Source organism: Typopeltis vanoorti, chromosome 6 (genome assembly GCF_054136105.1).
Source record: "Typopeltis vanoorti isolate ZY-2024b chromosome 6, IOZ_Tvanoo_1.0, whole genome shotgun sequence".
Taxonomy (NCBI): Eukaryota; Metazoa; Arthropoda; class Arachnida; order Uropygi; family Thelyphonidae; genus Typopeltis; species Typopeltis vanoorti.
The window spans coordinates 78423060-78495148 of NC_143554.1; the positions used below are offsets into that span (position 1 = coordinate 78423060).

General features: G+C 33.0%; 1 protein-coding gene across 1 annotated transcript; it reads left to right on the forward strand.

The window, feature by feature from the left end:
• Nucleotides 1-10983: 10983 nt before the first annotated feature.
• On the forward strand, nucleotides 10984-31381 carry LOC150105602 (sodium-coupled monocarboxylate transporter 1-like). The gene is made up of 5 exons (XM_090393992.1): nucleotides 10984-11325; nucleotides 16255-16409; nucleotides 17309-17449; nucleotides 19263-19398; nucleotides 31157-31381. Exons 1-5 carry the CDS (start codon nucleotides 10984-10986, stop codon nucleotides 31379-31381), a joined length of 999 nt encoding a protein of 332 aa, XP_090250118.1.
• Nucleotides 31382-72089: the final 40708 nt, after the last annotated feature.

A 72089-nucleotide genomic window follows, 5' to 3' on the forward strand; every position in this document is an offset into this window, starting at 1 on the left:
CTCATTGGTTGGAACAACAAAAGCCATGAAAATTAATATCGTTCTTATGGAAGACTCCGCTCATTACTACTCCAGTAATGCTTTTTTCTTTTTCTTTTTTTTTTTCATTTGAATCTTATTCCACTACACGCTCATATAAAATTCAAAAGCTAGTTAAATTCTGGCAAAAACGTAAACTTAGAATTCTACGTTTTTGGAAAGGTCGTTACTCTTCAGCATCAGCAGCAGCAGCAGCAGCAACAGACCCACATTATGACCTCAATATTAGAAAACGTGTTAGGTCAGTGAAACCTAGTTAATGCACTAATAAATATGGACTCTTGGGTAGAGTCCATGATCTTGGGGTAGTGAAAACTAAGGCAATTCGCATGCCGAAGAATTTTTTTCTTAAATTCTCTGATAAAATTCGAAACATTGTTTCTTGAAATTTTTTGGATATGCAAGATGCAAGATTTATGCAAGATGCCAAATATACGCATTATACATCATAACATCCAGCCAAATTGAAGGACGTTTAGAGTCTGTATTTTAATAACAAAAAAAAATTTGGAGATTTTGCTTGCTGTATTTCGCAAATTAAAATTTACATATTTAGTTTTAGAAATAACCAGACTAAGTTTATTTGACGGAAACCAATTTGTTACTTTTAAAAGATCAGAATTCACTATGGTTTACATTTCTTCAGCTGTGTCCTTATAGAATATTAGTACTGAATCATCTGCAAAAGTATTTATTTTCCTGTTCAGTTTGAGAATGCAGACGTCAATGATATAAATATTAAATAAAATTTGTCCTAGGACAGATCCTTATGGCACACCACAATCTGGAGTTTTGCAGCTGCTATAGCTGTCATATATTTTTACTATTTGTGATCTGGTATTTAAGTAATTTTTGAACCAGTTTAGCGCAATACTTCGTATTCCTATGCCTTTTAATTTTTTTATTAAAATTTCATGTGATTAATTATCAAAAGCTTTGTGTATATCTAAAAATACTGCTAATGTTAGTTGATGTTCATCTAGGGAGGTATACACAGTGTTTGTGAGTTCAGTAAAGCAAGTTCTGTGCTAAACCCAAATCGATTCTTTGAAAAGAAGTTGTTTTTGTCCAAAAATTTCATGAGACTAATTTTAACCAATTTCTCTAATATTTTGGAATAGACCTGTGGAAAGGGAGGGGATGGGGAATCGTTCTGTAATTTTTCAAGTTATTTTTGTTTCCCTTTTTGTAAATATGTACAACTACGGCCTTCTTAAAATCTGATGGAAAAGTACCTGATGGAAAACATATCATGGGAAAAGTAATCAGTGATAAGTTAAAAATGTACATCAGGGATTTCATAATGTAAATTTGGTATTCCTTCATAATATTAATGTTAATACAATCGCATCCTGAAGTTTTAGTTGTTCTTAGGCTCTCCATAACACTTTTGATTTCGTTTTCACAAGAGGGCAAAAGATATCATCATCATCATCATTAGTGTTCGGTCTCTTGACAGGTCCAACTGGACAGACTCTCTTCCTCCAATTTCCTCTGTCTCTTGCTTCCTCCTTCATTTCCTGATATCCTCTTGTGACCATTATATAATCAAGCATCATTAGTCGTCTCCTTCCTCTTGGTCGCTTTCCTTCAATTTTTCCTTCTGTCATTCTTTTCAGTAGGCCGTCTCCTCTTAATACATATCCTATCCAGGTATGCTTTCTTCTTCTTATGATCTTTAGTAAATTCCTTTCTTCTTCCACTCTTTGTAATACTTCTTCATTCGTGATTTTTTCAGTCCACTTTATTTTCTCCTTTCTTCTCCATAACCGCATTTCAAATGCTTCCAACATTTTAGCTTCTTTCTTCCCAATTGTCAATGTTTCTGACCCATATAAGGTTATACTCCAAATATAACACTTAATAAGCCTTTTCTTTAGATTTTTACTCATTTTAGTAATAAATAAATTTTTCTTGCTATAAAATGCATTTTCATTTGTTAATTCTTTCTTTTATTTCCATGTCACATTTTCCATTTTCTTGTATTACACTAACAAAATATTTGTATTGTCTCACTTGCTGTACACTTTCTCCATTCATCATCACCTTGATACTTTCTGGTTTCCTTAAAAATGACTCTCATCATTTTTTTTTCTTTGTGTTAATTTTCATTCCATATTTCTTGCACATACTTTCAAATGTTTGCATTAGGTGCAGTAGTTCATCTTCAGTATTAGCAAATATTGCTTGATCATCTGCAAATCTAATATTTTATATTGTTCTTCCTCTAATAGTGATTCCTCTTTTCTCTTCATCAAATGCTTTTTTTATCTTTTGTTCTGCAAATATATTGATAAATGTCGGTGACAGGCATCATCTCTGTCTTACACCTCTGCCAATCACACAGTTTTTAGTTTTTCCTACGTTTGTCTTTATTATGGCCGTCTGGTTCATATATATTTCAGCTATTAACCTTCGGTCCCTCCAATCTAAACTTATTTTGCGTAACATTTCCATCATATTGTACCATTTTACCATGTCAAATGCTTTTTCAAGGTCGACGAAACATGTATATTTATAAAAACATGTATATCTTCTAAACTTCTTTATTTACTTCTATATTCCTTTCGCATATGGTCCTCATTACTGCAATTGCATCTCTAGTTCCTCTTTCTTTTCTAAATCCAAATTGATCATCCCCCAGAAAATACTCCACTCTATTATATAATCGTTGATTTGATATTCTTAGAATATGCTTATAGTTGAGTAGTCAGTGCACTTAGCAGTCTTTCATTTTTTGCATAAAGTTCTTCGATGTATTCCTTTCATCTTGTATTTCAATATCATAAATCAATTTTCCTTGCTAATGGCAAGATTTCTAATGGCAGATTTCTTATACTTTTTTTAAATATTTTAATTACTTTTGCTTTTTCAAATATTTTATCATATCGCCCCCTTTTATCCATTTCTTCAATTTATTTACATTCTGCTTTTAACCATTCCCCTCTTGCTTTATCAGTTTCTCTTCTCAGTTCATTATTTAATACTTTGTATTTTCTTCTTCCTTCTTCAGTGTTTACATTTTTCCATCTTCTTCTTTGCTCTATTTTTTATCATTTTATTTGTAATCCATCCCTTCTTAATTCTTTACCCTACCCTTCCACAAAACCTATCTCTTCAGCAGCTGTTTCATATTCAATTTTTTCAGTTGATTCCATTTTGCATTAACATCAATAGTTTCTTCAGATATTTCTTCTTTCTTTCTTATTTTATTCTCCAGTTCTTTTCTGAATTTCTTACCTGCGTCTCCTTCGAGTTTTTCTAGGTTCCACCTTTTCTTGCTTTTACCTTTGTTTATTTTCTTAAATCGTATTCTTAATTCCATAACAAGCAAATTATCGTCTGAGTGAATATTAGTTCCTGGATATGTTGATATCCTTTTAAATTGTTCCTATAACTGTTTTGTATTAACATATAATCAATCTGGTATCTTGCGATATCTCCTGGCATTTTCCATTTTTATCTTCTTCTCTTTGAAAGTTTAAACCAAGTATTACCAATGATCAGTTTGTGTCTTTTACAAAACTCTATGTCTTTCACCTCTCTCATTCCTTTTTCCAAGACCATATCTTCCTTTTATTCCCTTCTCTACCTTTTCACCTACCACTGCATTCCAGTCTGCCATCAATTCTCCTTGAAGTGCAGTTTTGAGGGGTAGTTTTAGCATTTTTTTAGAATGCGTTCGCTGACCGTGGTAAATTGATTACTGAGTTTTTCAGCTTATACTCTGTCGCCATTTTATCTGTTCCTATCGACAATCTATGGGGAGGCGTTTTGTGTATATCTTTGCCGATAAATTTATTCACAAACTTCCATTGTTTTCTAGGGTTTCCTTGACATATTTGGAATTCATTTCTGTAGTATTCGTTTTAACTTTCTTTTAATTTATGCTGCATTAGATTTCGATAGTACTTACAGCTGTGTTCATAGTATTTCATTGTGCGGGTATTTTTTAAACTTTTTATACACTTTACTCTAATTTTTATGTAATGTCTGATTTCCTTTTGTAAGCGAGGGCTTTGGTTCGTTCCTTTTGCTTATTATTTAAACTTTAATTGAATCTTGTATTTTACTGTTTAATATCACAATAAATTTATGATACGAGGTATTAATATATGTTTCTGTTGTTATCTCTTTCCAAGAGACAGTGCTTAAGTTACTTCAATACTCTGGAGTAAATTCTCATGTAGGGGATGTTTTCGATTTCTGTGCTGTACTTGCATATCCACTTTGATACCAGTTGGAAAGTGATCCACGAGAATTTGGCGCAGAACTGCTGCTTGGATTTTGTATCCGCTTAACGTTCTTCCGAATATATGATATAAGCACGTTCTACCATCGTCGAATTCTCTCATGGGGACATTAATATTGTTCGAATCCATGCATGGAAAGTAAATCTAGATAATCTTGAGAGGAGCCGCCATTCCTCAGCAATTCAATATTTATATCCCCAATTATGAGAATATCGTCACTTCTGAACTCATCTAGACTATACTCGAGTGGACTCTGTGTAGCAATGTGACCTATATACAGCCATCATATATATATATATATATATATATATATATATATATATATATATATATATATATATATATATATATATATATATATATATATATATATATATATATATTATGATCTTCTAAATATAAATTGAAATTTTCAGCTGGGTTCTTTTTTATTTTGGTAATGTTATTAACTGATATGGAATTTCGAATAAAGATAATTGCACCTCCAGATTTGTTATAATTTCGACATTGATAATAATTTTTAAATCAGCTTAAATGGTACAAATCAACTTCTTCATCTTTAACCCAGATTTCTGTTAATATCAGAATAACTAAATGTTTAAATGTCTAGTAGTAATTCAATCAGTTCTAATTTATCTCGAATTCTTTTCATATTTAGATGCAAAATATTCAAAGTATTTACAGTCTCTGTGGATAAAACGTTTCTTAATTCTACTGAATCATGACAAATTACACATTTATGAAATGTGACATCACAGTCTTTATAAATAATTGTTGTTTATAGTTGTTATTCTCATTGCCATTGTTGTTCGTGATTCAGTTATTACCCTTGCTCTTATCACCAGTTCACACCAGTCTTCTTCGCATCCGATATGCCATATTTTAGATGTATCATGTCTCCTCATGAAGAGTTTGCTCTATTTTACCCAGAGATATTTGTGGTGTACTTCTTTACGTTTCTTGTCAATAAACAGGAGATGTTTTACGTTTCCAGTAAAGTGCTCATTTAGATATACTGTATTTTGCTCTTCTTAAAATTGTTACATATATCAGCTGGGATTACTCTCTATTTGATACTTTTGTTTCCCTCCAGCCACTTGTTCCTGATCACTTTAGTTTTAAATTTTATAATGACAGGCACTGCTCTCTTTTTATGTTCACTAGGAACACGATGCATAGCCTCAATACCATCTTCATGTATACCTGAATTAGCGATCGTTGTTAGATATGAGTTCAATCCAAGACAAATTCATAATATTTAAAGATTTTATTATCTGTGAAAAAAATTTGATGACTGTAGTATAGATTTTCTTACGTTTTACATGAAATGTATGATAATTATTTCAATATAATAGAAGTAATATTAAAAATTAATATCTGTCATAACAAGAACAATTTATAGTTACAGTTTTGCATATTTCTAAATTTACATTGATATTTCATTTTGTAGTTTATTTTTATTCACAATTTACATTTAGTTTCTTTCTCTTTTTTTGTTTGTGGTAGGGAATTCTGAATGCATTCATTTCACTTTATCACAATGATCCGTGATGATGATGATGATGATGTGATGATAACAATAAAAAAGTGTTCGTTTGGACATTTATTCAATTCACATATTGCACGTTGAATGCAGTTGAATGCAATTTTCAAAATATTCAGTATTATAACTCATTCACATTTATTTTAAAACTTCAAAAATGTTATATTTAATATAAGTATCACGAAAATCTTCAGGGATGCCCAGAAATGGGTGCTATTTTATTATATTACAAATTTTTGGAATACTTTATGAAACTTGTACATGAAACTCTGATCGATGTTACGAAACAGATAGCAAGGTAATGAATATCGAGCTATTAGTTGCAGTTATTGTGACATAAAAATGAGCAACAGAATTCGTATGTTTTTAGAAAAAGTGATTTAAATAAGGTTACATTAAGGTTACTTGGTGCGGTGGTATTTTGAAGATATTATAAAAATGAAAGAATATAAGATAAAGGGAAACAAACCATCATTTTTAGAGCAGGTGTAGCTCGGTAGAAGTGGCGTTCGCAATGTTTGGCGCTTGGTCGCACGACGAAAGACTTGGGTTCGAATCTTGTCGCCGACGAGAGGAACATTTTTCTAAGCCTTTTCTCGACCGGTTCCCGAGTTAGTCGATCTCTGGCACGGGCAAGCGGATTTTTCGTCCAAGAAACTCAATAAAATCTGCCGTCGAACCACACTATTTTCAGACATTAAATATATTCTGTTAGGGTTAGTGACCACGGCACTTGTTGAGTCGCCTCTTCATTGCGCGCCTCTTAATTAGTGATAGCCTTGGGTCAGCTATCTCTGATTGACTACCAGTGGAGATTGAACTGCCCACTCAGTCTCCAAAAGTTAGATTGCGCTAAAACGGCCTCGCATACTCCCTATAAGGGAACAAAAAGACGTTAGCTGTTTTTTTTTTTTTTAACTTTCATCTGTGTGTAGAAAAATAAATGTCCGGTATTTATTTATTTTCGATGCAATCGGAGAATTTGTATGGTCTGAATGAAAATGATCTTACTATGATCCAAGCAATACGAATCGACATTAATAAATTTTCCCTTGGCCTCAACTCATTAAATTTCTCTCTCTCTCTCTCTCTCTCTCTCTCTCTCTCTCTGGTTTTTCCTGCTGATTTGACCTTCTAATATCTCCTGAAAATAATAATTTTAGTTGTTTTACAACTCTTACGAAAACGACTTGGTTTATTATAGTGGATATTTTTATCATTGCAATGAGTCAAATTTTGACACTATCTCCATAGATTTTAACACTCACTATCGCCACAGTAATCTGACGCAGTTGATGCACACAACAAAACAGAGGATTGTCTATCCTTCTGCTTACATAGGATGACTTGTACTTAAATTCGTGTAAACACAAGTCATCCTTGTAAGTATATTGTAAGTACAAGACAAGGTAATTAAAGATAGAACGTGAACGACATTTTGAATATCTGTAATAGAACATTTTCGGTGTGCTTTTCAATAGAAAAACAGCATACGATTGGTATTCACAGTGGTCAAAACACAAGAGATAGGTGTGATTGAAAGTTGACACTTTCATTCGTTGCGCAGAGAGAAACGTACCCAAACAGACATTGGGGTTTCCAAACAATGTATGTACCGCAATCAACAAACAGGGGTAAATTTCGAGATCTTCTCGACTCCGATCGTGGACGTCTTATTGGCGCAAGACAGAGGGGGTCACACAGAGGGGGGTCACTGTATCGCGCAAGCGGTAAGATCGCAGGCTTCTCGAGGGCAGCTGTATCAAAAATATACCGCGAGTGTACCAACAACAGACGTATCAGTCCCCAAAGACGAAGTGGTGGTAGACCACACGCCATTAATGACCAGCCTGGACTTTATCAGTCTAGACTCGTAGAAACAAACGCAGGGCAAAGGAGGCACAAATCACATCCAGTTTCAATTTCGTAGGTCCAAGCAGCGTCAGTGATCGAACGGCACGGCATGTTGTCCACACCATGGGGACATGGGGCTGACCCGAATCGTGTACCACTTTTGACAGATCGCCACTGGGCACTGCGTCTCGCTTGGTGTTAGGACCATCAAAACTGGACCTCTGCATAGTTGACTAGAATCCCGCTATCTGTTGTACCAAGCTAACGAGATATTCTGGGATATTGTGGCGTGGACAGCAGTCGGACATGGTCCCTTCGTGCCAGGTCGGATCTGTTCAAAGGGGTGGTGATTCTGCGATGATTTGGAGAGTGTTCTCTTATATCACATTAGGTCCCTTAGTTGTCTGGAGAGGTGCTTTAACACTTCGAGCCACCGGAATGTGCTATCCGATCAGCTAGACACTTTCATGGCCTTCGCGCATCCTGCAGTGGATGTCTGTTTCAGCATTGCGCCACCCCACCTCACCGGGCAACAACCACCTGGGCATAGCTCGAGGAACATTCATCTAAGTTTTGGACCATCCAGTAGCCAATAGTTCTAGAACGTAGCGTTCTTCTAATTCATGTCGTAAAAAATTAAAGTTCATTGTAATTGTAGAATGGAAATTTGTGCAATAAGCAGTAGAAATAATTCTTAGAACCTTTCTTTTAATTTTTCATTTTTAGAAACTAATAAATTGAAGCATATAATTATATCACCGAATAAGTCATCTTATTAATGCCATCTTAATAAAAAAAGTATAAACAGATTAACGAACAATTTCTTTGAAAGATGCTAATGAGCCATTTTTCTAGAAAACAAGGCTTTTTTCCTTGTTTTCTAGAAAACAAGGAAATGTTTTCATCTATAAAGAAGCACATTATAGCTTTATGATGGACAAAATAGCCTGTACACTTAATTTTCAATTGTTTACATAAATTTCTCTAGTTTAGATAATAGATTTCCCAGAATCAGTGGAAATATAAAATAGAAGCTAGAAGCTGTTTTTCTATTGTAATCTAGTTCATACTTCTGTAAAAACGCACAAAACATGAGCCTATACACTTATAATAAAAACCAATAAAAAACATAAACACATACTGTTACACATACAGTATACTAAAAACACGTTGTTGGCGTAGTTATTTTTATTAATAATGAACTACCAGTGTGTTATCTGACTCAAGCTGATTTATTACTCCACTTAATAACTTTTCCCAGTTTTAAAAGCAAAGGCAATATGCCTTTAAAATTGAAGAGAGGTTTGGCGGTTTCATGCAGCGTCATTTGGCTATTGTTTTCTCTATTTCGTGCAGTATCATTCATCATCTTCCGTCAGGACGTCATGTAATCTTTATGCTTTATGCAATCTTTAACATTTATAAGTTACAGAACAAATTCCAAATATTGTTAAATCGTCGCTACTTCTGTCTGGTGAAACAAGAAAAGTCTTCTGAAACTCTTGACTGCTGTCGACATTGATAGTAAGGCATTGAGGTAAGGTCTTCATTAGTTAGAAGTAGATAATTTGACAACAAAAGTCATCAAAAGTGCTAGTGTCGTTGTAAATTACATGTAATAATTATTATTTACATACCATTAAATTATTTTCTTTTGTATTTTTATTTTCATTCCTGATTAAGGTTATTTATTAAAAACCCAAATAAAATTATCAAGTTTTGAACATATCAGATTGGTAAAATGATTTTCCGACTATCTTTGATGTTTAAAACCACACGGATTCTTTAAATAAACAGTCCTTAGATATTACTAAACCGTTTTGTGTCTGAAAAGCATTGGCGCATAGAACCTTCCATCATCTGTGTTTATGCATATATCGGTTGAGATATGCATAAAAACAGTCACATTTATCTTCAATATCACCTTGTTGTGAATAGTTTTATTCTGTTCTACGTACTTGCCGGAAGCATTAAGCAACTCTCCAAAAAGATTAGGTTTAAGCTGCGATATTTTAAATCACATATTACGTATAACTCTTGAATATTTTGACTGCTGTGTAGATCCATATAGTACCCAATTAACAGCAGTGCAGTTCCCATGTATTCGTCTGTTCGGTACAACAAGAGCTACCGTTTCATGAAAAAATCTACTTCGAGACATGTAACAGAGTTCGGTCGAAAACATATTATAACAGAATTTAAACTCTGCTGAAGGATTAATGAAGTCAACAAAGATGCTATCATACAGTATTTCTGAATTCAATGGAAAAGTTCCAACAAAAATATAATCATGTATTTATATTATAATCAAAAAGAATACGTAATACCTATTTCAAAAATAATTGTATCAAGAAATATTCTATTTAACTGCATAGAAATTAAAAGGCAGTCTTGAATTTTAAAGTAAAAAATGCTTCTTTATGTATCTGTGCCAAATTCTAATGTGTTATATCTGTAGGAGAAAGACCGATATAGGTTCGATTCTTGTTGATACTATGCTCCTTATCAGGATAAATTGAAGATTTGTGGGTTTCAGAAATTGGCTCATAGATGAAAAAAAGGGAAGAGGATATTATCGAGACATATCTTACTTAAATGTTTTATGAGATTGATAAAGAAGACAATTTTCATTATATGACGAGTGTGAGAAGAACAACGTGTACTCCCTGGAATTCAGAAAGAATTTAGTTACAAGGGCAATATAGTTTTTGAGTAGAATCCCCAAATCATTTGTGTGTTGTGTGGTTGAATGATTTCCAAGTGAAGTATGAAACGTATGACAGGTACTATGAAAAGGATGGATATTATCTGGTTTTTAGAATGTTACTGGATATCCTACGATTATTCGATGAACTCCCTGGAGGTTCCCGTAATTAATAAAAAACGGTGGTTCTCTAATAGTAATGAAGTTCTCAAAGCTATATCGGAAGGTTTTTCAGCGATGGAACTTTAGTATTCTCCGTATTGAAAAATATCAATGAATACTTTTTAAATGGAATCAGTTACTTTACATTTTGGATTCTTCACGTATGTAGCAAAAATTGCTAAATTAAAAATACATGACTGATTTTGTTCTTTAGTTAACAATCTGCGTTTGATTTTTCGGTAATTTTAATGGATTGTGTTAACAGTATTTCCATTACTAAAATTCACATATTATTCTGATATTTTAATAATTACTTTTCTACCTTTATTATTTTAATAATATATTATCAGAAAATATTACATTTTTATTTATACGAACAACCTTCATTATGATTTTTTTTTTGTAGAAATACTTCTATTCTCACGAAGATGACCACGAATTATACTCTAGGAGTTGCTGACTATTCGGTGATTGGAGTTGCATTGATCATTTCTGCTGCTATTGGAATCTACGCTAGAATTTCTGCAGGAAAACAGGTGAAATCTGATGAGTTCTTATTAGGAGACAAGAAAGCAGGCATTCTTCCCCTTGCACTTTCTTACATGGCTACCACGGTGTCAAGCATCCAGACTGTAGGATTTCCATCAGAAATGTACAGATTTGGCATTGAGGTTGCTTTTCTGCTTATAGCTCACGTTATTGGACTGATTATAACGGTAGTGTTTCTCTTCCCAGTGTATTTTAAAATAGCAAAATTCACCATTAATGAGGTAATGAAAAGTTATGTTACGTTCTAACAATATGCAGTTTAGTTTACAGTTTAATATACAGTTTAACCTATTGTGTTGTCATGTTTACTTTTTTTTTAAATTACACTTTTCACTACTATTTGTGTAGGAGTGATCCCCTGTTATCTTCCCGTAAACGATCTTAGTTGAATACGCATTCTATTGGGAAATGTACACTTTACTTATCAACTTCATGGATCAATGGTACCTACTCACTTTTCAGATCCCACGTGCAGATTAGCTATCCTAAGCATAATTTTAAGATGACGTAGTCAATCCTATGCCTAAACATATATTTGTTGCATGCAATTTGCATCCATGGTACGTATCTATAGATAAAAAATTCCGCATGAAAACTGGACACTATAGTTTTTTATTGGGATGCCAGCTGAAACCCGTTAGAGAGGAAAAACTATTGAAAACCCTTCCTTGAAAGTGTGGATAACTCACTTTCAACTGAAAAACCCCGATAATTGTTTTTCCCCTCATTCTATCCATATTCAGATATAGGTTTTTCAAAGCAATGAGCTAGTCGAAACCGACTGTAATACGAGGATCTTCCTTAAGTAGTTTTTTTAACAAATATGTCATTGAATGTCATAGAGAAATTAAACTACTGTGGGATTTGTAATGAAAACATATCAGTAGCAAAAACATTTTCGTCATAAATGAAGTGACATGAGTTACAAAAAAATAAACTTCATGTTTATAATTCGACCAATTTTAATTTACATTTTTATAAATTTCTCTCATACGAAAAGAGATTTTATTCATTGATTAGTATTAAAGGTTTTTCTAGCTGCATTAAAATCACTTTCAATTCTTAACTATTCTTGCAAAATGAATCAGATGTATCATGAAGAGTATCGGAGAATTTTCACTATCACTGAAGTTTATTAGGATATACAGTACTTCTAAGAGATTTCATATATGCTTTACAATCAATTTGAAATTACTTAAATTGTGAAGACATGAAAAACCTAAAATCAGATTTTCGTGATATTTTGTAAATTTTGAGGAAATGATTGGTACCAGAGATGCTCATCATAAAGTTGAATTCTTCACATCAGTTTCAGTTAATCCATTTATAATTTAAGTAGACTACTGAAAGTTTTGTTTGCCTTGGACTACTGAGATCACTTTCACTGCTTTTCGTCTAGCAGATATTTCTTCTAACAAGATAAACAAGATAAGAAGTAACAGATATTTCTTCTAACATATATTTCTTCGATCAGATATTTCTTCTAACATATATTTCTTCGATCAGATATTTCTTCTAACATATATTTCTTCGATCAGATATTTCTTCTAACATATATTTCTTCTAGAAGATTTTTTTCTAACATATATTTCTTCTAGAAGATTTTTTTTCTAACATATGTTTCTTCTAACTAGTAAAGAGAATAGTTTTTTGCTTTAAAAAAAGAGATTGATGAAGAACTATGATAGTGGTGAAATAAACGGTTCCTGTCAGTGAAGGAAGTGTGAAATAACTCATGCAGAGATGCTTAAGAATGTACTCTTCCAATTTAGCATTATTAGCAATAAACTAAGAAACTGAATTTATGTTAGCGGATATTTTAAAAGTCCTTCACTTTCCTATTTCCTGAGAAGATGGAAAGAATATCATTAATACTGTGACAACTATTCAGAAGATTTTATTTTATTTATCTTTAAAATCATATCTTTATTAAAAGAAATAGGCGGAAATAGGCGAATATGGCAGAAAGAAACGAATTTTCTGTCCCTTTACCATGACTACGAAACAAATTCTGGCAAGCTGGGTAAGATGGATAATTAAACAAGAAAAAGATAGATTTTAAAATGCTTTACAAACCTATGATATTTGGTAAACAAAAATATCTTTATATATTTTTATTTCATGTCTATGTAGTTTCGTTTTGTTTTATTTTTCATGTTAAAATTCCAGTTTTATGGAGATTCAAAAACTATCTCTGACATTTAAATTATCGTTTTTATTTAGTATTTGCAGAAACGATTTGGGGAGTGTATTAAGGCGTGTTCCTCACTCGCGTTTATGATGCAGTCGGTAAGTATCATTTCGAAAAAAAAAAACACCGTTAATTTTAATATGCATTCAATTTTAATTTATTCTTTATTTACTTTCTTTACTTGGTTTGTTTGTTTTCGTCTTTTTTTTTTTTTTACAGATTCTCCTGTCTGCTGTGATTTTATACGCCACTGCAGTAAGCTTAAACTGTGTTACAGGAATGGCAGAGTGGGCGCTGATTTTTATAATTGGAACAATCTGCACTTTATATTCTACAATAGTAAGCACGACCTTGTCTCTCTTAAATATCTATTTATGTTAAAATATGATTATTTTTGCTATATCGTTTAGCATATGTACATAACATTAAATTAGTATTGTTTGCTTGCACAAGCATTATATTATAAATAGTAATTTGAACATTTCAATTGAATTTCATTTGAAGCAGACATATTGAAAACAAGATATTCCAAAAGACTCGAAACATAGCAAATTATTTCGCTTCCTAAGAGAGGTTGTAAGAATAATAGGTCTTCGCATTATAGGCCAATCTCTGTGTCTGGAATTGAGTTGAAAATATTAAAGAGATTTTTGGCCCAAAATTTTGAATTCATTGGATAGCAAGAGCAGCATTTTCTTTGATGGTCAGCACGGGTTTACTAAACGAAGACCATGTTATATTGATCTACTTGTTTATTATAATAAGGTGGCAAATGCATTGGATAAGGATGATGCATACAACAATCATATATTTAGATTTTGGAAGGGTTTTTGATAGATTGGCACATGACCCCTGGGAAGAACAGGGTTAGGTATTAGATTCGTGCACTCGATTTATGATTCCTTATCTGATAGGTATAAGCATGTTACATTTGGAACGATATCTCACAAACTTAAAGATTGTAGTGTATCCAAAGGATCTGGTTTGAACCATTGTTTGCTAACTTATATGTTAATGATATTGGAAAATACACAGGATTCAAGTTGGGTAGAACTATGAGGAGTACAACACGTGTTGTAATCTTGCAAGAGGACATGCAAAGAGTACGTGAATGAGCAAATGAGTGGACTTACTACTGCATTTCCATAGATGGATTGCAGCGATTGCAGTTGGTAGGGAGATCTTCGAGGATGCTCAGGATGTGAGGGACTCTGAAGCTGATCCTCATCTCCTGCTGATATTTCTGGGTCAGCCAAATTTATGAAGATAACTCAGCGGATTACAGCAGTGAGGAGGAGAAGGTTAATAATGTGTAGAAAGATGAATGGTATGATTTCATTGTTTAAGTCTTTGGTCAGGCTGCACATGCCTAACTGTGCATATATACTAGTCAATTTTATTTCAAAACGATGAAGAGAAAAGGTTTTCAGAGGCGATTGACGAAGATGGTTGCTCTTCTCTGGAACATAGTATGAATATAGTGAAGGAAAGCAATTTGCAGAGTGTGGTGGATAAGTGGATGTGGAAGTGGAGAGGCAGATATCTGAGGCATGTGAGCTGGTAAAGGTTTACTATCAGATCAATGAAGATGTTTTTTTTATATTGCTCCCGCCCACAAAAGGATATTTCGTAAACATTTTGCCCTCCAATTCCAAGTCGGTTGGTTGGAGCACATATGCTAACCACTCAACCAAAAACACTGGCGTTTTCTATACAAGATGCGATATTTCTACTCAGTTCTCTGAGACAGGATTTGATGAAGTTATACTCTTAAAATTGACTTATCTGGAAAGATTAATTAATCTTTTTGCAAGGGCGCCTAAAAATTCAGTGATCATTATCTTGGAGTAAAAGCGAATTGCATAAGCGATATTGCTCTGCATATTATTATTCTCACGTAACACCTCCAGGGAGACCACCTACTCTACAACTCTCCATTTCCACCAAACCTACTAACTACATCATCTACACCAACGCCATCTACCCGACCAGTACTATTTTCACAGACAATCAGAAACATCCATGCCCACGGCGGGATTCGAACTTACAGCCTAATTGGCTGAAGAGCGGATACACTAACCACTCAACCAACCAGGCCGACATATACTAGATAAATAAGTAGCTATTCTAATAGCGATACATGATTACAAAAATGGTATTCTCAGCCTATATGTGAAACAATTTACTTTCATAATGTATACATTTAAGTATGAAAAAATCAAAATTACATTCCAAAATACTGTAATTCGAATTAGAGCTTCCATGATCAGTGATTCGAGTTACTTTGTATGCCGTTTATTCCCTGTTTTGCAAAAACTATATCAAATTTTTATCGCATTAATAAATTCTACATATTTTAATTATCAGCTGTAATGAAGAATAAAATGAATTATTAAAGAAGTAGAAAACCTCCTTTCTGAATGGCCATTTTTACAGCTGCTATTACCTCCTGTGTTTGACTGAATCATTATCAATTCTATTCAAACTGAGCAACAATATGATTTTAAATTACGTTATTACATTTATTCCATGTATTTAAATACGTATTGTGCCGGAAAGTATAGATTAATGATTTAGGATTAATACCTGTTAATTCTAACTTTCTTTGATGAATGTAAAATTCATAAGAAGTTCAAGATGAAAGAATTATTGATTTCTATGAATAAATTGGCAAAATGCCAATTTATTCATATCGTTTTGAAACCTAGTTGACAAGTATATGCACAATTAGGCATGTGCAGCCTGACAAGAAGACGTCTACAATGAAATCATGCCATTCATCCTTTTTACGCATTACTATCCTCCTCATGACTGCCGTAATACCACTGGGCTATCTTCATAATTTTCGCTGACCCTGAAATCCCATCTCTGATGTTATGTATGAACTATAACACAGACAACATATTTGGCCTTCATAAGAATAAGAATTCTAATTTTCCAATCTTCTGATTTTTTTCAGGGAGGAATGAAAGCTATCATATGGGCCGATGCGTACCAGTCTGTGTTAATGTTTCTTTCTCTGTTTTTGATGATTGGACACGGGATTGTTGCTGCAGGAGGTGTTGGTAATGTAATTGATATCGGATACAAAGGAGGCAGATTACATTCGGCCACGTAAGAAAGAAAATACGTTATATCATCCATATTTTATTAATATATAGCATTTACATGTTTATTAATATCAGTTGAAGTTTTCTGTTGTTTTCAATAGCTGTTGCTACCAAGATTACAAATATTTGATTGTATGTAGTTATTTTTTATCAACCAAAAATTCCAAATATGTAGTTATTTTTTTATCAACCAATCAAGCTGAACTCGAAAAGGAAAGCTAATAACACGTCATCTGACCAACATGATATTACTTTATTAGTTTATAGAAATAATAATTAGTGTTCGGGAATCAAACATTAATATTTATAAAGAGGACAAATAGCTTTGATCGCTAATTGCATATTTCGTTTTGTGCTTTTATTCGGAGATATTTGTATGCTTAATTTTCATTTTTAATTATTTATAGATATTAACAGTTATTTTTCGTTTGTCAGTAAACAAAAGTGCAGTTAGAAAGGATTCTACGTTGTAAGAATAAATAGTAATCATAAAGCTGATACTAACTACTGATTTATCAGAGATATATAACAAGATTTTCTCCTCGAATAATGAGAGCATAGTTTTACAGTCGCATGGATGCACAACTCAGCACGTTCAGGGAATGAATAGAAAGCTACCTTATTAGGTAGAAACTTATAGAAACAGATTTAAGTGAACCGTGGTATAGTGAGGTGTTCGTGCTAATTTAACCCTGCTGAATTCTTCACCCGTAAACTCAAGATATTCTAGAAACAAGCAATACTATACTCTCTCTCTCTCTCTCTCTCTCTCTCTCTCTCTCACACACACTCTCTCTCTCAGTGTATGTGCACGCGTGAAGTTTTAGATGAAACAGTTTTCTCTAATAAAAACATTTGATAAAGAGTTAAATTTACACAGAGATATTTGTCATATATTTACAGATTTGAATTTGATATGACTAAACGATATAACTTTTGGAATGTGCTTATCTGCAACACGCTGTGGTCACTTTCAGCAATAGGAATGAACCAGTTATTTGTTCAAAGATTGCTTGCTGCAAAGTCATACTCCGATGCTAAGTGGTAAGTAAACTTAATATCAATTTGTTAGGTTCTTATTCCTTAATTCATTAGACGCATCGTATTCATTCTTTTTATAAGATGCTCCTTGAAGGGATCTGGTTCAGCATTCAGGTATCCAGATCCAGATATCACGGTTAAACATTTTCCCCTGGCATAAAGAACATATGGGATTTCAAGAAGAAAAGCAAGCTTTTTGAAAATAACATTTTTTTAGAACGCCTTATTTTTTTAAAAAATGGATACGAAATATCTGACGTAATTCAGAACATTTTCTCTTCTTCTAGCTCATAACGAATCATCCCAATATGTACAGTAGAGGTAATGCTACTGAAGGTTCATATGTATTAGAGTGGTGACTTGACTTGCAAATTTTCAGAGTTTATGTAACCGAACTCATGGTGAACAAATACTTTGTGATTCCCACACCTTATGTGCAATTGCTAAACATTAACAAGTGGCTAGAATAAATATTAATCGTATTCCTCAAAAATGTTCTGTACGTTTTTTAACAAACACTGACTCTGTATTGGAAAAGCCACTTAACAGATTTTTTCCCTATCAATTCATCTTAGACTGATGTACAATAATAAGTTGCTATCTTTTTGGTTTCAAAATTCAGTTGAGTGCTAAGATTGGAGGAATGCAACATATTTTAAAACACAAGCGCTTAAATCTGATTATACGTAAACGTTTTTTCGATATAAATTCAGAAAAGAGTTTGGGTTGTGTTTGTGTTGAAGTGCTATGAACAAATTTACATGCTACATGTTAATTATGTTTCCTCCTTACTTTAGAAAGAACTGAAATGAATGAAATTATACCTTAACATGATGATAAAGATTTAACTCTTATGTTAGAGATGAGTTGAAATCGTCAAATTTGTTAGTTGCGACTGGTAACACGACTGGTATCTGTGAGTATCAAAAAGGGATATTGAACAAATGTTAGCTGTGGAGCTAACATTTGTTCAATATCCCTTTTATTCTGATAAATTTTCATAAGTATTTAAGAAATACCAGGAGGAGAACACCGTTTTGATATCATCCTTAGGCGGGAGTTTTCTAATTTCCTAAAAGAAAAAAAAGTAACGCTCAAGACTGCGTGTTTGAAGTGGTACAAAGGTTTTTACGGAGACAATCCTGACAAGAATTTGAAGTCAAAATGTGAGACGATTGAGTTTTTCCATGGATAACCATACAAGAGAAATATCAGAAAGCAAAAAACTGTGTAAGCAGAGTTGAAAAATAGTTGAGGTCAATGAATATTTCTACGTGGGAGAAGAACACAAGATTATATTGTAGTGGAAGCCTTAAAGGATATTCATTAAACACTTCATATATGACTGGAAAAGAAAATATTAAGAGTACTCAACATATGATAGGTATGTAAACAAATTTGTGAGATGACAGTAACAGTGTCATGTTTTGGCATCTACCCGTTGGGTTAGTGAATTAAAAAGGAATGCCAACTGGAGTTGCGAATTTTAATCTCTATGGTAGCTGATCTTACATTGTGACAAGCGTTAAATATCGGATTCTTCGCTTCGAATTTGTCAGTTGAGTGCATTCGTACTTGAATATGACTTATGACAACTTAACTAAAACAACGGCAGTCAGCTACAGCAATCTCATCTCGTTTTAATGCTCTTAACTGGCCTTATTGTATACTGCACACTAGATTCCTAGTTATAAGGAGAAGTAAAACCCGAATTTTTAATCCTGCTAGACATTTATGTATAAATCCTATCTTGATATATTTTTAAATATGAAAATGATATTTAAAAGAATAAAAATTCGCTGACGGTTACTTTTAGGATTCTGCCAATTGGAGGGCTTTTGTTCCTTGCGTTTCTTACATGTCTATCTATTATGGGGCTTGTGATGTACGCTAATTTTTATACCTGCGATCCATTGCAGGATCCTCAAGCTGCTTTGACCTCACCAGACCAAGTAAGCCTTTCTTTAAAAAAATAAAAATAAGAAATTTAGAAATTATCAGAATACTTTGTGAATTAGTGTAACTAAATGATCTGACAACTTAAATAAGAATGGACTTTAAGAAGTAATTTTAACAGTTACTAATCAAACATAGAAATTTAGCCTATTCTGCATAAACATACCATACTAAAACTATATTTAATGACAGCTATTTTTCAGTATCCTAATATCTAGTTTCTTGCGATCCTTAAATTACTTTCATCGTTTTATATAAAGAACCATTTATAGTTTAATTTATTAAATTCCTGACATATTCATATGCTTTGTGTTTACAAGTTCATTACGATGCTCCATTTGAACTGGTTAATTGAGAAAAAATGAAACTAAAATCAGAAAATCTTATTCTATATTTTACTTTTATATATTAATTGCATGTACGAGAATTTGGAATAAACCTTCTAAATTTATTTAGCTGACTTACTGTGTATTGTTGTTGTTCGATGAAAATAATAATCCACCTCTGGTTCTTTTTTTTTTTTTGCTATAGTAAACATACATTTGGATGGTGTTTGTATTGTAGAGTGGAAGATTCTCGTTTGTTAAAGAAATCTGTGTTAATATTACTGTACAGTGTCGATGCAAGACATATTTTAAATATGATACTCATGCCTATCAAATGCAGGTGCTTTATGATAAAGTGTTTCTTTACTCTTACTTTTTTCTCTAATAAAGAGCGTAACTGCATTGAATTAGAATTTATTTACTGTGCATTTTCATCATCACCATCATCATCCTTTCAGGGATTTTGGCTCAGTGGACTGTTCCGTTTCTCTTCCCACTTTTCCATGCTCCTCCCTGACTTCTATATCCTCCGCCCAGTTGGAGGATACAGAAGTCAGATAAGAAGGTATCAAAGTATTTTTTTTTTGGGGGGGAATAAGTAATCCTGAACTGTCCATTCTTCCGATATGTTCAATCAACGTCTTTCAGTATTCATATACTTTGTCCAATACCGAGTCTATTTTTAGTTCTTTACGTATTTCTGTGCATTTTCGTTTGTCCCAGAGAGTATAACTTGGTGTGTTTCGCAGGAATTTCATTTCTCTAGTTTCCATTCTTTTTTCTCTGCAGTTTTTATGGTCCATAGTTCACCTCTGTAGAGTGGAGAAGGTATTCCCAAAACTTTATAAACTTGTATTATTGTATGCTTTTGAACTTGCTGAGGTTTGAAATATTATTGATCATTCCTGTTATCTTTAGAAAATTTGAAAGTTTTATGTCAATGTCAGCTTCTTTTGTATACCATGCAGCACATCCCAGGTATTGGAAGAAGTTAATTTTTTTTAAGATTTTATTTTCAATCATGACTTTACTTCTGACGAAATGGTACTTTAGAAGCCATGATTATTGTTCCGTTGTTGATATTTGCATTCCATTTTTTTTTTCACTTATGGTTAAGGCGTATATTGATTTTTGGAGTTCATCTTCACGACTTGGTATTATTATTTGATTATCTGCAAACAAAAGGATATTAAGTGTAGTTCTACGATCCAGTTTAATTGATAGTTTTATATTTTCCTTCCATTTCTTTACTAATTCAACAATATTGATATTAATAACAGTGGCGACATTGAGCATTCTTGACGGACTCTTCTGTTTATTGATTGCCATTTGGTAATTTTTTTTATTGATTCTTACATCTATTTGTTTGTTCTGATACATATTAGTTATTGCAGATAACAGCTGATTTGAAATGTTCAGATTCTTGAATATTGTCAACAGTTTTTCCCTAAAAACTCAAAGGCGTTCTGCTAGTACAGAAATGCTATGTGCATTTTTATATTGTATTCGTAATGTTATTCCATTGAGTTTTAATATAATACCTGGGTCGATGCACGATCATCATTTTTGAAAGCCAGTTTGTACTTCGCAAAGTTTACCTTCTACATATGATTTAAGTTTTGAAGTTAATACTCGAGCATATAACTTATAACCAGTATTTAGAAGACGTGTTCCTCTGTATTTTTCATAGTTGTACAATACGTATCTCTATTTTTATATATTGTGATGACAATTGCCTTATTGCAACTATCTGGGATTTTTCCTTGCTGCCAGATATGGTTAAATAATTTTAAAAGTCGTTTGATGAATAGGATGCCGGCATATTTTATTAAGTCCATATTTATTTCATCTTCTCCAGGTGATTTTCCTGATCTGCTTTAATGTATTCATTGTTGCATTTCTTGTAATGTTATTTTTTCCACTGTATAGTTAGTATACCTTGCGAATAAAAGTAACTGATACTTTTATTATCCAAGAGGTGAACGCTAAAAGATTCCCGTATATTTCTCTTGTCATCACTCAACTGGTTAATTTGAAACCATCTTGCAGGTATTCATAATTTTCATTGTAAAAGAAAATGATCATATTCTATTTTTAAATTCTAAACACCCAGAAATTTAGTATCATATTAACTGTTTTCCTATTTCCAATTATGTAGTCTATTATACGTTTTAGGTTTCGTGCTTCCCAAGTGAATTTATTGCAATCTTTATGATAGAAAAAGTGTTAGAAATTTTTAAGTTATTATTCACGGAAAAATCCCCAAGTCTGTATCCATTTTTATTTCATGTTAAAAGAAACACACATATTAACCACAGTCAAAATTATTTAATTGTAAATATTTCATCCTAAGCATCTTAGGACATCATCAGTACAGTAGTTTAAAACAATAATAGGAATAATATACAGTTAGGGCGCATGATTACAATAGAATATCATTAAACGTGCGTAACGTGTCACAAAAAAAAAATTAACACAATTTTGTATGACAATTTCCCATAATTTAGGAATAGTAAGAACGTCGTTGCGGTTTAAATTTGGTCTGAGTAGTGGGGCTTCAGAACTTTCTTTGTATAAACGTTCATGTTTATATAAAGATCTATGTAAAGGTTTAGACTTTACCCAATGGATCCTATGGTTTGGATTTTCAATTTCGTGTTGAGAGAGGCCAGATTTTTGCGGTTTAAAGAGACGAACATGGTCTTGATGTTCCGAGATGCGTTTCTGAATACGTGTGTTTCTTTTAATTATGATCGCACCACAGGTTTCATTATTTTAAAAAAAAATTATTTCATGTTGTTTCACCATTTTTTCCTATATTTGTGTCTAGTGGAATGTTTCCTACTCTGGTATAAAAATCTTCCATTATTACTATATAATCATTTGTGTTAATTTAACTTTATTATTTTGTAAATCTCAATAAGAGGCATTGCATACTTCCTCTCTTCCTTACTCTGGGCATAGATACCAACAATAGTCAGGAAGCCACTGCTTATTTTTAATCTTAATTCTAGAATTCTCTCACTCCAATATTTGTAATATGTGCTTTTTTTTAATTGATCAGTGAATAAAAATCATTACTGCTGCTTTCGCCGTTTCTTCCTTTTTGACTAGTTGTAGTTGTAATTATCTATTTCATCTGAACCTTTCTGTTATTATTGCTAATTTCATATTTTCTATCTTTTAGGGTTTTATCTAGACCTTGAAATTTGTGATGATACTCCTGACATTCCAAGAAACAACATTCCAGATATTCTTGTTCGTTTTCATTTTTTCGTTTTCCTTATCCTGCTCATATCCTTTATCTTGTCCGAATCATCTTCCAGAGTGACAGTCCAGTTACTTTTTTCTTGATTCTTGAGATATTGGAGTGAGAAAAGATTCATCTAGTCTGATTAGAGGCCATCCGCAGCTTAGTTTAGTGGTGGCGCTGCCGCCGTAGGGTGTCCAAACTTGCCCCAAAGTCGTCCTCTCGTTTCTACTTGACCAAGCTTCCCACTGGGGGTTAGTACCCAGTATTCCACTTGGTTGATCAGGTTCCAGGTTTCACCACCTGGATCTGAGAGTTGAATTGCAGACGAGGGATTGGTGATACTATTTGAGAGGATGATAAATTCCCTTTGAACTCCCACTGTGTATTCTCCAGATTTAATACCTGATAATGTCGATTAGATTTCCTCTGGTAAACCTTATTCCCAAACAGCGAGTATATATTTTTGCAGTATACATGAATTGCTATGGTTATAATAAATGATGTTTAATCATCTATCTAATAATATTTGCAAATTTATTGCAGCTGCATGCATATTTTGCTGTAGTGCTGTTCTACGCTTATCCTGGATTATCAGGATTATGTGTTTGTGGCAATGTATGCGCCGCATTAAGCACCCTTTCTTCTGCAATCAACTCGTTGACTACCGTCCTAATGATAGACATCATAAAATCATGCTCTTGCTTCCAATGGCTTAGCAAGTATAATTCCTTCTTGGTAAGGCTCTCAGGTAAATATTTTCGGAATAATTTATTAACATTGTTACCTTAATGGGAAAAGAAATTGGTTCTGTGATATACATATATATATAACTTTTATATGAGAAATAATTCTTTTTTGAACATCTTTATTTTTCAAGTAAGAATCTAAAAATATTGCATTTCACCCCACAGTATCAGTGATTCAATGGTGGAACAGGATGGGAAACACATATTAATTAAAACTTTGAGCGTGAATATAAATATATAAATGCTGCATTATATTTCTTATATTTCAGTATACATAATGTATAGGACATGTCTTCTCATCTCAGTTGGTTTCGAGGAAGCCTTTGTCTGAAAAGACATGGGTTCAAATTCCGTCTACGAACAAAGAACATTCATCAGAGCTTTTCAAGAAAAGTTAGGTAGCCGGTCTCACATGGAAACAAAGTGTTTTTTTATCCTTCTCAATACAGGCAAACCGTACCATTGAAATCGCATATCCACAGACATAATTACTTCCGAGTAAGGAATGCAATAATAATAATAATAATAAAATAATAATAATAATAATAATAATAATAATAATAATAATAATAATAATAATAATAATACTATACAAAAACAATTTAGATGCGAATTAGAAAAGTAAACACGAAAGAATAATTGAGCAATAAAAACCTTTTCCATGATATCATCGACATTTAATAGAGACTGTAACCGATTACACAGGTGATTTTCATGACAATAGGTGTTAATTAGCTTTCAGTTCAACTCGTGTTTGGAATTTTTTTTTTTGCGTTTAATTAATTAAGCAGATAATTGCAGAAGGTTCGAAGACGTCATAAAAATATGCTAGATTGTTTGCTAAAAATGAAATGTTCACGAATATCATGCAAACTTTCATTTTCTCGGTGTGGTCGCCAGGCCGCACCGTGCGTTTGTGCAGATTGTGCACCGCACAAGGGGGCTTGAAGATAGGGGCGCCATTTCACCACGGGAAATAATTAAAAATATATGTATAAATTTTCTTATTCTTGAATTATATCGTACTATATAAATATCACAATTACAAATTATAGTTAATGCAATAAAAATGAAATTTTAAATCAGTCAAATTATTATGAATTCTTAGTAATCTAACAACATTTTAACTTAGTACATCACCAGTTTTTTATAATTTGTTTGAAGTGAAACGTTATCAATATTACCACAGATTTATTTCACAGAGTAATCAACGACTCAGCGAAAATTGTATAAATATTCTCGATTGTTTATTATATTTTTAGTGGAAATTGTTAGTTTAAGACAGACCGTGAATTCATACTTACGCTGTGCTTTGTCCAGTACTGTCGACAGGGTGTAGCATAGAGGCAGCTTCTTAATAAGGGCGCTCGTTCAGCCGTATTACGGCAACACGATATTTTACAAAAATACAGGTTTAGCTAATACAAAGGCGCCAGTTCCCATTGACAGTTAAATATGTGCTTATTATATTTTATTAATAAAAAAGTACAGTAATAAATACTAAAACTAAACATTTTAGAACCCACTTATTAGATACTTAAGGAAACAACCCATAAAGTATCATACGATGCGAATTTCATAAACTTTTATAGTCTATATATAAATTTATATATATTAAATTATATTATGCATGAATTCTCCTACTCAAATTGTGAATCACAATCGCCCCTGACTTTCACATTGAAGGGATAACTCGCTCCTTGCAGTAAACAATACGCCCTCCACAGCAACAACACGAAAACCAATTTGTTTTATCATGGAAACAAAATTTTATCATTATTATTATTTTATTTTTTTCATTATTTTATTTAATTACTTAATTGTTTTGAAGAAATGTATTTGGTTGTTCATTTTTGTCCAAACTTATGCTAAGAAGACATGTAAAGTCCATAATTCTCTATCAGTTTTTCTACAAAAATTTCAGATTATAGATTATTTCCTCTAATTATGCAGTAGTCTGTGTAAACATTCTTCATCAGGAATACCGTACTCTCCCGTAACCATCACGGATTCTTCAGAGGAGTCAAAAGAGGAGGATATGTAAAACATTTCAAAGTTTCACAAACTTATTTTCATCGAATGGATTAAGAGAAACAGATTTCTCTAACTGTCATTCAGTGGAGAAGGTAAAGTGATTTGTAATATCAGCGACTTGCGAAAATGATTCTTATAAGATATATTTATAAAAGTCAGTACCAATAGTTTTATATATATATATATATATATATATATATATATATATATATATATATATATATATATATATATATATATATATATATATATATATATATATATATATATATATATATATATATATATATATATATATATATATATGAGTGATTGCTTTCTAAGGATCTCAGGTGGTACGCAAATAATTCACAAGCATCCATTCCGCAATGCGATGAAAATCTATTTGTTTGAATGAATAGATGAATGCTTCTCCAATGAGAGCAACCAATAATCTCAAATGGTTGCCCCACATTAACTAAGTGTGCATGTATGCTTAACAATCACAGTTTGTTAGTACACTTGCACACTTATTTAATACTTATTTAAGTAGACAAGGATAATGCATTTAACCAATAAGATTCAAAATTGTCCACAAGGTTCTTCTATCGAACTCTTGAAAAATATATCATTACATAATTTCTTTGTAAAGTTTGTTTTTAATCTACATTTAAACTATGGTTTTAATCATGATAAAATGCTTTTGTGTAACATATTTACTCAAAACTTTATTAGAAACTATTCCGAAGGTTTTTTGGCATTAAATTATACAACAAAGTTAATTTTCATATTTTTCAGCTGCCTTCTTCGGATTTTTGTTTATCGCTTTATCATTTTCTGTTGGATCCTTTGATGGTGTCATTCAAGCAACTGTAATTTTCATTGGAATAACAAGTGGACCAGTGTCAGGAGTGTTCCTTCTAGGGATGTTCACTATAAGAGCAAACCAAAGGGTGATTATATTCTTATATTATTTCGAAAGAAATTTTCGTGCCACATAATATGATTGTATCAGACGATATTATTATAACATGAACTACTATATTTGTAAAACAAAATTCGATTCCACGCGAAATATAATAGGATGGAGACATTATGACACATGGTACCGAAATCTCCCAAATGCATTTAATTCTTAATTGGTTATCAATTTAAAATAAATAAATAAAGTAATCAATAATAAATATAATCCAGCAATTCTGTTGAACAAACGGCGTGTTGTCGTTTATACTATCCAATGTCAGAAGAATTCTATTCGCTAACTAGAGGAACGCTTTCTTGTAATGGTTCCCGAGTTACTCGCAGTTGATCTCTTCTACTTCCATGAGTAGAGGCATATAACCCCAGGTTTTACCTGTCAGCCTGTTTACGATCTTGTTCCTGGCAGATATCATTAACTTAATTTTATCCAAAAGTTTTCAGTAGGTTAGCCTACGGTCAAATGTAACTCTAACAAGGGTTACTTTCATTGATTATAGTCCAATTGCATAAGTTAATTTTTAGTTTTTTATGAGCATCGTGGTTCGAAAGTAGAAACAATAGTTTTGCTGGGATTAGGAGACACAAAACAGAACAATAATCGAGGAATTGCCTACCCAAGCTCTGCATGGCATCTGTGTGGAATTTCACAATCACACTTTTGCGAGTTTGTGTGTGTGTGTGTGTGTGTGTGTGTGTGTGTGTGTGTGTGTGTGTGTGTGTGTGTGTGTGTGTGTGTGTGTGTGTGTGTGTGTGTGTGTGTGTGTGTGTGTGTGTGTGTGTGTGTGTGTGTGTGTGTGTGTGTGTGTGTGTGTGTGTGTGTGTGTGTGTGTGTGTGTGTGTGTGTGTGTGTGTGTGTGTGTGCTGTGCAGACTATACATCATATTACATCATATTCCTTTCCTAAAGGCCCCATAAATTTGCATTTCTGTATATAATTTTGGTCAATAATTTCTTGTTGACCAAACAAGAATTGTTCGCAACTGGATCCGACGGGATATAAGCATGGATGCTAAAACAGAATTCAGCTCAGTCTTTGCCTTTGACTTAGCTTGAAAGTGTATAATTTGAGTAAAAGGAGAGATTTCGCCTTATAGAGGAAAACATGTTTTCCACATAATTTTACCATACAGTGGTGTACAAAACCGGAGGAGTAGCACTATTTCTGAAGATTCAACTGCCAGGGCTTGCGGCAACTGGTCTAACTGACGATTTTTAATAGAAAGTGGTTAAATATTCAAATTTTGTAATCATGCGAAACGGGGTCACGTGGTTGCAATCAGCATGATAAAACGCAAAAAAGCGTCCTAAAGAAATTGTTTTTAACGGAAGATATTTTCGTCAAAGAATAAATTTCTAAATTTAGATATCTTGTAATGTCTCAAAGAATTACTGTGGCAAAGAATTCAGAACCTCACAAAGCTCCCGGTTCTGCTTAGTGTTTCATACCAATAGAGTGTATTCCAGACATTTCCTAAGAGGTCGCACTCGCTCTCTTTCTCTACCACGGAGCACGAAGACAGATTTTTGGTTATAACGCAAAACGTAATTGATGTTTCACGGCAGGTCAATTTGTACGCCGGCTTAATTCAAGCGGGGATATCTCGAACAGTTCTGGCTGGACGTCTGTGACAAGTACCCTATACGCCTGAACGCCTATAGTCGGCGTCTACTCATCAACAGCTCTTCGTAGAACACGTTTTCAGTGGTGTTGTATAGAAACCAATAGCCAATCTACTCATACAGATGAGAGTCGTTTTAGTCTTTCCTCCGATTCTAGTCGACACTTCACCTGGCTTGAGAGTTTTTCTGTTTATAATCGCGAGAATATTCTTGATTAGGATCGATACATCGGTGCTGCGGTTAAGTTGTGGGGAGGCATTGTGCTTAAGGATGCATAGAGCTACGAGTGCCGGAAAAAAATACTATGATTAGTTAACAATCTTGCAACGAATTTCTTCAACGTCACGTTTGATTGTTTCGTGGTGCTGTAGTCGAAGAATTCGTTTTTATGGTATTGAATATGCCACATCACATCGTACACGAGCAGTGGAGATACTTCTGAAGACCAAGGATAGCGTCTCGAGTGGCTAGCAATTCTTCCCAGATCTCAACCTCATAGAACAGATTTCGGTCGCAATAGGGAGCCGCATTGTTGCTCGAAATTCCCCTCCAGAAAAGGAACAAGACCTTATCCTTACTCCGCAGGAGGAAAGGGCTAGTTTTTCTCAAGAACTCCTGAGTCGCTAAGTGCATAGAATGAGTTGTCACAGCTGTATTTTAAGATTGGGTTAGACATATTCCATACTAAAATGTCTATCCGCCTAGTTTTCTGCAAGCACCATACATTAATTCCTGCACTTCGACCTAAGTAAATTTGTAACGTTTTTTGGAAAAACTATCGCAATTTATTTGAACGAAATTTATAATGCATTTTATGTAAGATATTTTATTGATAGTATTGACAGAATTAATTAATATGTTGGAACTGGAGTTCGATGTTAGTAAATGCACATTGTGCATTCGTTGTGTTGAAATATGCAATGATGCGTTATATAGGCATGTTAAAGAAAATTGATCATGCGAGAGATCTTGAAGTTTTGGTAGATAGGAAGTTAATTTTACGAACCATATAGTAAATGTTGTAAAAACAACTCAAACGATAACTGCACTGCTGGAAAGTGTGTTTGGTTACACTTAGATCGGTTCATAAATGTTATATAATTGATAATAAATATCAGATAAATATAAGACGTTTTAAATAACAATTTAGCAACAAGGATAATGTAAAAAGTAAGCAAAGCAGATGGTTATGGAGAATTGATTTTCTTCCTAATAATTCAATTTTAATAAAGAAATGATTTGTCCTTATTACAAGACTTTGATGAGAAGATGGGATCACGGTTCTCATCTTTATCAGTTTACCTAGATCTGTTTTCCTGTTTTTAACGTGATGGTGATACTGTGGTGAAGGGATGAAGAAAAGAATTTTAAACGTAATATTAGGATTTTGGAATGTAGAAATGAGAATAGACTAACATTCGTATGATTTGCATCAGACACTAGCAAAGAAAAGAAAAGGGAGTATTAAGATAGCGATGTTCAAACTTCTGAAAGTCATTGAGGATAGCGGTAGTGTCGTTGATTGGTAATTCCGAGAGGAGGATAAGAGAACATCTTAGAAAGAATGAATTCGTCAGGAAAAGGGAGAAAGCTGTCATTTTTTTTTTCATAGAGTAGTTGCTGACTGATACGTTTTCCTTTGAAGGTGGTGACATGAATCAATTCAATAAATGGTATTGGTGGATTGAGATCTAACCCCTCTCAGTGAGTCTCTAACGTGATGTAAATCATAAAAATGTTACCCTTAAATACAGCGTGTTACCTATCAAGTGATTGTTAATATCTTGCTTAGTTTCTGTCTTATGCATCTTAGAAATCATCAAAGACGACCTAAGTGTACTTTGGTTCGTAATTACGTTGTATACACTTTATTTTAACTTATGTATTTTTTCGATATTCCTGTAAAATATTCTTAATATCAAATTAAATTGAGAAATCTGAAATATCTCTGTAAACATGTTTTATATGATTACAAAAATCTTACGAAATAGACAAACGAAAGATTCTTTGTTATTGAGTAGAATACCGTGTAACGCAATTATTTCGTTGCAGAGGGGAACAATAAAAATATTGTATATCTTTCCGGTTTGTGCCTATTCCAGATGAATACAGAAGTTCCATGTCATATTTGAGATTTCGATTCAAAACGTTTTTCCCAATGACATATATCTTCCCCGTCTCAACAGATCATGAGTCGGCAGTGTGTGTGTGTGTGTGTGTGTGTGTGTGTGTGTGTGTGTGTGTGTGTGTGTGTGTGCGCGTGCGTGCGGTTGAAACTTCACCGATGTACAATATGGTCGGAAAAGGTCAATTATTCTTAATCTACAAAGCATGGTTATATTTTTACATGGTTATATAATTACTTTCTGCACAATAGAATGATTTTGCCAATTTTTTTAAATGCGCAATCCCCCAGATCTCAAATGACATCCATCTATTTGAAAGAAATATTACCATTCTGAAAAGTCTCTGCTTCATGAAAATTCCAGACATTAACGAAGCTGCTATAGAAAATTCCCTTTCATGGCCATCAGCTGATAAATATTTAGTGTAATAATCTGAGCCAAAAGTCTCATAACAAAAGTCTTTTCTTTCTGTATTCTCAACTATTGTTTCACAACTTCGTTATTATTTAGCAAAAATGCACTTATTTATCATCGGAGTTGCTGAACCTTTCAATAGAATATTCCTCAATGCTTAAAAATAATCAGTTAATTAAAATGTCAGTAGATATTTCCGATTATCACTTAATTAGAAAATGCAGGAGAAAAAATTATACTTAAGTACCAATAAATTTGTTAATTTCCTGCTGCAGGGAGCATTGGTCGGACTGTGTCTAGGAATCGTGATGGCTGCTTGGGTTGGAATTGGAATAACATCTGTGAAAAACAAAACGTCAGAAGCATTACCGTTATCTGTGGAACTGTGTAACTATACTACAAATGCCAATAACAATTATGCTGTAAATACGATTGATGTGAACGGAACGTGGACGAATTCGACAGAGATGATCATCGAACTAACTGATAAAGAAGAGTGAGCTGACAGTTTTTTGAATTTACTGGAATTTTTCCTTTTTTTTTTCCCCAGTGCTACTTTGAGATTCAGTGTTTGCCAAAATGGTGTATATTCCACAAACACAATTGATCATGTGGAATATACACAATTATAGATTTTATGAAATAAAATCAATAATGTTTTCCTTTATTTTCATATCTATTCAATGAGAAAAGGTCATAATTTGTACTGAAATAAAAAAAAAAAATGATATCTTTCAATTTATTTATTTATTATGTTTTTCAGGTATGTGTTTCCGCTGTACAAACTCTCCTTTCTGTGGATAAATGTGTTTGGTTTGTTAACAACAATATTAGTTGGTTATCTAACAAGTTTTCTATCTGGTAAGAAGTTACTTTATTTGAACATTTTTGATTCATTATAGCAAAGAAATGTGTTGCATTAAGAACTGAATATTAAGAATGAAATTTTAAAAAAATTCGTAAGAGGATTAAGAGGACGGCCGTTTGGTTACACTTAAATCTGCTCATAAATGATATAAAATTTATAATAAATATCAGGGAAATTCATACATTTTTAAGTATCATAAAATCATAAATATCATAAAATTTATAATAAATATCAGGGAAATATCATACATTTTTAAGTAAACATTTAGCAACAAGAAATCTCAGTGAAAATATACAATGCAGGTGGTTATGGAGAATGGATTCTCTTTTTAATAATTCAGTAGTAAAATATTTTAATATTAAATTGCTGATTTTCATAAAAATATAACAGCTGCTATTCAATTTAGTCAGGGAACCCTACAGACTTATTTATGCGACTAACATCTATATAATGTAAAGAGATCTTGTTTTCTAATTCTCATAGCATGTTTAATTTGAAGTTTTTTTCATATTGTGATAAATATGGATGATGAATAATAGCGGTCATGATTTTTTCTTTTTCCATATCAATTCTAACTATGACTTACATCTAAAATATAGACGTTGTTGGGTTCGACATAATGTTCTGTTTATTATAACTGTAGCGTTTTCAAATTTTCTTACCTTTTCTATGGGATGCTTGCGCATAGGACACTCACTAGAAACAATTGTCTGTAATTCTCACATTCAGTTTTATTTCCTTTTTATAGATTCTGAAGTTCCTTCGCTTACATATGTTTTTGGTGGCTTATTATACTTCTAGTGTTGAAAAGAACACTAGATTACATTCTTTTTGAATGTTATCTACAATTTTGCAGTCACTTTTTTGTTTCATTTAGCAATCTTTCAAAGTAATTTATACATCTATATAAATTTTTTCATCTCAGTTTCATGCTACCTTTCGTAATCTTCGATTTCTTTATAGAGTGTTGTTTCTTTCGATTTCGATTTCTTTCGATTTCGATTATGAGATTTTTCATAACTTCTTCCCTATTTATTTTGCACTATTATTTTCTAGGCGCTTAAATTCTTCCCATTACTGTCGTTCATGTTGTTCATGATTTGTTCACGCATTTTCTCCGGTATGCTCTCACTCAGAGCACATTCCGAATTACCTGCAAGAAACGTTGACATCGTTTCTTATTTTCAATGATTTTTCTCCTCAAATTCTATTTAAGATCACCATGGAACTATGATTTTTTTTACAGCTGAAGACATCCTGATTAACTAACTAAAAGTTCACTGCAGGGTCTGCCACTGAATCCCTAAGGTTTCGTTCTTTTTCTCAAATTCTTTCATTTTTTTCTTGAATAATTTTGATGTATTTTAATCTACAGTTCATCACGAAATTCTTCATCTTTCATTTTACCTTATACTTTTATTTTCAATATGATATTCAGTTTAAACTGCTGAAATTCAAAAGCGATCACTTCTTATTTTAAATTCTCCGCGTACCCTTTGACCTGAACCAGGGTGAATATATCACTGTCAACAACAACATAGTTAATGAAACTTTCTTTTTTCTTTGTTTCGGCTGCCTTCTTCAATGTTTACAAAAAGTTCTCGACTTCTTTAAAAGAACATTCTTTGAAATTATAGGCTCAAATAAGTCGCATTTTTTTGAATTCTCTATTCTGATTTTCTCCACCTTGCTCTACATGATATTGCCTGTCATTCAAGAAGATAATAAAATATTATATTCAGGATATAATTGTGATTATCGTATTAATTCTGAATATGACATTTTATGTTTGTTGGTTAATAAAATCTATCCTGTTTTTTTTATCTTTCTTCCGGTTACACCTATTATTTCGATAATGTAATCATCTAATACTTCTCTGATAGTTCCATCAGCATATGGTGCCAATTTGACCTCTGGTGATGCTAAAGTACAGTATGTTCCAGCAGATATCTTTTTTGCAGTTTAACAGGGCCACTACCCGCTTAACATGCAATTCTATCATGGTTTAATGCAATGGTACAACAAGTTGGTTTTCTAAATCCAAAATTTTCAGCACATCCTCATTCATTCTTTTAGTATCCGGGTAAATATGTACTTAAGGGATACATCACGAGAAGGTGAGATTGTATATTAGTTAAGGTCTTCTCTCAGTTATCCACCATCGATCTTTAGGCTGGTAAACACGATTCATAAATAGTACTTTTCCCGAAAAATATTTGTAAATTTATGCACATTAATTAAATACATTATTAATATACTTACATGAAAGTTAATTTATCTTCCTGCATGTTCACATTTCATAGTTCACTTGGCGGTTATATTAGAACTGTTCACTTGTAATGACGGATCACGTTTTTTGCGTTCACAATGCCTTACGAATAAAACTTTTGTAAGGCTAGTTTCAGGTGTTCATGTACACTGTTGCAAACGTTTTTAGACACCCAATTTTTTGCAGAGACCCTCTACCAGAGGAAAACTTCTCAATGCAGCAAGATATAAAAGCGAAGCCGAAACCAGTGAAACTGTGTAGAGTTGTGTTATACTGCATATGAGAATCACTATTTTAATATGATTTTATATGACCATTGACAAAGACATAGCAATCTTGTTTTGTTTCCACTAGATTTATTATTCAATTCCCCCAATTAATCTAATTTAATGCCAATCTTTACTATCTTGTGTTACAAATAAACCAGTATTCATGTAGTAAAGATTATGAGTTTCGAATTAAAATGTAGCATTAATATTCTGGAAGGAATACAAAAGAATTATATATTTGAATTATTTTTCTCTAGGATCTACTACGAAGGCTCAACTACAGTTGGTGAGTCCGTTTATAAGGAAGTATGCGAAAGGTTACGAAGAAAACAAAACCATGTAAGGAATTTCCCCTATTGTTTGTGAAATCATATTAATAGTTTTCCCCTTTTACAATGTTTGTCTGGCGAACATTACCGCCTTGTTTAGTGGAGGTTTGAAGCAGCTACTAAGAATGGTTTGGTGTGGTTGACGCCTCATACGCATGCTGAACACACTGTTTTTACATCAAAGATGAAAAAGGATCTTCTTTGGGATTTCCAAATGGCTTATTGTCGGTGCCACTATGGCTGGAGCCACGATTTTGAAAACTGCAAAGATAAGTGATTTCTCAAAAAGTGAAACATCGCGGGTGCTTTATTCAGTGAAAAAATAACTCACAATGCTTACCTAAGACAGGAGAAGACAGTCTGTGAGAAATCAGATCGTCTTCGTCTAAGAAGCCGTGTATGGACAAAAGGAACTGCATGTGTTTAGCATTTGGCCGAAGCATTCAATGAAGGCTGTTCTCGACCGATGTTTACCGAATTATGCGCATAGCATTGAAGAGATCGGTATTGACAGTCACACGGAAACCACTAATTTCTGAGACGTTTCTAATTCAGTGTCCAGTATGTGCATTACACCAGGCCGAATCCATTGCAGATACACCACGAGGCTGCCTGATCAGGTCTCGAATAATTATCGAATAGAACGTGCAAGCAGAAGGGAAAGTGTAGCAAAGGAAAGGAAACTATATGCCCTTGCTTACTCGTATGTCGTTGTTTTAAACTTCAGTCAAGGTAAACATGCAAAATGTCATCAATATTGCAAGAAAAAAAAATCGTCTTGAAAAAATACACGAAAAGAACAAAAGACAAAATCCTAGCAAAATTGAAACGTATGAAAATCTCAAAAAATCCCCTATATATATATATATATATATATATACACGACAAGCATGTTGTATGTTGTTTATCATTACATTCACGATTGTATGTGTTTATTATTAGTTATTCAAATAATATCGGAAAATGTTCATAACATTCAAATTGATTCAAGAGAAACCACATATACCTAAATATGGGTATCTATGTCATTTCGGAATGAAAATTAATTTAAGATAGTAACTTAAAAAAATGTAAAGAGTTAGTGTATAAAAAATGTTTCATATATTTTACAGAAACATGAGCGAAGCTGCACCACTTCAGTCCTAGTGAAGACTCGTATACATTGCATGTGCCAAAGGATGTTAACAATTATAGTGGATGAAAAGAACAACCGAGGACAATTGCCTAATAATAACTTGCTCATAGCTGTTATTAATATGAGACCAATATGATGTTCTAAACTGAAGCAAGAAAACAATGCAGAATATGTAACTAACTGAAATGATAAAGGTATACTTTAGACCAGGGAGAGAATAAAAAACCTCCCTGTGTTAAGTAAGGAAACAAAATTTATATAAATTAATAAATTTCAAAATTAACTGTTACTTACAAATGAATTCCATATTTTTTTCGCAATTAAAGAAACATATCTTCGAGACATTTGGATTTTTTGTCTTCTTCACGAAAAATTAGCGGTTGCTACCTTTAATGAAGTCAGACGTCTTGATCTCGTTTTCAAAAGTTCCAAATACAGGTTGATTAAGATTAAAGTATCTGTGTTTTAGTCGTTGTTGAGCACCAGTCAATGATCCAATTGTTGCAGAACTTTGCAGGATTACATACTGCGTCATCTGGAAGCGATGTCTGAGAAAACAATCTAATATTCACTACCAGGGGCGCTGTATGATATTCCCAATATAGGTGTGGTAAATTTTCTGAGTGTTCAAGAAGGAGAAAAATGACACAATAATAAATAAAATAGTTTTATTCACTTGCGTTATGCATTTACTGGCTGAACTGTTCAATGTGCAACGCTTCCCGGTATGCCATAAACTGCGTGCTTTGCGCAGTGTGTTTAACAACAGAACGCAACTGGTGGGGACTGATGTTGCGCACATGCTCTGTTATGCTGTCTTTGTGCGCTTGCAAGGTATCAGGATAATCCCAACAAATTCTGTCCTTGAGAAATCCCCCAGAGCCAGAAATTACAGTGCGACCATTCAGGTGAACGAGGTAAACGAACCGCTGATCACTCTGGTTGCAGGGGAAAATATTCTCAAAGAACCTCCTATACGGATCACCTGAATGGCTGAATCCATCCACAGGCGTACGACAAAATTGTTTATCATATCGCGATACCTGTCCGCAGTAACTGAGTAGACCAGTACCTTACTGGTAAATGTCATCAAACAAGAATAACTCAATGATAGACGACGTTTTTAACCGTACCAGACAGTTGGGGATCAATGCAAATGTACTGGTTGGATTGCATGCGGATTTTGAATAGCCCATACCCGGTAATTGTGGATATTCACAGTTACGTTCAGGGGAAAGTGGGGCTCGTCTCCTCACAAGTTCATCAATTGCCATGTAGCGTCCGACTGCACTCGAGCAAGAAATGTTAAAGCGAGTATCAGTCGGCTTTCAGTTTCCTGCAGGCGCAATTCCTATGTTACGGTTATCGTAAATAGATAGAAATGCAGAATCTTCCTTAGAATTTTCCAGACAGTTGTGTAAGAACATCCAAATGTCTTCATATCGCACACACACTGCAAAAATCAAAACTGTTATTCGTGGCATGCCCAACACCAGCAGTAGCAACTGCATTCGCTTGTTTTGAACTGATTCGTTTGCGGCCTCTGCCAGGTGGAACTCCAACGCTATCCCTTTTTTTTTTTTTTCAGAACAACTAATCATTCGTTACAGAGCAATGGAGATAGTGGATCTCGTCGACAGTTATTCGGCGACGATATTCGCGGAGTGCAGCAACAATATTGCAATTGTTTAGGTAGCAAAGATTCATGAGCAAAGCCTGTTGGGAGAAGGTTAGTGCCATCACCATGGGCGGTATTAACAACCAGAGTGAAGGAAAAAATCCCGTGCGCATCTTTTTAAACATTCCTGCTGAGATGTATGATATGCAAATTCCATGCATTTCGTGTTCACAACGCCCCTGATGGTGAATTTTGGAGGGTTTTTTCCTAAGATAGCTTCATGCGGAAGTGATATCTAAGAAGAAGGGTAGCTGCAAAAATGTAATCATGGAAAGGATGAACAAGGCCTCAAACAGGAATCATCCTAGATTCTAAGAACTGTTTGAAAGAATTCACAGAAATCTATTGGCCAATATTTATTTTGTATTCCTATTTACTGAAAACATGTTTTCATGGCCATTGTATTATATGAGGAATTACTATATTGATATAGCACCATGTAGTAATTTTTGAACAGCACATCACGTATAACAGACTCTTTTGTTCTTCATCATCAGCTGCATCAGTCTTGGGACTGGTAGCTCAGCAGCAATTTCCTCCATTCCGCTCTGTCATTTACTTTCTTCTTAACCTCCTGGTAACTCCTCAAACCCGTGCTGTCTTTGACTTGGTCAAGAAAGCTTTTCCTTGGTCTGTCTCTTCTTCTTTTCCCCTCTATTTTGCCTTCAGTTATTCTTTTCACAAGTCCATCATGTCGAAGCATATGTCCAAACCACCTATCCCTTCTAATTTTGATCGATTTAATTAGAGTTCTTGTTTCGTTTATCTCTCTCAGGACTTGTTGGTTTGATTTTTTTTCTGTCCATTTTACTTTGTTCATGCGGCCAGCACCACATTTCAAAAGCTTCCAATCTTCTTACATCTTCTCTGCCTAGAATCCAGGTTTCACATCCATACAGTGCAATGCTTCATATCAATGTCTTTACTAATTTATTTTCAATTGTAGGTTGCGTTTTCCTGTTAAAATGCTTTTCATCTTAGAGAATTGGGCTTTTGCGTTGTTTATTCTTGATCTTATGTCTTCTCTTGTTCTGCCATCTTCTGTTATTAGGCTACCTAAATATTTAAAACTTTTCACTTGTTTTATTTGTTTACCGCTGATGTCTATATGCTGTATATTGACACGGAGTTTGCCTGTAACAATGATTTTAATCTTATCTGTGTTGATTTTCATTTTATATTTTTCAAGGTTATTATTTAGTAATTCTAGCATTGTTTTTAACGTTCTTCTGTTTTCTGCTAGAAGGGCTATGTCATCAGCATATCGTATACACATGACTTGCTCACCATTTATCTTTATGCCACTATTTATTTTATCTTTAGTTTCCTGAATGGCCTTTTCAATATATAAATTAAATAAAAGTGGTGAAAGTATACATCCTTGTCTTACTCCACTCCTTATATTTATTATTTTCTCCTTATCATTGATTTTAATCCGTCCATTTTTGATTTTTGTAAATTCGATAAATTATTTTCCTATTCCTCAAATCTATGACGATATTAGTTAGACAATTTAGGAGTATTTGCTGGTTTACTTTATCAAACGCTTTCTCTAAATCAAGGAATCAAATGTAAGTATTTTGACTAAGGTCTAATCTTCTTTCTATTATTGTTCTTAAACAGAGTATTGCCTCTCTTGTTCCTTTATTCTGTCTTCATCCAATAAACAATCTATTTTTGAATAAATTCTGTTTTTAATAATTTTTAGCAGAATTTTGCTAACATGTGGGATTAAAGCTATTGTTCTAAATTGGCTGCATTTGTTTGTATTATTCGTTTTTAGTATTGGTATTATGGTTGATGTCATAAACTCCTTTGGTATTTCTCCTCTATCATAGATTTGAGCCTATTAATTGATAGAGTAAGGTTTTTGTCTCATAACCTAGATTTTGTAGCAGTTCTATAGGAACATTGTCTACACCTGGACTTTTTACCTTACTCATTTCGGACAGTGCTTTATCAAATTCTTCTCGCATTATTGGGGGTCCTAGATTATCTTCATTTTGATTTTCTATGCTGATATCAGCATCAAGCTCGTCGCCATTATAGAGATTTTCAAGATAATTCTTCCATTCCATTAATATATCCTCAGATTCTATTAGTAATTTTCCATTTTCATCTTTGATGACATTGTTTTTGCTGTTCTTAATATATTTGAAAGTTTGTTAATTTCTTTATAGGCTTTCTCTATGTTTTCTTTTTTAAATAATTCATCTATGTTATTACACTATTCTTCCAGGTATTTTTCTTTGGCTTGTCTACATTTTCTTGTAATTTGATTTTTAAGATATTTGTATTTGGCCACATCTTCTTCTTTTAATATCATTTTTATATTTTCTTCTTTCATCCATAAGGCCAAGTATTTCATCTTATCCAATGTTTTCTTTTTTCTTTTTCTGCATTTTTCATATTGGTTTGTATCTTTGGATTTGTTTCCTATGTTTCAGTTCTGTTTTCATTAAGACAAGGTTATCGTCACTACTAATGTCAGCACCTGGATAGCTTTTGGAATAATTTTTTATTTGGTTTCTGTATATTTTCTTGATCAATATATAATCTATTTGATATCTATTTGAATCGCCAGGCGCTTTACATGTGTATCTTCTTCTTCTTTTTGGAATTTGAAATAGTGTATTTGCTATAACTAATTGTTTTTGTGTACAAAATTCTATTAATTGCTTTCCGCTTTCATTACTACGTCCAAGACCAAATCTTCCTGAAACATTATCATTGCTCTCTTCTCCCACTATAGCATTCCAATTTCCCATTATTATTGTATTGTCTCTGTCTTTAAAGCTGCTCCAGATTTCTTCTATTTGTTCATAAATTTCTTCTATTTCTTCATCGCTATGTTGTGATGTTGGCATGTAGACCATCATAATATCGAAGTTTACTGGTTCATTTTAAATGCTTATCGATATGATTCTGTCACTATAGTTAATTATTGTAGTGATTAACTTTCCAACTGTTTTCTGAAGCATTATTGCAACATCTGACTCACACTTCTTTTGTCCTGAATATATTATCCGAAATTCTCCACTCCAAAAATCACCCTGTCCCTCCCATATCCTCTCACTAACGCCCAGAATATCTATTTCAAGTCTTTCCATTTCTTTTTTCACATTTTCTATTTTACCTGGTTCTAGCAGTGTTCTTACATTCCATGTTCCATTTTATTAAATAGTTTTGGTTTAAATTATTGTACAATGCCACCTAGTAGAGCATAGCATAGCCCTATTGTTTGACATGAAAACACCAAATGACAACATGGCATCCGCTATTGAACCTCAAGTATCAAACAAATGTATTTTATTATAGTTAATTATTGTTAATTATTGTAGTGATTAACTTTCCAACTGTTTTCTGAAGCATTATTGCAACATCTGACTCACACTTCTTTTGTCCTGAATATATTATCCGAAATTCTCCACTCCAAAAATCACCCTGTCCCTCCCATATCCTCTCACTAACGCCCAGAATATCTATTTCAAGTCTTTCCATTTCTTTTTTCACATTTTCTATTTTACCTGGTTCTAGCAGTGTTCTTACATTCCATGTTCCATTTTATTAAATAGTTTTGGTTTAAATTATTGTACAATGCCACCTAGTAGAGCATAGCATAGCCCTATTGTTTGACATGAAAACACCAAATGACAACATGGCATCCGCTATTGAACCTCAAGTATCAAACAAATGTATTTTATTATATAGAATTACCAGTCGCTCTAAAAGCATCATAAGACTGCAATACAATAATAAAGTACAATAATACGACTTTAAAGTTACAATTTTAAAGAACTTTCACTTCCCGTTATCGATATGATACAGTCGAAAGAAGTATATGCTTGCGAAGAGCTCCTTGAGGTTTATATGCAAATTAGATTACAAGAATTTAGAAAATAGTTTTCAAAATTACAACTATCACTATTTATTTTTTTTTTAAGTTTGAAAACTAGAAAGTCAGAAAAAAAAGAAATATAAATATTTTGATGTAATTCGTAATTTTTTTTCAAAAACAGTTTCGAACATCGTTGAATCTGTATTACAGTGTTTTAGATATTTTATGTTTATCAATTTCAAGTACAAAAACCAATACTGATGAACATCCTGAATCATTCATGTGAAACTGTTATTACATTGATTTATTATTTGTCTTGAATTTGGTTCACCTCTAACTTTCAAAAGGTTTCCTAAAGCTAAGAAAGTTTTTACGTAGTACAGAAATTCGATACGTTCTTCTAACAATTGCGATTGTAAAATTCAAAAGTATTAATTACATTTATATGTTATTATCCATAGAATTCAGTCAGCATGTTAAAATAATGAAAATATTTAAATATGTACATGATATCAACGAAATTGATATTGGTTTAAGATACACTATTTTAAAACTATTACATTCGAATTTCGTTCTATTTTTTTTCTTGTTTTCTTTAACAAGTGGTTGAACAAATGCTCCTAAAGTTGATGTTAAGTCAGATGCTTCATTTTGAATATCGGAGATATGTAATCAGCATACATTCTTCTCTCAATCTCCATTTGCTTTCAAAGACGGGAAAAAGTTTTATCTGCATCATCAGTGCATAGATCAAAACAAAATGCAGTGATGCACCCCCTTGCTACTTAATTGTGTTATCTTCTCACTGTGGAGAAATGTCTTTCTGGAGTTTTGAAACCTATAAATAGCTATTAAATGGCTTCATGTGCAGATTCAATCTTAACTAAACTTTTAATACCACTTAATAACCAAGTTCAAACTAAAGGTAGATCCGTTCGAAAAAAAAATCCTAAAGACCAATGAGTTTTATGGACTTACAGGATAATTTTACTAGAAAAATGTAGAATTCTTAAATAAAGAAGCAACAGAGTATAAGCAGAAATATTCTACAGTCATTTGTAGTGATCATTAGTTATGTCAAAGATGCCCGTGAAGCGCTGAGAAAATGGTATTTGGTCCCATAACGCTAACTGGTCAGGAATTTCCAAATGTTGGATTCTAGTCTATTTACCACCGACATTATTCTGGGCATTTCTCCACAGGTAAGCATGACTTTATCTCCTAGAAACTGTTTAGTTTTCCGGAAAATAATTCGCTCGTACAATGCACACTGATCCAAATAATAATACGAGTATGTACTTACCGCAGTTTATTTTAGGAACATTAATGAAATTTGCCCCCGTGATATATGTTTGGTATAATAACGTGATATATGTTATTATACTAAACGTATATCACGTCTGTATATCACACATGTAGCCAAAGTAATATATTCTCTAACGCCAACCTCTGAACGAAATTTGAAATAAAATGCAATCTTTTGCTTCTGAACAGATTCATTACGTGTTCTCTACAGAACACGTAATGAATTATAAAGGGCCATTTTTAAGACTGAAAAAAAGAAAACATTTACCTTATATAAGGACACATAGTACTCAAATTTGGCATGAGCAAAGAATAACATAAGCATCCCATTCTTAATTTAAACTCGGCATATCCACTCTCCAACCAACCCACGGCAAACTCACCGCGGTCATGCATATGTTGCTATTGTCTTAGACTGGGAGATGAACGTCTTCGTCAAGTGAGACCACCACACTTATTGGAGATCATCAGTGGCTTAAAGACGTCCATGTCTGTATCTAGAATGAAAATAATTCTAAACAAGGCAAAAATGTGAAAAATAGATTAAATTAATAAAATGAAGAGAGCAAATCTTAGCCCACTCACGATAACATTATAATATTTCTCCGGTAGGAGTAACATAATATCAATATCATTACGTATTCCATTACAACAATAGTAGTTCTTCAACGATCTTGAATATTTGTGGTAAGTTAAACTCTTTTCAAAATTACTCCAAAGGAATTCGTGGAACTCTAGTGGCTAATCTAATTTTGCATTCTTATTTTCTCAAAGACTCTTTACATAGTCCATGCTATATGATATTGTGCTTTACAATGTTACTATGTGATCTCATATTCATTTCTCTTGACAGAAACGACAGGAATCTTAGCAGATTTCATATTTTTATCCAGTAAATTATTCTTCCATTGTACCCTAGTAGATCCGTGGAATCTAGATTATATTTATCACGATACACCGACAAATAATACTTTTTCACATCAAGTAAAAAAAACGAATCAAATAATTAAATTATTTCATCAGTCTTCTATACTGATAAGAAACCTAAACATAGACTAGTGTCCAGAAATTAAAGAACATAGTTAAAGAACAAAAATTAAAGATAATTCGGTCAAAATGGAAAAAAAATATCAGATAGAAAGTCACGTACATTATTAAATTCATGCTCGCTCTTCGATTATTGCATATAAATAGGTGAACAAATACAAATGTCATATTAGCGCAAAGTACGACATAAAGCGGGAGGTTTCGTAACGTTATCTTGTTCTCACTATATTTCATGTGTGGAGCTAGAACAAGAATATTTCATGATATTACACATCTTTATTATGGCTGCAGGACATTAGAAGCGGACCAAAAGTCAGACTGCATAATTGCATGGAGTATTTCTGTGATCCGGAGACTGTGGAACCAATTCTAAAATTCATAATCACCATGCTGAAGTTAAAATGAAGGTCACGATATACAAGTCGAGGGGGGGGGACATCGAAATCTTCGATTATCTACTCACATAAATTGGATTCCTACCACGATCAGTTATAATGTGACCTAGCGCCGGCTACAGTAACATTGGTATCCAGTTCCACTGTGTGCAGAAGGCTTGAGGAAAGCGATGTTTATGCTACGCAAGGAAGTCTGCGTGCCCGGGTCCACACACACACACACACACACACAGACACCAGAGGAGGGAAAGTTACGAATTCCACGTTAATGGAACCCAAGACCAACTGGAATAGTTATTGTTTACAGATCAGTCACGATTTGCTCTACCAATACCTCTAAAAAAATCCGATACCGGGTGTACTCTGATCTGGAGAGAAACATGGAGACTTTATCTTCCATTTAATATACATAAAAGGGACGTTTATGAAAGAGCTGTGATTAAATCGGAGCACACGCATTAGTGCTCCGATCTAGATATTATTTACCTACAAAATTTCTCCAAATCAATCGCTTTGGAGAAATTAAAGGTATGGGGTTAATTGCTTCGTTCTTGTTCATCAAATTTCTGTCATTCTGAATGGCGATTTCAACGTTGATTTCACTGATTCCTCTTCGCTGCCCCATTTCAAGTTTCTAAAAGAGTTCAACTTTAAAAGAATCCATTACCGAGTTGAACTTCGCATTGGACATCTGTAGCAACGAAGAGGTGGCGGTAATTCTACAAGTGCAGGTTTTATCTACGATTATATAAATTACGATTACAAATCTATGCCTCATATTTTAATTACCACAATTAATAAAGTGCATCTTATATTCCTGAAATTGAAAGCTAATAAGTGATATAAAAGAAACATAACTGTAAAATGTTATATTCTACAAGAACATTTCACAGAGAACATTGTTCACAGTGCTTTGACTTTTTGTATTCTTAAGAGAATGTAAGAAAAAATAATTCTTCTAGGTTATTTGGCTAAATTTGAATAAGTAAAATTATTTCAACTGGATATATAAAATATTATAGAGGATTTGTGGTTTGGATTTTTCTTGGCTATTTGTTTATTGTTGGGTGCGTCTATTTTTATTTCATTAAAAACGTGCATATATCACGTTTCATCATTATGATTACATGCATCTCGTTTTCCTGGACTCTGTGATTTGCCAACAGCAATCATTTTTAAACTCCATTACTTATATGCTTACCTAACATGAAAAAGGAATTCACAATTTGACTTAGATGACACGTGTATTTATATAAGTATGAAGATAGTTCGCTGTTTGCTCAAGTGATGGTGCCACAGTTCACGATATCAAATTGCAATATTTCTCAAACGGTGTGCTATCAAATTTTGGAAATAACAAATATTTTCGACCAAATTACAGTGCAGTAAATACACAGTTTCGGGAACCTCAGTAGCTCAGTCGGTATAGATAAAGCTCTTTCCTTGAAATGATTTTGCTTCGTCTATGAGTGAGGAACGTTTTTAGATGTTTTCGACTAAAGGCGAGTTAGTCGGTTTCATACAGAGGATGAAGGATTTCCTCCCTTAAACTCAGGCTTTTTGATCCCTCAAAAAACTGGTCGCACTTGAATGGACCCTTCACCGATTGATGTTAGCCTGCCATCAGCTATGAAGTAGTAACTTCTGACCAATTACCCATTTTGGATCCAAATACCAATACTGCTTTCTTGGATACTCCCATACACTCACAACAACAACAACCCATCATTTTGAATACGCTATTGTTGTATGACATATTAGTATTTCTCAAAGTTTTCAGGACATTCATGTCGTTAAAACCTTGAGAAATAATACTGTGGTGATTTATGCAGATGATAACGAAGAATAGGACGTCAGTATTCAGTGAGAATCTCGTTCCCGTTGTGGGGTATTAAAAGATTAACTATTGTGTAATATTTAGCTGCACTGTTGATAAAGATACCTTCAGAAAATTTCTAATCAGTCTGCAGAATTATGCAAAGAGTTACAAAAATTCTTCGTCTTTTAAATATTCGACAATATAAATTCATTAAGTTTGAAGTCTGAAATGCTTGAAAATGTTTGAGTTTGGTACTGGAATGGAAGGATCTCAGGATTATTTTATAGGAATCACTCTCTCTCTCTTTCTGTGTGTGTGTGTGTGTGTGTGTGTGTGTGTGTGTGTGTGTGTGTGTGTGTGTGTGTGTGTGTGTGTGTGTGTGTGTGTGTGTGTGTGTGTGTGTGTGTGTGTGTGTGTGTGTGTGTGTGTTGTGAAAAGGCAGTTCGGAATGGCCATCTGATGCTGATAATATTCAGTCATCTTCTTGTTGTTACATAAATATAAATACAAAAGGAGCAATAATGTATAAATCCTACTTGTATACCGAGCAATATTTAAATTTTTTACATTTCCAAAAAAAGAGTTCCGCCATTAGTCCTAAAACTTATTGTTTCCATCATTGACTTCGACACAGACTCGGTTTATGTGATAGTTGGCCAAGAAAACAACACTGTTTTCTCTAATATTTTCTTCGCAGGGGAACATATCAAGATAAGAGGGGGGGGGGGCTAAAATTTCTGAAAAACACTAGGAACAAAAATGATATTAAAGCAACTGATATCACCACAAGAACGAACATATCTTAAAAGTGTTTAACTCCCACTTTCCATCAAATTGTAATCCTTTGTTCTTTTTCTTTTATGACTTATAAGAAAACATGTCAGAGTCTTTGGCATAATGTGAACAACACTGATTTTAGGCCTGATCAGAAAGCATGATCAGTATTCGTGTGAGTCATTATGAGTGGGGATAACAAAGACGGCTTCATTTGACGAAAACCGACATTTAGGATCACTTTTGCAGTCGCGTTCCCTGGTCGGTCTTTTAATAAAATTTAATAACATCAGCTATTATTTTCAGCGGATATATATTTGTTAAAAATAATTTCAAAAATGGGTTCAAGAAAACATAAAATTGCAGACGAGGAAGAATCTTTAAAGATGAATGGAACAGCAAGTACTTCTTTACTGAAAATAGAGGGTACGCCCCTTGGTCTTATCTGTCATAAAAAGTGTTCCTGTTATGTACGAATGTAATATCAGACATCATTACGAGAATTAACATAAAACCCAATAAAAGAATTTGAACTGTGAACTTAGAGACAATCAAATGAACAGATTAGAAGCTTCTTTGACTGCTCAGCAAAACATATTAAGGAAGCAAAGTATTCATAATGAATCGATTGTTCGTGCTAGTTATGTCGTAGAGGAACTGGTTGCGAAAGAAGGAAGTGCATATATAAATTCAGAATTTATTAAACGATGTTTATTAGTTGTAATCGAACAAACATGCCCAAAAAAGAAGACGTTATTTCAAGGTATTAGTTTATCTGCTAAGATATGTACAATTCGAGTAAAAGAAATCGGAATCAATTTATTTGAGCAGCTTAAATTTAAAGCAAAATCATTTGATTGTTACGCTCTGGCAATGGATGAAAGTACTGACGTAACAGACACGGCGCAGTTAATGGTATTTATTCGAAGCATCGATAGTGACTTTAATGTTCATGAAGAATTGGCTAGTTTGTGTAGTTTGAAAGGTACTGCAAACGGCAATGATTTGTTCATAAAAGTAAAAGAAACTATTGATTCTTTAGAATTGGACTGGAAAAAATTACAAAGTGTGACAAATGATGTTGGAAGAAATATGTGTGGCTCTAACACTGGTGTAGTAAGTTGAATTTGTGCGGAATTACAGAATTTAGGTTTTGATAATCCAATGGTGATTCACTGCATCATTCTTCAGGAAGCACTTTGTTGCAAAATTGTATCATCAATGAAAGACGTTATGGTCATCATAATATCAACTGTAAATTACATCCGACGCAATGGTCTGAAACACCGCCAATTCAAGAATTCTTGATAGAAATAAAATTGGAATATAAGGACGTTATGTACTACTGAGCTGTTAGATGGTCAAGCAGAGGTGCAATGTTAAAAAGGTTTCTTAATTTCCTTGGAGAAATAAAATTTTCATGACCGAACTATGTCTCTTGCATTTATGATATGTATTACAACATACCTTCATAAACTTAAGGTGAACCTGCAGGGCCAAGGTAAAGTACTCACAGAACTGTTTTCTGACATACAAGCTTTTGAAAGCAAACTATGTCTGTTGAAGAAACATATGATGGAAGAAAATTTCCATCATTATATATGTTGCAACTCTGCATCTACAGTTGGATGGCAAACACAAAATGAAACTTTTGTTTGTATTATTGAAGACTCACAAACGGAATTTTCGACAAGAATAGCATCGAAATGCTTTAATTTGTGAATCTTTTTAATGTCAACATTGAAGACGAACCAAGCCATCTACAGATCGAAGTTTTGGAATTACAACACAAAGAAACAATAAATAATGCATTTTCGTCAGAAAATATCCAAAAAATTTATCGATGCTTACCAAACAAATTTGAAAGATAATCAGTTTTGCAAATAAGTTGATAGTCGCATTTGGAAGCATATCCATTCGTGATCAAGCATTGTCTGCCATGAATTTTAGAAAAAATAAATTTTCTTCTCGACTGACTGATGAACATTTGCATGCTTCGATTCGAATTTGCATCTCAGGTTATAAACTGGATCTAGATAATTTTTCCATATCACAAAAGGCACATTAAGCAGGGAGACACATATTGTTATGTATAACCTATATTATTCGATTTTTACGTGATAATAATTTTTCATTGAGTTTCATTTTCATGCTTTTCATATCTCGTACTTTAAATATTTCTGTGTTTTTAAAGATTGATATAATAAAAATTGATAACTGAAGTATTTGTCTCACTTACTATTTTCTCTCTTAATTAAACACTTGCGGCCCGATTATTAAAAATAAAAGCTGAATGTAGCCCGCGAGTCTGAAAAGGTTGTCGACCACTATAACTTTTCATCATGGAAAGCGTTTTTACGCAGTTTTAAACACATCCTAAATTTCTTGTGTTAGCAGGTGAACATGATATTATGATGACTACATATCGTTACAATTTAACCCACCTGTTCTCCTGGTTCCTAATAAGCATTCGTCAGTTGTATTCACTCATCTGCTAGCCACTCGTGTACAGATTCGGGAAGTAGCAGCATAGAAATACATGGCAATGGCATTTACAGTATAATCAGCAACACGCATGGTATAATTCGAAGTCATCCCTAAGCGTATTTCTCTGGTTTCTCTTTGGAATTTCTGTACAAAAATAATGACCCATTATATGTAAAAAAAGACAGCTCAAAGTTCCAGTTTATGTTCATAAATATTGTGCAATACCAGTAAATCTTGAGAAGTATGTAATAAATAAATTTTATAATTATCCATCTCCCAGTTCCTCTTCAATCTATGAGTTTCCCTTTAACATACCAGGTGTACTGGAGTGTATCAGTTCTCCTTTAATCTATTAGTTCCTCTTCATCCAAGAAAGATATATTATGTCTTTAGTTCTAGAATGTTTGGGTAGATCAGTCTGAAGGAATTGTTTGTTAACGGAAGTTATCAATAAGGAAAAGAATCTAATCTGTTCAACAGTAATATAATGCAGTATACAGAAGTCTGTAATAGAACTTTTCAGGACAGCCACCTTTTTTGCGAATGCACGTGTAGTAGAAATGTCGTCATACTATCCACGTAATACTAGAAAATTCTAAAAATATCAGAGCAAAAATTGCTTACAGTAGATTATGGGTACTGCTGTCGTTTACCGTTGTTACGAACGAAGTTAAATAACAAAGTTAAGAGAGAGATTTCAGATCAATTGCGATCCGAGATGATCTCAGCAGCTAAGCTGAGCTGGCTGAACATAAGTTCTGTATTGCAGTGGCCTAAACTGTAGATAAAAGCTGTAGGCACGTGGATTCCCTGCTGGAGGAAAATTGAGCTTCGTTTACAGGCCTGCAGAAGAAAAAGGATTTGCAAGGCTGATTTGCTATTAATGAAGTTATCCTCCATCATCTGAAGTACAGGCTGGAATCAACAGTTCGTGGATCTACAATTATTAGGTCGCGTACTTCATACACTGAATGCTGATAATTCAGAAAAAAAAAGTTCGGAATTCCACACTATGTTGAGTAACATCACCAAATGGGTTTTCATTAATAATTCAACGTCCAAATTGGGGATACCACGGTAGGAAGGTACTATAGAAAAGGACTATGTTAGATGTTCAAATGATATAATTTTTCGGTTAAAGAAGTTTCTTCTTTAACAGAAGTTAAAGTGAATTAGTGGTGAAACGTGCAAATTCAAATTCTGAAGGAAATCATGTACTCACGATAGCCATGACCAATGTTTCGAATATTGGACTGATCTTATTTGTCCTGTCATAGTCATAAACGCTGCACATAAATACGATAAGATATGAACCAAAAGAAGGGTGATACATAGCTGATGCTCAGAAAACTGCAAAAGTGCAACCATTTTGAACAATTTCAACATTGCCTTAACAAGAAATTGTTCATTGAGTATAACTCAAAATAGTTGGATATTTCATGCAGCACAAAAACAAGCGTAACTTTCTAACTCCTCTACGCTAATCAGAATGTGCTCCACACCGGGCGATAATGAATCATTTACCACCGTAAAGACATTTACAAACATGTATGCATACAGTGGGATTTGAATCCAACGCCTGTTGTTTGAAGAGTGCATATAATGAACTTTATAAAACCATTATAAAGGTTTTTATATAAAGGAAAGTTAGCATTCTCACATACAGATGACGAGATCTTCTTTACGGAAATGAGTTTCAGAATTTTGTTTTACAAAAGTGCATTCAAAATGTCCAGTCTCATAGCAAAGAAATGAAACATTTCAATGTGGCTATTCAACACGATTGATATTGAAAATTCCTATATTCTGCTTTAAATATATTAAGAGGTGAATGGCTAGTTATCATGGTTATAAACAGTTCTATTCAATAGTTCTGTTCTGTCTCAAGTAATAGCTTTCTGTTTTTTGTTTCTTGACTAATTCAGAATTGCAGCGATGTTCATATATATTCAACTTGCAGTTTAATTAATCTGTCTATTTAAATATTATTTGGTCAATTTTTATTGTGAATATCGATTTTGCATTGGGCACGTCTTTTAATTAGTAAAGCAGATTTAATAATGGGAGTAGTAGTCCAGGCACTTCTGACAAGATCGAGATAAGATAAGGAATCGTGACGTGATTGGTTGTTGATTTGATGGCGTCATTATGGGGTTGACGTCATGAGTTTGGGATATGTTCGGAATTTCCCTGTGGGCATATGTGTCAATTGGTTCAGTTCTTGTATTTTGGTTCGTGCATGGCATTATGGCATTATCCAGTTGCAAATCCAGTTTACAACTGGATTCCTTATCCAGTTGTAAACTGGATAAGGAATCGTGTCGTGATTGGTGGAACACTTCTGACAAGATCAAGATCAAGATAAGATAAGGAATCGTGATATGAATGTTTGTTGTTGTGAGATGTAGATAAGTGATGTTGTCGTTTTGAATGGAAAGGGGATATATTATTGTATAAGGAATCGTGTTGTGATTGGTGGGACACTTCTGACAAGATCAAGATCAAGATAAGATAAGGAATCGTGACGTGTATGTTTGTTGTTATTGATTTCGGAATATTTAGAATTTCGCTGGGCCGCCTTCTGTCAGAAACATCACGCAGTGTTTTTGGTTTGTTTATTGATTTGTGGGTGATATTTAAAGATAAAAGAATCATGATGTTATGCGTTTGGAAATTCAGTTTCGAGGTTTTCTGAATAATTTAATTATATGCTATGTCACTCAAACATACAGTTTTTGTTTTCTTCTATAGATGGTTTTACTAATTTCCAATACATTTTGGGGTATTTCTTTACTGTTAAAGAGGTGGAAATTCTTAGAGTATGTCAGGATGGTGTGTTTAGGTTTTCTGAATACTTTAATTATATATACTAATGTAACTCAAACACTTTTTTTTTTCTTCTATAGATAGTTGTACTAATTTTCCAATACATTTTGGGGTATTTCTTTACTGTTAAAGGGTGGGAATTCTTAGAGTATATCGTGACGGCTGGTGTGATTAGTTTTCTAAATAATTTAATTATAATGGGGTGTCCTTAATCACACACACACACATACACATTAGACATGAAAAGTCGCTAATGTACCCATGTTGATACTCTAATATGTACCCTATGATTATTCTTATTAAAAAAAATATTCAGTATTAGAATTTATGCTTACCGAAACATACGAGCATAGTTTATTGAAATTACAATTAGCAATTGTTATGTTTAAGTTAAAAAAAATAACTTGCATTTCTTTCCAGAATGGGAACATCTTGGTACTATGCTTTTTTGAATAATTTAATTAAATGGTGCTGTCCCTATGGTATTTTTAAATAAATAAATTAAAATAAAAACGACAGTTAAACGGATTACAAAACCTTTTGTATGTATTCTAGAAATTCTAATGATAATTTAAAATTACTTACACCTTTCCAGAATGGCTCTTCTAAATACTAATATGCCAAAAAAATATATTCCAAAATAGTTGAATTTTATATTCCCACCACAACACAAACACAAACCCACAAAGAACGAAATTTCTGTAAATACTGTAACCTGAAATAGATGAGTAGTTCTTCCTTTAGATTATAGACCATAGATGCTATGTTATCGTCATGTGCAATTTTCCCAGCGAGCGGTTTCTTCGAAGGGTCTTTCATGAAGATGACATGAGTCACATCCGTAAATTGCAGTATTGTTCAAAAGGTAGCATTTTCTTAACTTTTGATATTTCTCAAATACTTACATATGACTAACTGTTTAGCCTTGACATGTTTACGATGACATATATACTCAAATTATTCATTCTTCGTTACCGTCGGTATTTATTGGTGTAGTAAATTAATGCTTATATTTAATTTTTAAAACCAATATTGATTTTACTATTATTTTTACCTGCAATTCCTTGTGCGCTTAACATATTTCTTTAACTGAAATTTATTTGTTTTTTCTTTCTTTAGCATTAGTAATTTTAAGTAACGGATATTTGCGAGAAACTAGGTTTTTGAACTTTCCCTTGTGTTTTCTTTTAGAAATTTCTTTTACCAGCACAACAAATAAATACTTATTTTTTATTATTTCAAATGAATATTAGCTCTGTAATATATACTTTGTTAATTTCGATTTTACCTTTTTTTTTTCCTGTAATATTATTAACAAATGGTTCTGTAGAATAGTCAAATTCTTACAGTATTGTAACTTTTCAGGTGAAATTTACTACAATAAATTCTGGCTATTAATTTAATACCCTATTATTCCTTTTGCTTCCAACAGTTGACAGTTTCTTGAAATATTTGAGGGCTTGCATGAACAAATAAGACTTTTAATTCAGTGAGTCAAAAAAAAAATCTTTTCCTCTTTCTAAAATTTGTATAACACATCAATGACACACAATTTGTTCATTTAAATTTACACATTTTATTTGAATGAAATATTATATACAAATTGTATTTACTAAATCTAACAATACAGAAAATAAATACATAAATTGAAAAATACATTGAAGGCTCTTGCCATGCTTGTTGAGTTGCCATCATATGGTTTTTGACAATGTAACTCTCATCGGAAAGTTAATTTTTCATATGGTGTTCTTTGGGAATTTATTACTGTAGGAAAATTAAGGGTTGTATATTTCTTCTTTGAATCCAAATCATATACTTCTGAGAATTATTAAAAGCACAGAATCTTTCGTTATGTTTCCAAAAGTATTTAAAAGTACACGTTATGTTTTCACATTTTGGGCATCCAATTTCATTTAAATCAAGAACAGGCCTCCCTATTAACTTCGTTAATGTTTTTGATTTTCTCTTCCTTTGGCAAGTAATATATGATATTTGCATGTTGATTCTCTCATCCAATTTCTTAGTTTGTCGAAAGATAGTGAACCAATTTCCCACGTCAGCTGATGGTAATATATTATTAACCAAGAAATCTGTTTTTTAACTCTTTCAGGTCATTCTTTCCAACTACAAGGTGATTTTGTCAATGCATATCTTACACTAATTCCATCAGAAATACAAATTTCTTTAGGAAATAAATTTGAACTCTTATTCAAAAGAAATTGGCAATCAATTATTGCAATGATAACTGAAAATTCGTATTTTTCACCCACTGTCGATTTTTCATAATCGTTTTCCTTCATTCTTCTTCTTCTTAGATTACTTCATATGGCACCACAAATAAATACTTATTTATTATTATTATTATTATTATTATTATTATTATTATTATTATTATTATTATTATTATTAGTAGTAGTAGTAGTAGTAGTAGTAGTAGTAGTAGTAGTAGTAGTAGTATAGTAGTAGTAGTAGTAGTAGTATTTCACTGATTTTTAGCTCTGATCATATACTTTATGGTAACTTTCGTTTACTAAATTCTAAATAATTAGAACTTTTCACAAAGAAACTTTCAAAGAATTTGTGGTTCACCCATTATTTTTACATTACCAAACACAAAACACCACAATACAAAACAGCAGCTGTAGTGGATGAATGATTACTTTAAGTCCAAAGTCACTCGACTCTATGGTATTTTCTTATAGTATGGTTTACGCTTACCATGCCCTTCCCTGACCATTCCTTCAAAAATGAACCTTTTGCAAAGATGACTCAAAGACATGTTTTCACATGCTGTTGGATATATTGTCGGGGTGTTTTTATCTTACTTTGTGTGGGAAAAGGTAAAATTTGTATATGTGTTATCTGGAGAGTACAAACAATTTTTCTCTACCAAACTATAAGAGTTAAAGTCATGTTTTGGGTTAATTAGGTGCTCTCTCTCTCTCTCTCTCTCTGTCTTTGTAAAACAACCAAATTCTAACAGTTCGGATTTTCGATTATGTGAACGAATTGTTTTCAGATAACTCAAATAATGTCAATAGGTAGCATTAGACAATTTCTAAAATAATCAATACATGGATATTATTTTTGAACACTTTTTTCCCTTCCTGGCATTAATTTCACAGTTGTGATTTTTTAAAATAATAATTAAACAGAATTGCATTAAGATATAAAGTTATGGATTTAAATATTAAGTGATAATCAGAATAACTGAGTAAAAAAAAATCTTCCCAGAGGTCTTCCCTGCAGTACTACCCCTCTCCTCGAGAAGATGTCTGCTCAGCCTCATGGAGATGAATGAGCTCATCATGTGCGGATATCTTTTAGTGATGTCACCTTCAACTGATACTGATAACTTTTTTGGGAAAAATAAATAAAAAGTCGTTTTTTTATTTTTTTTCCAAAAAAGTTATCATAAAAAACGCGTTTTTTAAATTTTTTTTCCAAAAAAGTTATCAGTATCAGTTGGAGGTTATATTACTAAAGGATATCCACAAATGACGAGCTCGCTCATCTCCACGAGGCTGAGCAGACATCTTTTGGAAGAGACAGGGAGTATTGTAGGGAAGACCTCTGTCACCCTCTTGACTAAACTTTCACTTCCACTAGCTAATGCTATTTTTTTTCCATCAAAGTTATCAGTATCAGTTGGAGGTGACATCACTAAAAGATATATGCAAAAGATGAGCTCGCTCATCTCCACTAGGCTGACAGACATCTTCTGGAGGAGAGGGGAGAGACTAGAAGGTGATGGGCTTAGGTGGGGGAGCATTGCAGGGAAGACATCTGTCATCCTCTTGACGACCTTTTCACTTCCACCACCTAATGCTATTTTTTTACCCATCCCAACAATTTCGGACATATGAGTGAGAGAAATAGTCACATGGTCTAATATCAAAAACACTTTTTGAGGATAAAATACTTAATAAGGACAAAAAATATAGAATACCCTTTGAGCCACAGAGATAAGATTTCCCTATGATGTGTCAAAGTAAGATAATCTCACATCAACATCATATCCAACACCATGTAGAAACATGTCTGTGAATCATCTGCTTGAAAGTTTCATTTTGAAAGGAACAGTCAGGGTTAAGGGTCAGGTAAACGGTACTATAAGGAAAAACAAAAACATCAAGTGTCTTTGCAGTTACAGCAATTCGTTCATCCCGTGCAGCTATCATATTCTGCTGTGGTGATTGGTATCCAGGAAAGTAAAGTAAAATAATGGGTGAGCCACAAAATTCATTGAAATTTTCTTTCTTCAGGAAAATAGCATGAGACAAAACTCTTCACCTAGCTCTAAAAGGATGGAAACCGATTATTATTTTAGAAGACACATACATTGTGATGTATTTATCTAGGACCACTTGGGAAAAGTTACACAGGAAGTGGTTGCATATGCTCAGCTACGTGCAAAGAAGAGTTGACTATGAAATGGACCTGTGAGTGTTATATTCTGAAATGCCAAGATGGGGAACTAATACTTGATGATGCAGGAGCTGATGGAAATAAAGTTTTTTCTTTAGTTGTGAAGAAGCTGAGAGATTTTCACCAAAAATGTATGACATTGATTATCATTTACTATTTTTGGAAACTGAATTACCATCTGTTCATATCATGGTGAAAATTATCGCTAATCATTTAAATTCATCAATGGTAAAATGAGACTTTCAAGATTTTATCCAATTCGATTAAGATTCTCTATTTTGGGACATTACAAACATTTTACAAAAACTGTTTGTGTATATTTGCTGACAAAAGAATACACATAATGTTTAGGGAGGCATGGTGTCATTTCCAGACTGACATAATATCACATGTATCGAAGTGTGGTTACCATCGTATTTGATTTAAAAATTCTTTTGCATGACCAGCTATTTTGATGTAATGTAACCAAGAAACATTGAGTAACAAAAATTTTATACATTGAACTCTTTGGAAAATGTTAAGAGTCTAAACTAAATATTGTCAAACATTTTTAGGTAATTGCATGTTTCAAATTTTTCTCAGTGAATATACTTGTAAATAGTATTTCAGCAAAATAAAATATGCCTTTGTAAACTTAAATGAAGAAAAATGTGTGTGTGTTTGTTGTTGTGTTTTTCCATGGTGAATTTTTTCCTCAGTTATTCTGATTAGAACTTGATATTTAAATCCACAACGTTATATCTTAATGCAATTCTGTTTAATTATTTAAAAAAATCACAATTGTGAAATTAATGCCAGGATGGGGGAAAAAGTGTTGAAAACTAATATCCATGTATTGATTATTTAGAAATTGTCTAATGCTACCAATTGACATTATTTGAGTTATCTGAAAACAATTCGTTCACATAATCGAAAATCCGAACTGTTAGAATTTGGTTGTTTTACAGAGAGAGAGAGAGAAAGAGAGAGAGAGAGAGCACCTTATTAACCCAAAACGTGACTTTAACTCTTAAAGTTTGGTATAGAAAAAATGTTTGTACTCTCCAGATAACACATATACAAATTTTACCTTTTCCCACACAAAATAAGATAAAAACACCCTGACAGAATATCCAACAGCATGTGAAAACATGTCTTTGAGTCATCTGCGCAAAAGGTTCATTTTTGAAGGAACGGTCAGGGTAGGACATGGTAAGCGTAAACCATACTATAAGAAAATACCATAGGGTCGAGTGACTTTGGACTTAAAGTAATCGTTCATCCACTACAGCTGCTGTTTTGTATTGCAGTGTTTTGTGTTTGGCAATGTAAAATTAATGCTGAACCACAAATTCTTCAAAAGTTTCTTTGTGAAAAGTTCTAATTGTTTAGAATTTGGTAAACAAAAGTTACCAAATAATCAGTGAAATAATAATAATAATATTAATAAATAACTATTTATTTGTGGTGCCATATGAAGTAATCTAAGAAGAAGAAGAAGAAGTAGAATGAAGGAAAACGATTATGAAAAATCGACACTAGGTGAAAAATACGAATTTTCAGTTATCATTGCTATAATTGATTGCCAATTTCATTTCAATAAGAGTTCAAATTTATTTCCTAAAGAAATTTGTATTTCTGATGGAATTAGTGTAAGATATGCATTGACAAAATCACCTTGTAGTTGGAAAGAATTACCTGAAAGAGTTAAAAAACAGATTTCTTGGTTAATAATATATTACCATCAGCTGACGTGGGAAATTGGTTCACTATCTTTCGACAAACTAAGAAATTGGATGAGAGAATCAACATGCAAATATCATATATTACTTGCCAAAGGAAGAGAAAATCAAAAACATTAACGAAGTTAATAGGGAGGCCTGTTCTTGATTTAAATGAAATTGGATGCCCAAAATGTGAAAACATAATGTGTACTTTTAAATACTTTTGGAAACATAACGAAAGATTCTGTGCTTTTAATAATTCTCAGAAGTATATGTATTGGATTCAAAGAAAAAATATACAACCCTTAATTTTACTACCGTAATAAATTCCCAATGTCACCAAATGAAAAATTAACTTTCAGATGAGAGTCACATTGTCAAAAACCATATGATGGCAATTCCACAAGCATGGGAAGAACCTTTGATCTATTTTTCAATTTATGCATTTATTTTCTGTATTGTTAGATTCAGTAAATACAATTTGTATATAATATTTCATTCAAATAAAATATACAACTTGCGTATCGTTGATGTGTTATACAAATTTAAGAGAGATGATAACTTTCTTTTTTTTTATTCACTGAATTAAAAGTCTTATTTGTTCATGAGAGCCGTGAAATATTTCAAGAAATTGTCAACTCTTGGAAGCAATAGGAATAATCGGGTATTAAATTAATAGCCAGAATTTTAGTGTAGAAGATTTCACCTGAAAAGTTACAATACTGTAAGAATTTGACTATTTTACAGAGCCATTTGTTAATAATATTACAGTCAAATAAAAGGTAACATAGAAATTAACAAAGTATATATTACAGAGCTAATATTCATTTGAAATAATAAGAAATAACTATTTAATTGTTGTGCTGGTAAAAGAAATTTCTAAAGGAAAATCGAAGGGCTAGTTCAAAAACCTTGTTTCTCGCAAATATCCGTTACTTAAAATTACTAATGCTAAAGAAAGAAAGAAAAATAAATAAATTTTAGTTACAGAAATAGGTTAAGAGCACAAGGAATCGCAGGTAAAATGAATAGTCAATATTGGTTTTAAAAATTAAATGTAAGCATTAATTTACTACACCAATAAATACTGATGGTAACGACGAATGAACAATTTTAGTATGTGTCATCGCAAACATGTCAAGGCTAAACACTTAGTCATATTCGTAAGTATTTGAGAAATATTCAAATTTGAGAAAATGCTACCTTTTGAACAATACTGCAATTTACGGATTTGACTCATGTCATCTTCATGAAAAACCCTTTGAAGAAAACCGCTCGCTGGGGGATATTGCACATGACCATAGCATAGCATCTATGGTCTATAATCTAAAGGAAGAACTACTCATCTATTTTAGGTCACAGTATTTACAGAAATTTTGTTCTTTGTGGTTTTGTGTTTGTGTTGTTGTGTGGATATAAAATTCAACTATTTTGGAATATTTTTTTTGGCATATTCGTATTTAGAAGAGCCATTCTGGAAAGCTGTAAGTAATTTTAAATTATCATTAGAATTTCTAGAATACACATACAAAAGGTTTAGTAATCCATTTAACTGTCTGTTTATTTTAATTTATTTATTTAAAAAACCCCATTTAATTAAATTATTCAGAAAAGCATAGTACCAAGGTGTTCCCATTCTGGAAAGAAATATAAGTTAATATTTTTTTTTAACTTAAACATAACAGTTGCTAATTGTAATTCCAATAATCTATGCTCGTATGTTTGGTAAGCATAAATTCTAATACTGAATAGTTTTTTTTTTCCTAAGAATAATCATAGGGTACATATTAAAGAATCAACATGGATACATTAGTGACTTTTCATGTCTAATGTGTATGTGTGTGTGTGTGATCAAGGACACCATTATAATTAAATTATTCAGAAAACTAATCAGACCCACCATCACAACATACTCTAAGAATTCCCACCCTTTAACAGTAAAGAAATATCCCAAAATGTATTGGAAAATTAGTACAACTATCTATAGAAGAAAAAAAAAGTGTTTGAGTTACATTAGTATATATAATTAAATTATTCAGAAAATCTAAACACACCTGTCATCATGACATACTCTAAGAATTCCCACCCTTTAACAGTAAAGAAATACCCCAAAATGTATTGGAAATTAGTACAACCATCTATAGAAGAAAAAAAAAACTGTATGTTTGAGTGATATAGCATATAATTAAATTATTCAGAAAACCTCGAAACTGTGAATTTCCAAACACATAACGATTCATATCTCTAAGTATCACCAGAAAGCAATAAACAAACCAAGAACACCACGTAATGTTTCTGACATAAGGGGGGGGGGGCCAGCCAAATTCCAAACATTCCAAAATCAATAACAACAAACATTCACGTCACGATTCCTTATCTTATCTTGATCTTGATCTTGTCAGAAGTGTCCCACCAATCACAACACGATTCCTTATCTCTACCATCACCCATAATGCCATATGCGAACCAAAATACAATAACTGAACCCATTGATACATATGCCCACAGTGAAATTCCGAACATTCCAAACTCATGACGTCACTTCCACAATTACGTCACTAATATACCCCCCTTTCCATTCAAAACAATAACGTCACTTATTTACAACTAACATATGACATCACTTATCTACATCTCATAATAACACACATCCACGTCACGATTCCTTATCTTATCTTGATCTTCATCTTGTCAAAAGTGCACCACCAATCACAACACGAATCCTTATCTCTACCATCACCCATAATGCCATACGCGAACCAAAATACAAGAACTGAACCCATTGATACATATGCCCACAGTGAAATTCCGAACATTCCAAACTCATGATATCACGTCCACAATGACGTCATTAAATCAACAACCAATCACATCACGATTCCTTATCTTATCTTTATCTTGATCTTGTCAGAAGTGCCTGGACTACTACTAATGGGGTGGTTTTAAACTGAGTTCAACATAATATTAGAGAACCTCGTGTCATGAAGAGAGGATTCATCTTGTTATTTACGTATGTTTCTGAGCTCACCTTTGTATTTTTGTGAAGGAAAAATACCGAAGTTATAGTCAGAAGAAAACTCCGAACATCAATTGAGATCTGTTTCTCAGTTCAGTTGTATAGCGCTTAGAAAATGAATAATATTTTAAATAATTATTTTAATCGTCTTTAAATATCCTTGAGTTCTAGATTTTATTCAAAGCAGCTTTTCCTATATAGAGAGATCTACATATGCATTTATTGGTAACTACTTATACACCAGTCATTAAGTGAAGGAGGATAATATACACATGAAAAATTCTAAGAAATAAACTAAAATAAGAAGGCATGACTAAGCGTTTGTTGACTGTTACGTGCCTCAGTGGATGGATTCACTGTTTAGTTACTGTTCGTGGCTTCTATTAAGGGGACTGCTTTATACTTAAGGCATAAAGTGTAAAGAAAACATAGTGCTTTTCAGTTATTCATAAACGTATTTTAGAGGCTGAGGAAACAAAGGTATGGTACAGGAATTTTTACATGGATCATTTTTGATTGTTAACTATGCGCATGCAGTTTTACGTATTACTTCAAATATTCTGTTGCCAAGTAATCTGCAGGACCATTTTCAACAGTTAGTGTAATGATAAAGAGGTTAACCTTTATCCCAATATTTGATAACATATATTGCCTGAATTAAATTTTTCTCTTGCAATAGAGAAGCATTATTTTTAATTATTACCAATTCTTATTAAGTAAATAAATTTTAATAAGAGAGGAAGCTAACGAAAAATATTTAGAAATCTGATCAGGAGGTACTTGGCTAGCAAAAGTTTATTTTTACAAAAGCTATCATTATTCTCAAATTTCAAAATTAATTGCCGTCATACAGAATGCGGTGATAAGCTAGATCTTTATGTGAGTATATATTTATTTCGTGATTCTTAAATGTTGGTTTGTCAAACACTGCTTTAGGTAGTGCTTTACGGGCCCGGATCAGTTTAAGCTATTAAGATATATATATTTTGAATTCTGAAAAATGTTTTCAGAATTTTCTATATTCGGAAAATATAAATTAATTTAAATAAAATACTAAAAAGGACTTTTACAATAGAGGAAATGAATAGCATGGGAAATGACAACTTGAGGATTGTCTCAGAACATAAATTCAATTCAGTCGTAATGGTTAGTTAGAATATTACGTTGATAAACTTCCAACAGGTGACATGACGCCATTTATGGTGACGGAATGATTTCGTGAATCCGACAAATTATCAAAAATTCATATTTGCATCCCAATATATATGTAAGCATAGTGTTTTCAAAATGAATAAACCATGCAGAAATCTAACTTGTTCAGTTTTCGATTAAGCAGGATAAAATTTATTATGGTGGTGTACAATACAGTGAAATGAAAGAAGAGGAGAGGGAGAAACGACGGACACTTAAAAAGGATACAGTGTTCGCACTTATGGTTGAAGGATCTGTTTTCCATCAGATAATTGATGTTGGTTTCTTGGTTAGATACGTTTATAGATAGAGGTATGCATAATGATTTCGATAGGTTGTTCTAACTTTTTCTGTATCTACGAGCAATTTTCCTTTTTCGATTCCAGTACTTATTAAGGCATAATAAAGACCACAGCATCATCTTTCATCCAGTGTAAACGAAAAGTAACAGTTATCATCATCATTATCAATAGTACATATAGGCATTCACTGCCCATAACCAGCTAGTATCATTTGTGTTCGTAAACTTCAGTTTATTCGCATGAGATGGTTAGTCATATTCCCATTTAAGAGATTTTGTATCTAAAGGCTTGCGTGATAAATAATATAAATTTCTGGTAGAAAACAGCCCAACCCAACATCTCCCATGTAGACCGGTAAATTCATCGACAGTTAAATATATCTAATAAAGACAGCGTCCAAGAGGGATTCGAATTCAAGTCTTCCTAAACAAAGTACTTCGTTATCAGTCAGCTATGAAGACGCTTTCTCAATATTATTACCCATTGATTTAGATAATAGATTTCATAGTGATTCAAAGATATTCTATGATTCCATTATGAAGCTGTGTTCTCACGCTGTCTGTCTGCAGGTCTCAAAGTTGACAACTTTTTATTTTCCGAGCCAATCTCCTTCCATTTCCCTTCTATGCGCTTGAATATAGGACCTACCATCTCCTAATTTGCTTACGTTTCCTTTTTTATGGATATGATATTTTTTTCGTTATTTCAATGTATCTCACATGGACTTTTTGCATTATATACCTGTTTTTCTTTTGCTATTTGCGTTGTTTGCAGCTTTTATTGTTTTGTTGTTTCATGTCTCAATACAGTAGAATAATATCATTAAAAGATTTGACCTTATTTTGATATGTTTTTTTTTTTTTGGCCCAGCAGACAAAACATAATAGATACATACAAGAAATACATCTCTAACATAGAAGTACCTTTACTTTCATTCACATTTGTCAAATCATTCTATTTCTTCGTTCATCGGTATTATCTGATTTCTCCTGAATAAACTAACATATTTATCTGTTGAATCAATCATAATTACACAATTCGTATGCATTATCTAACAACATTTTTATTATTTATGTGATGAACGTTGAAACATACGCTATGTTGCAAACATTACTCACACTCTTCAGTGTTTGTAATGAAAAATTCGAATGTGTTTACTGATATTTCAGCTTTTGCAGAAAACGTTTCCTTGATTATGACAACATATGATCGCACCAAGACGTAATTTATTTGACAGTTACGATTACTAAGCATATTTAGAATAACTTATGTACACTCTTGCATTTAGATCATGAGATAATGCTTGAAAGCTGAACAAAAAAGAATGGGAAGGTACTGATATGTTCAATTTTTTCAACACTGAGTGCACGAGTGGACGATGGTTGCAATGGAATAGCAGTAATTGCATTTGAGTATTCCTTTCATTGAGTTAAATTGCAAGTTAATATTTAATTGAGAGTATGTGTGAAAATATGGAGTTTTTTGTATTTTCTGCTATTTCCTATCCCTATATTTACAGTGGATGTTTTATTTCATTCTTCGTTGACGGTGACCTTGATGAGCGTAAAAGTGTGAGTGAACCATCGGAAGTCACTAAATGACCCAAATCAACAGGTTTGGGGGCTCAAACCGTAAAAAATGTAAAAACTAAAAATAAATAAATAGATATAAAAGTTCATTATTTTTTATAGTATTTTTAAATTTCGGCAATACGCCGCTTTAAACACACAAATTCTGCGACACACTGCAACTCATTTTGATGGGGTTAATAGTAAGTGTTTAATATATTGCATTTAGTAAAATTTAACTTGTTACATTTAAATTTTTCAAAATTTTTGTCATTTTAAGGTTAGGGGGCGCAAGTTAGACCCTTGCCACAGGCGCTTCATAACCTCGTTACTGCACTGCCATTAAGTACATTAATTGCTTTACAGGATCGCCGTCTATCATGTGGTTATCGTAATCATCATGTTTTTTTACCCACTCAGACCTCTCGACTGTTCGACGTCATAATTCAGCTACACTATTCCCATGACTTGTAAACCTGAGTTCTGTTTTAACTTTACCAAATGCAGTTCCTAAAACTTGAAACTGTTTCCGATACCAAGAATTTATTCTTGATTTTTTTTTCATAAATTTTAAACAATAATTATTTCGTGAAATACTGGGAAGCGTAGATTACTTGACAATATGATAATAAGTGAAACCTTTAATAATCGTGTCTCAATACAGAAAATAGTAATATTTCCTAATCATCAAGGCAGGGATTTATCTTTTGAAATGAAACAGGTACGAAAATTCTGAATAAGTAAATACATCTTGTCTAAGTTTTCAGTATCCTCATTGAATTAAGTTTTATTCCTTTCAACTAGCAGCGTTATCCTCATAAATACTTTATTAATACAGAATATATTTATAAAAATATTGTGTATTTACTGAAAGGGAATATATTATTTAAATGGAGAGATTGTTACATTCACCATACTAATTCATAAATGAGTCATGTTATCCAAAAACCAGCTGTTAGCCAAATTTGTAAAATTCGAATAATAATAATTTTCTTGACATTCGGATGGTGACTATGTAGCCCTTCACAAATCGTAGTTGCTTCCATTGCGCAGGGGTCAGTTCATGTTGGGCATGGACAAATATTTCTTTCAAAAACTCGAGTAGATTAATCCAGAAACGCAAGTAAATGGCATAGAACTCACTTTATATCAGAGAGTAATATACAGTTCAAGTGTTACGGACCAAAGTGGCAGATGTCTGCAGTGTTATACTTTCCGAATGCCTTTGGATCAATTGTCATTCGTGAACAAGTCATCACTGACAGCTATGGTGGAAATCAACAGGTTAATTATCGTGAACAGATAACAGCCTAGAAATGGATTCGCTATTCCCTATTGGGAATAAAAGTCCTCAGTGAATTTATTCATAATATATAATTTACTGCCTTAAGTAAAGACGGCTAAGAGGAAGGCAAAGCAGAAGTGGGACAAGTCCAGAGTGGTAGAGGACAGAGAGAAAAAGCGAGAAGCCAAAAGAGTGGTTGCATAGGCGAAGACCATGGCCTATCGAGACCTTTATGATCAATTAGAAACAAAGGAAGGACAGAGAAAGCTTTATCGATTGACAAAATGTAGAAACAAGGCATCAAAGGACATAATACATGTGAGGCAGATAAAAGACTCTGGAGGAAGGATATTAAAGAGGGACGTGGATATAAGAAACAGATGAAGAATATACTTTGCGGGGCTTTTGAATGAAGAAAATGCAGACTCACCGAGAAGATGGGGAGCCTAATGAGGGGATAGTGCAGAACATTAGTAGAGTGGAAGTGAAGGAAGTCATAAAGAGGCTGAAGAATGGAAAATCGGTATGCCCTAAAGGAAATGCCCACGACTGTAAGAATTACAGAGGAATAAAGTTGTTGTCCCACACAATGAAGATCCTAGAGAGGGTTCTTGATGGAAGACCGAGAAAGGAGGTGGAGATCGCAAAGGAGCAATTTGGCTTCATCCCTGGTGGATCGACGATAGATGATATCTTTGGATTACGACAGATGATGGAAAAGTTTCGAGAGAAGCAACGGGAGCTACACCTGGTTTTTATTGATCTGGAGAATGCGTATGATGGAGTGCCAAGGCAAGAAGTCTGGAGGTGTTAGAGGGAGAAGAAGGTATCGGAGAAATATGTCGGGTTGCTGCAGGAGATGTACAGAAATGTGAATACAAGAGTTCGAACCTGCCTGGGAGAGACGGAAAGTTTTCCAGTGACAGTTGGCTTGCATCAAGGATCAGCATTAAGTCCGTTCCTGTTGATATTGTGATGGAGGCGATGACGGAGGAGGTGAGAGAAGACGCGCCTTGGACTATGCTGTATGCAGATGACATCGTGCTGTGTGCAGAATCAAGAGAAGAAGTGGTAGCTAAACTGGAAAGATGGAGGAAAGTACTGGAAGAGAGAGGTATGAGACTGAGCAGAAGTAAGACAGAGTATATGTGTTGAAATGTGGATGGCAACCAGAAGACAGATCTAGAGCTGGAAGGAGATGTCATCAGGAAGGTCAGTGACTTTAGATACTTAGGCTCAACAATGAAAGAGGATGGTGAGGCTGAGAAGGAAGTGGGATGCAGGATACAAGCAAGATGAAAGAACTGCATAGAGAGATGGCTGGAGTGCTATGCGATAAGACGGTGCCGATCAATCTAAAAGGCAAAATGTACAAGACAGTAGTAAGACCACCTATGACTTATGCTGTGGATACTGTGGCCAAGAGGAAAAATGGCATCAGTAGGATGGAGGTAGCAGAGATGAGAATGCTTAGGTGGATGTGCGGTGTGAACAGAAAGGATCGTCTGAGAAATGACTATGTTAGGGGAATGATGAAAGTTACGAACTTAGGAGCAAAGAGACAGAAGGCAAGATTGAGATGGTTTGGTCATGTGATGAGGAGGGAGGAAGAGTATATGGGAAGAAAGGTCATGCAGATGAATGTGCAGGGGAGGAGGAAACGCGGACGGCCAAAGAAGAGATGGAGGGAGATGACGGAGGAGGACTTGAGAATGAAGAACTTGGATGTGTGACTACAGCCAAAGACAGGAGTTTGTGGAGGAGGCTCACCACAAACAGCGACTCTAGTTAAGTGGGAAAAGCTGAAGAAGAAGAAGAAGAAATGAATTTATTCATAGAATTCCGATTATCCTCTCCTGAAATACATTTAAACAATTCCTAACCAAAAGTAAAAAGTGAGAAGAGTATTAAGGAAATATGATTATGACTCTTAGAAGAGTATCAGGGGAAAAAAAAAAATATATATATATATATAATATCAGCCACAAAAAACGAGAGTTCCCAAAACCTTTTACACTACAGTGAGGTGTGAGCAATGTTTAAAAGTAGAAAGAAAGTTTTCTATGTCCTTCGTTTAATGTAGTTATTACTGAAAATAGTACAGAGAACATTGTACCAGCAGAGGTTCAGAAAATAACGGAGGAAAATTAAAAATCATTTCGATAAGTTTGGAACTTAATTTTATATTTGTGTTGAACAACGTGTGCTCGTATTTGTTCATGATTAGAAGAAAGTGGATGAATGGTAGTGGCTGGGTGGCATGGAAATACTCACAAAAGAGACATAATGTAACGACAAATGGTCTATGAGATACGCTTGGAGAAGTGAATGAGAGAGAGAGAGAGAGAGAGAGAGAGAGAAGGATCATCAATTCAGCTAAGTGCATTCTTTTGAATTTCATCACGCATTTTGAGAGACGACCTAGGTGCACTATCCTAAATCTGAGAATAATATCTGTGATCGGGCGGTGTAAGCTTCGTAAATTGTCAGGAGTTGAGCAAAAAGAGAAAATTTCTTTATGACGCTAATGAATATCAAGCTATTTGAAGGATTAGAAATGGGTATGGCTCTAATGCCCTGGTGACAAGACTAGTTACATATGAAAGTCAACTGAAGGAGAGAAATGTGACCCAAGTTGGTACATAGAATATTTTAAATAGTAAGAGAAACAGTAATAGAAAATTTTAAATTGCTGAGGAAACACCCAGGGATTGGAGACCGTAGAATATTTTATTGAGTCGTTTATTTTTTGCTTTAGTGTTCCACACGATATATTCTGCTTTAAAAAAGAGGGGAAAATGCACATTAGTTTTTTTTTTTTTTTTGAAAACAAATATAATTCGAACTAATAAATATATAAATGCATAAAAAGTGCGCTTCAGATAAGGTTGGGCTAAAATATACATCGTGCTTTTTTTTAACATTTCTGTTATCGTGTGATGATTTTTTGGCTCACCGCTTTACTCCAGTTCGTGCCGCTCTTATAATTGCTATGGAAATTCACTCTTTTCTAGTGGAAAAAAAAAGAAAAGAAAAGAAAAGAAAAAATAGAGGAAATATTAGGCAGTTATTTTTCAATTTGTTATGCAGTGTACCTATCCATTGTTATTGAAAAATCCTGGTCAAGCAGATTCTATCAGCTTATTGTTTTTTTTTTTCATTATATTCTCTGTGACAAAATATTAGATTAAAAGTACATGTTCTTTTTTTACTCTTAATGTACATTTAATTCATGCTGTTGAATTTCTGAATTCTTTTGCAATAACTCGTTCACTTTTATTTATTTATTTATTATTTTTTCAACAGAAACACTTTTCGTCTTGACCAAAATGGCCATCAGTTACACTCTCGGAATTGTTGACTACTCTATAATCGCAATTGCATTAATTATATCTGCCGGTATTGGTATCTATGCTAGACTCATCGGAGGAAATGTCAAAACAGATGAGTTCTTGTTGGGAGACAAGAAGGCAGGAATTTTCCCCCTGGCGCTTTCTTTAATGGCTACCGTAGCTTCAAGCATCTCCACTGTAGGATTTCCATCGGAAATATACAGATTTGGCATTAACGTTACTTTTATAAATTTATTTATCATAATTGACTGCATTATAACGGGAGTTTTTCTATTGCCAGTGTACTTTAAAACAACAGAATTCACCATTAACGAGGTAAGGTGATCCTATATTTTCGTAATATATAATAACAGTATTAAATGGTCAAAATCTCGTTTTCTCTGACTTTTTCATTGTTGTTCGAAAGGACGCATTTTAGTTTCCCTTAAAGCAAACAATGTGAGTTGAATTATTATTCTGTTTTGAATTAAATAGTTCGTGAATGAATTTTTTTACCAAATAGTTCATTAAATCTGGTAAAGTAATGAATGTATGGTTTTGTTTCATAATGAAAAAAAAATAAATAAAACAAGAAACTTGGTAATTTTATCATTACACTAAATTGACGTAGAGTTGTAAGAAGAGGCAGCGTAATTTGTTTATTTTTATTATGGTTAATTACTCTGAAGCATCCATTTGATTCCTTAATTAAAATAACATTCCATCTTCATAATTATTGTCAGACACACAATAAAATCGTTGGAGAATTTACACTCTTACTCTGTGAATGGTGAAATATATTTAAGCAAAAATGTATAATAACGAGAACGGCTTCTCGAAATTTGACAGAAAAATCCTACATTTCATATTGTTTTTTGCTGATTTAATTAGAGCAAGCTGTAAATAAAGCCATGTTACCTAAAAATTCGCGTAAGTTTTGTAAAATAAGTACAATAAAAAATCATTATGAAATTTTTTTTGTAAAACATTTTAAAAGCATTATATACTAAAGCTGTATAATGAGATCGACATCCATAAAGGAAGCGAAGCGAAACGAACTATAAGATATTTATGCTCTTATAGTTTGGACCGCAGGAGCGTTTTGGTTATTACAGGATACTGAAAGGTTATGTCACTTTTGTGGTCGCTTTAGTAAAATATGATGTTTGTTTTGAAATCGCACTGACGTTATGTTTTCTATGGATTATTTTACATTTCTCGAATAATTTTTGAAGATATCATATTTAGCAATTAAATAAATATTTTTGATATTTTCAGAAACCATAATAATAGTTTTGAAATTGTGAGAAATATTCTGATAGCCCTTGGTGAAATTTTTAATACTCTTTAAGAACGGAAAGGTCTCTTCAAAGATGTAGGTATTTCAAAGAGAATACGAAAATGGAGGGAAAAGGAACAGAGATTTCTTAGTGTTTGATGAATACGATCAGCAACAGAAAGATCTGTATGATTTCTTCCAAAGATCAGACTTACTGCCGACATAATACACTGGTATATTTTTTTTTGTTTTTTTTTAGCAAAAACGCAATCTTAAAATAATGAAAACCTCAGATCAGTTTTATTTTTTTAATTCACCAGGGATAGATAGTATAGTATTTGGATTACGACTATTACTCGTACTTTTAAGTTCTTCTGAGTTCTGATTAGAGGATATCGGTTTTGTAAATTCCGGGATTGATCCAAATATTTTAGAGAAACGAAGGAGGAATGATTTTCGCCTATTAACCGAAAGACAGTAATGAATGATATGCAACAATACGGTTTTATTAAGTTAATTTCTTCTATTTACAAGAAAAACTCAATTACAAAAGCTGCCTTTAAAAATAGACGAATATGAAGAATTATCAAAGATATCAACATAGTGCATTTTTAGGTTAATACATAGAAATTTATTTAAACAACAGGCAGTCGCAATTTTTTTTTTATAACTCTACTCATGAAAGTTTTATTTATAAATTTATAATACATTTGCACAGTATGTGGGCTATGGATTTTTTATTTTATTAATTTATATTTTTATCCATTTTTATTAGTCCTGAAACTTTACTCTTATACCTAACATAGGACTTTTTCAAGATGGTTCACTCCTCCAATAAGCGAGGAAATGGTTTAACACTTGTCGATGAAATTCATCCTTCCACCTAAATACAATCACAACCATCCATGTACGCAACGTGATCCGAACCCGTAGCCCGTTGTTTCGAAAATTGATAGGATAACCACTCGGTAAACCACACAATTATATGCCTTCTTTACATGAATGCGTTTACAATTATCCTAACAGAAAATACCTGAAACGAGAAAAAAAAGAACAGTTTTTAAATGCTGAATGATGATTATAATTTTATTAAAAATAAATGCTTTCTCTTTTGTATATTATATTGTATTATTTGCTTTTTCGTTTGCAGTTTTTCAGAATTTTTTTCTCTTTTTTCTATTTTTTTCTCTTTTTTTCAGAAATACGATGACATTGTAAGTTTCCATTCTTTTTCAGTATTTAGAGAAAAGATTTGGAAAAGGGATTAGAACAGTTTCATCACTTGCGTTTATAATGCAGTCAGTAAGTATGGTTCATTATGAAAGATTTCTTCAAGTTTATAGCACAGTTTCTTCACTTTCCTTGTTTGTAGTTATTCAATAAATGATGTTTTCTTGTTTTTCATAGACTCTCTATTCTGCTGTGATTTTATACGCAACTGCAGTGAGTTTGAATTGCGTCACTGGAATACCCGACTGGATTCTAATTTTTATATTTGGGATAATTTGTACTTTCTACTCAACAATAGTAAGCATCAATTCAGTACATCTGTTTGAAAGTTTCACATAATTTATATATGAAATATGATTTCTTAATATTTATTCATAAATTTGCATTTGAAGGAACTTCCTATATAGGAGAGGAATTACGAACCGGTTGGATGAAAAACGTAACGCATGAAGAAAACTCCATAGTATGAAACCTTTTGAATAAAATTTTCAAAGATGTAGGTATTTCAAAGAGAATACGAAAATGGAGAGAAAAACGACAGAGATTTCTTAGTGTTACAATTTAAAGAAAATCAAGCTTTTAGTCGTGGAGCCGGAAGGATGACAGCAGAAAAATGAAAACGTTTAAGTTCGGCAAAATAAACGGTGAAGACATCATGGAAAGATGTAATGCAAGAGTTGATCAGTATGGAAATGACTGTAATGAAATGACAGAAAATATGAATAGTCATACAAAATAAACTAGTAAAACTCTTTCTACCATAAAAAAGGAACGTTGCTCTTTCTCCCATAAAAAGGAACGTTCTCTATTATTTTCAACGTCAGGCGACGTTGAA

What these genes read in the sequence shown, in the direction of transcription:
- LOC150105602 (XM_090393992.1), top strand. Translation starts at nt 10,984, where the DNA reads ATGACCACGAATTATACTCTAGGAGTTGCTGACTATTCGGTGATTGGA. An exon ending in GGCAGATTACATTCGGCCAC is followed by an intron (nt 16,410 to 17,308) that starts GTAAGAAAGAAA and finishes ATATATTTACAG; the next exon opens with ATTTGAATTTGATATGACTA. An exon ending in TCATACTCCGATGCTAAGTG is followed by an intron (nt 17,450 to 19,262) that starts GTAAGTAAACTT and finishes GGTTACTTTTAG; the next exon opens with GATTCTGCCAATTGGAGGGC.